The following is a 72,089-nucleotide window of genomic DNA, read 5'->3' as shown; positions in this document are numbered from 1 at the left end:
TGCAATAGGTCTTTCTATTTTTTGAGAAGCTTTTGACAAAAAATATTTGACACTAACATCTAAGTTAGGATAAAAAGAGCCAGTCAAATCTTATCAAGAAATTGATGCATTCCATATCACGTGTACACCGATGACTTTTGGTAAGGGGGTTTAATGTTTATTTTAACAATGGAACAACTATGTCTGAAATTTTATACTTATGCAAGCACCAGGGTAATTTTGAGAGTTCCTCAAAGTTTGGCCATTTTACAAGGAAATTGAGTAGAATACAGCTCTGCTCAAAGTCAATTGATTTCGAAAATGTTTGTTTCAAATACTTTCTTACTTTCTCAAGTACTTTCATTTAAAACATTTATCAAAAAATAACATGGAAACATTATAATGAATTATTAAAAATGTCGCTCTAGCCAAGCTCCAAGTTCAATTTTTCCAATTTTTTGTAAGAATTACTCATACTTTATAGGTATGCAAACAAAAAAGTGGAATCTCAATAAAATCATTTTCACTTAGTCATATTAATGGAAAATGTCATATTTGACGTAATAGTAAATTGGTTATTTTTCTAGAAATAATTATTGATTATTTTTTATATAAACCAAAAGTGAATTTTTTGACATTACAGACTTTGTAATACAATTTACTTCTCAGGGTTGGGATCAGTATTTTAATAGTCGATGATTCGACATCCCGGGTCTTTTAATAATAAAAAAATGGCAATCTCTCTAACTACTCCTTCACTATTATCTGCAAATTCAGTTGCTATGATATCATCAAATTATATTTGCTCTAGTGCCAACTTATTATATTTAACAATGCAACTTTTGGAATTATAAAATAATTTATAACTTTTTAGACGACTTGGTAGTCAATGCCAACACGGAAAAGTATTTTTAAATCTAACCGGCCACGAAGTGGACTTTTATGTAGCTAAAAGTGTGGCATTTTCTTGCATATATGCTTGAAACTGATGTATTACTCAGAGTTCATAAATAGAGCAACGCAGCCGAGTAGATAATTTAATTGACTGTTCATAAGAAATCTACTCTGGATTACTTAAAGGTTGCGTAACAATGTGATTTAACAGCCAATGGTGCTCTTCCTTGTAGTAACAATCTTTACAGATGGAACAATGAAATCACTCTAAATTTTCTCCGCACTCATGGTCCGTGTTAAATTTATATTTTCCCTAAAAATTTGGAAATAAGTATGTACCTTGATTATTTGTTACATTTCATTATCTTTTAATCCAATGAGGAGCCTTGGAAGACGTTAGAAAATCAGTGAGTGGTAATTACTCAAACGAAACACTCAAAGTGATTTATTATACAAAAAATAAAAATGTGTGAGTTAGACTTATATATAGTTTTTTTAGTTATATAAAATTTATTTTGATGTCAATAGTAAATTTAAATTGATTTGTTGAACATAAAAATTGAACCATAGAAAATAACTCAAAAAAAAAAAAAATAGTAATGCATAGGCAGTAATTTTTACGATAATCTGCAATATTGATTGATTAATTTAATTGAAAGTTTTAGGGTAAAGGTACTTATGCAAGGAAAATAGAAAAATATTATTTTGCATGGTGTAATCGCTTGTATCATGATCAAGTTGAGCTAGATTTATATTACTGTCCTATAATTACCCAATAATGAAATATTTAATCTAAAATATGAATGAGAATGTTGCATAATGAATGATTTACATCCAAGTATGTGACATGGTATTGAATATTTATACAATCCAAGAGTTATGAAGAAAATGTACCGGACGGATTTAAATATTTTATTCAAAAAATATAGTAAATAATTTTACTATTATGGCAAATATGACCTTTTCCAGTTATAGGCCTAAATGAAGATGATTTATTTTAGATCCCGCCCAGCTTGATGCATATTTATAGAATATAAATAGGTTAAAACTTTAACAAAAAATTGGAAAATCGAACTTACAACTTGGCTGCTGGGGCGCCGTTTTTAATATTTTGCAATAATGTTTTCTTGCTATATTTCGCACAAATGCTATTTTTCTAACAAAAAGTTCAATTAAAGAGCATGCTCTTGTAAGTATTTTGAAGGAAATATTTTTGAAATCAGTTGAGTTTGAGTGGAGTGGTGTCCCACTGAATTTTGAGGATCCTTTGAAAATACCATAGGGACTCCTTTTGCTCGTACAAGTTTTAAATTTCTGACATAGCGTTGTTTTATTAGGATAAACACGCTGACTAAGAATGATTAAAATCGGTGATGACTATGTCGTGATAGGGTGTATAATTCACATGGAATTCCACAACCATTTCCAAAGAAATATGACAACTGAGGCAAAGAGACAAATGCATGTATTCCTCTTGGCAAACAAACGTTCCTCATGAACCGTGAACACATGCAATACATTCCCAAATACAAAAAGGGTTTGGTCCAATAATTAATTAAATCACTACTCATGGCCATAAGGTGATGAAATCAAAGAGTTTTTTTAGCTACGTAAAATACTTATGTATTTAATGAAAATACTCTTCATGTATATAGTTACATAACCCTGTAAATGAGGAAAAGAGTCTGTTGAAACTCATTTAGAAACTCTTTTTTTTTTTCTCGAAATAACGGGAAGACTTAGGCAAGGAGACGAATAGGTGAATTCCTTCTTGGCAAACTAATATTTGAATACATGAGATAGATTTTCGAATGAAAAGTTTAGGTTAAGCAAATGTTGTTGTTTTGTTTTTTTAAAATCTTAGAATGTCCACATAAAGCAGGAATTGTATTACTTTGGTTGGAGTCCAATTAGTACGTTTCATAATCCACAACTTCCTTCTATTTAAGTCTTTTAGAAAGGTAAACATTTTCATGAACAAGAACCATGCATACTTTTTATTTTAACACTCCACTACAGATTGGGCATTACTGTTATAACAAATAACTATAATATGCCCACAGAGTATTAAATAAAACATATCCAATCTTTTAAATAGGTATTAAGGCAGCTGACAATATTCAGTCAATCAGCAACGAAAAAGAATACTCATATTATTCTTCTGCTGAGTGTCCACTCTTTACCTAGTGTTATTTACTTAGAACCTATGATTCGGTTTTTCAAGAATTGAGGAATAACAATAGCATGTTTGGAAAATAATAAAAAAACACCCTTCAATTTACCAAATACAAAAAAAAATATATCACAAGTGTGAAGGTCATATTTTATACAGCTCCAGCTATGGAACTTATTTTGTTTTAACTTAGTGTATGGAAATAAAAAAATTCTGAGCTAATAATTTCCCCCAGAAATATCATCTTATATATTAGGTACACAGATATGTATAATATGGTAAAATATGATACATCGGGCATACAAATGGAATTACTGTCATAATATGTATTTACTCGTCGATAATACTTAAAACAATGGTTAGATGAAATCCATATTGATATAAAATGTAATATAATATATTTTCCCCTTATAAATTAGCAAAAAAAATCTTTAGAAAATATAATTATAATATAATAGTATTCATTTTGTGTGAAATTCCATGAACCAGTTTAATTTCTAATTAAAGCCTCAGTTTACTTTGTATTTTTATAAATGATAGGTGGTCCATCTGATCGAAAAGGACAGAGTTAACAGCTACTCTCTGTATGCATTTAGAGTTCGACAACTGTGATGGAGGACGTCCTCTTTTTGAAGATCAAAAACTTTTTCCTAACTTCATCAATCCATGACTAATAAGAATTTGAAGCTGGAGCAAGAATGTTCTTCTTTGGCAGGCCACAGGCTAGAGCATCTATTATATATACCGACTAGGAGTTCACAACTGGCATATCAATCATGTGGAATTTGCAGTTACAATAAATTTTGTTATAAACTACATAAAAAGACAATTTGGAAATATATTTATGATTTACATGTATTTTTTGAAATGCAAATTATTCTGATAGAGGTCAGTAATTATAGACACAACATTTATATTTATTACAACTCTTAAATGGTATCAAAAAAAAAAAACAGATCCGTAAGACAGAAAGAGACATTGTTAATTTTTGGAAAGCCATCGTCAATTCAATTTTCTTTATAGTTGTAGTTTTAGTAAACAAATACAATTAATATTGCCTTCATTTGAAAGGCAAATAATAGTATTAAATTAGTTTTATTATTTGTCAATGATTGTTTTTAAAATATACTTTAAAATCAAAGAACTCTATTAAACAAATATATATAATTTTATATATATTTTAAGGTATTATTTTTTTTAAATGATATATTGCATGGATCGAATTGGAATATATCTTCAATCAGCAGCAAAATATTGTAAAAAACATGAAAAGGAATCAAATTTTCTTTCTATACAAAAATCATTTATTAATTAAAAGTAAATTAAATTTTAAAAAAGAGTACGTATTTCTATAGAATTATTATCATAAAAAGTTAGTTTATATTAAATTTTTACCTATCTCAAATTAAATCTTAGGGTCTCAAAATTTTTCTTTTATACTATAGATATAATTGTCTAACTTTTAATTATTTGAAAAAATATTTTGGTGTAGCTCATCGGCCCTAAAGCATTGTTTATTCTATACTTTTTAGAAAAAAATGTGAATTAACCAATGAAGCCAAAATTGCTAGAACAATTGAAAAGATTACTTATTAAAATTATATTGAATAAAATAATTCCAATTGTCTTAGATTTACAATTATTTTGATAAACAAACTAAAAAATCTTAGTTACAAGAGTAATTTCCTTCGAAATACTTTAGTAGCAAAACTTTGTTTGCAAAAAATTAATAATTAAAAACTTTATCTTGCAAATGTGTATTTCCCTCAGAAGATGAAAGTTTTATTTGGTTTATTCGCATTAATTACTTTTAGGTTGATAAATTGTCATAGGCTAAAAAAAAATTTTATTGTGATAAATCTTCTTAATTTGATATTGAGTTATAATGGTACTTGAATCTTTAATTAGTTATTCCGTATCAAATCGGGTTTTTGAGAAATTTACATTTCATTTTTTTAATAGTATTTTTAGCACTTTTGAGACTTGAAAAAACTTTTGACTAAAAAAACTAATTTAAACTAAAGAATAATTAGTTTATTCTTTGTTAATATAATGTAAATATCAAATATGTGGTTATAATTTATATGCAATCATACTGTCTTGGGAAAATGCACAGGTTTCATTTACAAGTAGTATTTGGTTATTAAAGGTCCAGTTCTGCTTCTTTATTGATTCAAGTATATATTTTTAACCAGAAACTTATTGAGGTTTAGCACTGAAATTTTTAATAATCCCATGATAATTAACAATATTATATTAAAAAAAAAATTGCGAACACTGAAGTTTATATACCGGTAGTTGCATAAATACACGGACTAATTTTTGAACGCTTATATCTCGAGGTTCCGTGACTGGAAATAAAAACTTCAGCACAAGTGACTCGGTAAATCTTTTTGGCTTTGCTTTTGTTTTTCTTACTCGCATCAAACAAAGTCGCTTACGATGAATGACGAGGCCAAACGTTGATATGGTTGCCACTCTCCTCCGCGCCGGTAGGCCTGTCAAAGAGATAATCAAGGACACAGGACTAGTGGTCAAGGTCCAGAAGCTTGTCAAGGAGGGAAAAGATCTGAAGGAGGGTGTTCAGACCGGCAGACCACGGAAAATCAATATGGATGAAGTGAAGGAGGCCTTCACAAAAACATTTGGCCACCTCAATCACCTGGTTTAAATCCCCTTGACTACAGTGTGTGGTGGCAAATTGAGAAGAAGGGCTGTGCTACCCGCCATCCGAATTTGGACTCATTGAAGGCCAGCGTCAATGAGCAATGGGCAACCATGGAATACCATTACATCATCAATGTGTGCAAGGCCTTCCGCGGGCGCTTGGAGGGTGTCATAGCAACTTATGGGGGTTATATTCAGTAATTATATTAAATTTTATAGCAAAATAAATTCTCTATTAGATCATTCTCAAAAAAAATACGGCATACGAATTTTATTACACATTCAATTATTTGCCACAAATAGTCCGCGTATTTATGCAACTACCCGTATATTATTTTATCAAACTCAATAAAATGAAAACAAATCAATATTGGAGCAGAATCGGACCTCTTGGAGTCAAATACTTGTATGTAAATAAAACTTTTGTTATTCAAGCTTCAAATAAAATGGTTTGACGTAAGGACCGTTGAAAACCAAGGAATTATTCCATTTAAACAAAACCTATAAAATATAGTGATTTGTTAACGTTAAAATTACATTTTATCAACATTGGAGGATAGTATATAAAATATAACCACAGGTTTAGATCAGTGATTTATAGATTTTTTATCCACTCAAAAGTTTTTCCAAACCTATAAAAAGTGTAACAATACTCAAAAAAATCTAATTAAAAATTGTCAAGAACCAATTTTGAAACAAATAAAAATAATGACAGATTCGTAATCAGTAAATCAATTACTTTATAAAAACGGATAAAAATTGTTCAGGGCCTCCAACTCCGGTATATTTGCACTAAAAACTGTTTCTAGTACAATAACAAGAGAAGCCTTTTCCAACGGCGATGCTGTGGAAGACCCCTCCAATTTAGTTAACAAGAATGAATAGACTGGACCTAGAAAGAGACATAAACAAAGTAGACCCATTATCAATTTTGAAAAATCCCTTCAGAATGACTCACCAGAATGGGTTCATTCTATAAGAAGGAGACAGAAACATCATTTCATGTTTTTATTTCATTACAACACTTTAATTAAGGTTAAATTTGAGAAGTACACTGGAGCTGCTAGAGCTGCTATAGTAGCAAACCTCAAATCTAAGGTACGTCAACAGGAGGTATTTTTCACAAAAGCCACGACCTGTCAAGAGTCAGACATCATAGGGTCTCTATGATTTTGCACTCGAATTTGCTAAGGCAAAGAAGCCACTGTCGAATGAAGAAGTGGCCAAGACGTGTGCAGTGAAAATGGTCAAAGTATTTGGTGACAAATACATGGCTAGAAACTTTGAAGTTGTGCCTTTCGCTAAACGTACAATAACACAAAGGATTTTTTTTGACATCCACTATCATATTGAGGTAAAACTGAAACAAGTCATGCAGAGCTGCAAGTACTTCTCATTACCTTTGGGTGAGAGTGGAGATCTGACGGATGTCAGCGAAGGACTGGTTTTTGCAAGAACGGTTAACAATACATTGGATGTGCATTGAGGGAGTTACTGAAATTGCATTTTTGCACGACACTACTACAGAAAGAGATATATTACACACCTTCACCAGTGCTGTGAGGGAATACGGTTGCTTTGAAAATATGTCAACTGCTGTTACGGACAGCTTACCTACGATGCAGAGAAGACACTGGATTTTTGCAGGGCTGCTCAGGCAGATCAGAATTAACTTTAGTGCATCATCCATAAGGTGAATAGCGTCATTTCAATTGTGAGATATACCGTAGGTCTGTTGTGCTGTGGTTATACAAGTATGGAAGTACATACAGACATTATAGGTGGAAAAGAGGTGTCCACAAGGGATGGGGGGAGAGGGTAACTTTCTAACCACAACTATGATTATCTAATCTTTCGATGGAGCCTTCTGGCAAAGGCGTTGAACTTTGACCATGTCATGGATTTAGTGACAAAATTCAAAAATATCATCTGAGTATATATACTTTTACATACAGATATCAGATTAATGTGTCGAGGAAAGTGTCTAGAGTGGGAGTTTGCACTGCAGTCGGAAATACCAATGTTCTTGCAAAACTGTACGAGTGCATACAGCGGGAAGTTCACAGCTACAAAGTTTATTTGTGACATGGCCCTTCTGATGGACATCACCGCATATCTCAATTACATCAACACACTCTTGCAGATGATAGATCGAACGGTGTGTGATCTCTATTCCCGAAAGACTGCATTTCAGTGCAAACTAGGGCTGTTCATAAAGAATTTTTTCTTCCCCTAATCCTAATTTGACACATTTCCCCGCGTGCACTGAGATTTGCAAAAGGAAAAAAAATTGGAGGAACAATTCAACGATCGTTTCCAATATTTCCACTAGATGGAACCACGAATTGCGCTATTCACGGACCCTCTCTCTCCTGTGGTTAGTTCTTAACCATCAGAGCTGCAGGCAAACCCGTTTTTTAAAGGAAAGCGCAACGAGATGGGAATTTCATTTTGGAGACTTCTTCCTGAGGCATGTCTCCCACGTCTCAATGGCCAGCATGTTTGATGAAAGACACTGCAGGCCTTCCTCTCGACATGGACCCAAAAGGTGTAGTCCAGGGTTGGCATCAATCCTATAGGGGGGGGGGCATGTGTCAAAAAAAGTTCAAAATAATGCAAAAGACTAATTGAAACGGAGGAAATGGGTTTCTTTCATTGCTGGTGTCAAAGTTGGCCTCTCCTCACGAGGTTTTTTATATATCTTTTAAGGGACTTGAGGGAGTTGGCCTGGGCTGTTTTCTTTAACTCCTCTGCGTCCAGGTTGGCCTTTTTGAACGAGCCCTTATTCCTCTCCAACGTTTCAGACTTGCTGACGGCGTAGACAGTGATTTAGGAGACACCTAATTGCTTGGAGTGTGCGAATAGAAATTCTTCGATCATGTTCTACTGTTATTTTCTCACCTTGTACGTAAGCTAGCCAACTTTTATTTTGTAACTAACTTTTAATACTTTAATATATCAAAATGTGAATTAATTTCAATCACTTAACCTTTATTAATTATTGAACTAATAAGTATTGAGTGTACCACCCGGTAGATAGGAAAACTATTCTAATGACAAAAACAATGAGTTTCCAGAAGGAATGAAAATATATTCATGAATCCAACAATTCTTAATTGAAAGACACACAAAATACTAACGTTGTAGCTCTTTCGGTTGGTTAAAAAATATTGTCCAAAAATGGACATGGTAACCCTGATAATTTGGAGACTGTTTGGGAGGAAAGGAGCTTAGCTGTCATGATGTTAAATTACATTACCTACAAGTCCTGCCCTGAGTCCAAAAAAGGACTTACGCTTTTAACTCACTAATAAATCCTCAGTGTTAGTCTCCGTCTATTATAAGAGGACTAATTTCCCTTAGATGTTCTCTCCTTAAGAATTAAAAAATAATTATAGCCACTTTAGAAATTAAAAAATACTACTCAAATGGGCGACCGGGAATCTTTTTAAAGGCGAAAAAATACTTAAAATTTACACCTCTAATACACACATGTGTGTGTGTTTATATATAAACATAAAAAAATATATACAATATAATTTTTATAACACAATATTCAAAAAATATTCCTATTTAGATACACAACACATATAGGAGCGTTTCAGTTTTTACCCTTTTTTGTAAAATTTAAGTTAATTAATTGGCTGGAGTTTAAGCTTTATTGTATAGGGGTTTGAGTTTTGTTGAAAATATATTTTTGATATATGTGGGACAATTACAAGAAAACAACATACGATTGTTTTTCCTAAAATTAAGTCGATGTTAGTTTACCATTCATAATGTTCAACAGTTTCTATTATATAAATATTTTAATTAAACCTCTGTGGAGTGTGCAAATTTGGTTTAATTATTATCAAAATAACCTGCTAAAAATAATTTTGCTATATTAGTTGGTACAGCTAAACATAATGGGAGGTGCCTTTATTATAAATGCGAGAAATAATAACGTCAACAATTCATGTAAGATCTGAGTTGAATTGAACTACAAAAAATCTCAAATTTAACCAAAATTGTTGAAATTTGTTAATTGAATTTTCCCCATGTCATTTTGTGTGCCTTCCACAGAGAGTATGTATATGTTATCTTGTCCAAAATTAGTTAATCAGAACTAACTATAAAGATCTAATATAAATCGTCGTCTGAGCCTCCTCTCTCCCAAGATTATGATATATTATTTGTATTTTTACCTTTAGAGAAATTTTTAAGATTAATGGAATTCCAATAATTTATCAAAGGGATATGAACTAACATTTGTAGCTACTCCAATTCAATTTAAAACATTTACTTTTTTTAATATATCATTTCAAGTATATCAATCTTAAATTATATTATAAATGAAATATAAACTTAGCTCTTTGAGCTCAATATATTGGCATTATTAATGTTATCTTTTCATTGAGTATTTAAACTTAGTAATAGAATTAACAAGCAGGTATGAATGCTACCTAATGGACCATTTGTAGGCTCAGAATATGAATTCTCCCTCATCCAATCACTTACACGGGTAGTGTATATTTCATGTTTTATTGTTTTAGTTTTTAGAATAAAAATTTACTGACCTACTAAAGTCACATTATTACTTAAACATGCATCATGAAGTCAGCTCATATTTTGTTTAGAAACTTTGGGAATATCTGGAATAAATGGTTTATACTTTATAATAAAAATAATAATAGAGAATATTCGGATCTACTTTTAGTGATGTTATACTCTATTCCAATTCTAATTAATCTCTATGTTTTCTTTTAAAAGATTATGGTTATTACTCATAATGATTCACAAGTTACCAATCAATTTATCGCCATTAGACTCAACTAAAATATGAGTCATCATATAAATTAAGTAGCTGGCATGTTAGGTTTAGATTTACAAAATTATACCTTGTGAACTATTAGAAAATATATGTATGGAAGGATTATCTTTATGTCCATATCTATTTTTCATTATGAGGATATAATTGAAGCTTAACTCCCCTGTAGGTATAATACTAAATTGTTCTAGATTAAATAATTAATGAGCATTTCTTATTTACATCTCTTAATAGGTATATTATTGGATGATTAAAAAAATACAAAAATAAAAATAAATTAATGCTTGGTTTATTATTAATAAAAACTAAATATTATATTTCATACGATAAATAACATAAATATGTGCTACTAAAAATGTCGGATTGTTGCATCACAACAAGAATAAAAATGGAAAACTTAATTGTAGAATTCGTCTTACAGGGTATTATTAATTGATCTAAAATATCATATCCCGAATTCCTACGATTTCCTTGAAATTTTAACCTCACAATGGATGGCAATTAATAAATATTTTTTTTCTTCAAAATTTATTGCTTAATATTATTTTACTTTGCATATTTATTGCAAAATAATAAATTTAGAATAAACTTAACCAAAATTAATCATCTGTGGGGTTAAGGGGTTAATTAAGATCTTATGAATGTTTAAAAGAAAATTATGATAGAATATAATAAAACAATACGATAAAATCTAATGAAATAATATGATATAATGTGGTGGGGAATTAATGTAGATGTGAATTATTCTTTTGAAGTCTCTTAACCCCGTAAAATGAAGACGTTCTTCTTACCTCTTTGGGGAAGCCGTTTCATATCCGTATAGTTTGATTAAAAAAGCTATGTTGGAGGTAATTAGTATTTTCCCATGGCTGAACTAAGTAAAAATTGGAAGACTACCTAATATGGTACACCTTACCACATACTTTGGGCTTGATATTACAATAAGTGAGTCAATTAGTAACTTTAACCATCATAACCCCATCCTGAAGTGTCCTCCTCTTTTCAAGTAACAACAACCAGACTAGATGTAAACCAACCTCAAAGGATATATCGCCGTATACTATCTTAATACAGCGTTGCTGTACATTTTCAAGAGCTCTGATTTCCTTTCTATACATTGGATTCCACAACTGAGAAACGTAGTTTAAAATAGGCATAACATATGCTTCATAAAGCTTCTTCATCAGCTTCACATTTCTGATTTTAAAACTCATTTTTATAAACCCAAGCGCTATGTTTGCTTTTCTAACAATTATATGAATGCTAAATTTCTAGAAAATGAAATGTAGAAGTAATTCCCTAGAAATAGTTTTCAAATGACAAATGATTAAAAATTTCGTTCAATAAGAAAAAAAAGATATATACATAAAAGTAACATAAATTTCATCTAGAGGTTATCAGATGTATTTTCATACACATAAATCTTTATCAGGATTTTTTAACTTATTATTTCCTACAATGTTTACAACTTCCACATATTTTAATGTACAAGTGGAAAAACGACTTATGACACGGAAGCTGAGATAGCTGTATTGAACATGGCTAGAGGTAATCCAACTAATTATTGGCCATGGGGTTTAATGGAAATGATGAAAAATGTATAGTTTACGATAACTAAACATAAAGGAATAATGAAGCTGATGAATGCTGTAAAAGTGGTTGTTTTTAAAAATAAAGATTTACCAAGGGATAAATTTGTTCGGATCACCATAAAATGTATTTAATTTAACTATTATTACTACATAAGGACATTTTCTAATAAAAATAAAATAGTATAATATAGTATTTATTTTTTGTAAAGGTTTTCCAAGTAACTCTAATTTGAATATTTAAGCTCTGGTTGATAGATTTTGGTGTAGGTTTCTTATAAAAAGACATGATTCTAGGGATATAATATAACAAAGTTGATAAGACGGGAATACTCATAATAAGGATAAATATTAATTTTAGTCACCACATCTCAATCCATAGGATTACCCTGAATTAAGGTTTCAACATAGGTTTCTGGAAGAACTTTACGAAAAACTTTGTGATATAACAATGATCCTATCTTTGAACCGTTCATTTACAGAATCTTGGTTGACATCTTTTAATACAAAAAATTCTGAACTGTTGGGATTATAGTAATTTTAAATTTTTGGGGGACCGATTTTACCAAAGAAATATTGACCAAAAAATGTTGGAGTTTGATTACAGATAAATTATATTTTGACCTACTTATTTATTTATTTTTAAATATGACTTTGCATTTGTAAATTCCATCTTTGATTCTGCATGGGGTGAAATTCTATATTCCCCTTTTGAAGATCTAATTTCAGGTCCTTAATGTTGTCGAGGAGCATTCTATTTATAGACGTAAGAAATTCTGCAGGCCAACGATAATATCCCTTTTTATATATTAAATATACACTGTGCAAATCACACTCTACGTATGACACATTTTTTTTCTTTTTCCGTGTGATTTAAACTCATCATTTCCATATTCATGTAAAAGTCCTTGTTCTGGATAAAAATAGGTTGCTTGTACAATGGATTGACGACGATAAAATCAATTTTTTCGGAAAAGTAAATGGCTTAGGTTAAAAAATGTTTCCTAATTGTACAAAAAATATCGGAGAAAAGTTTAAACAGTTTTGAACAATATTTAAAGGTAGCTCAACGCCCTTAAAATTTTGAAAATTTAATTTTTAAAATTAAATTACTGAGTATTTAGTATTCTGAGGTCACTTTTTGTGAAAAGGTCATAAAAAAGGTCACTAAGGTCATAGTAATTAAAAATTTAATTTTTTTCGTTGAATTTAGTGTAAATTAAACGTAATTGCAAATTCTCATATTTTTCAGTCCAATGTTTGGGTTGAAATATGCTAAAGAAATTAAAAAAAGGTACATGAGCTAAATTTCAATCAACTTCAATTGACATTATTTTGAACATATATACATTATTTTTTTGGAAATAATTAAGAATTATAATTCATTTTAAATTTAGTGAGCTCCAATTATTGTTTTTTTAAAAAAAACTTTAAATGGATGTATATGGACAGTATTAAAGAAAATACTCAGTATTTTGTTTAAAAATGTAAATTTTCAAAACTTTAAGGTCGTTGAGCTACCACTGAATATTTTTCATAACTGTTCTAACTTTTCTTACATACTTTTTGTACAAAGAACCATTTTTTAACCTAAACCATTTACTTTTCCGATTCAAAATTCCATAATTTAATAAGTTCACAGAAAGAGTTTGTGAACTATCAGACCATTCTTTTACGTGTAAAACTCCAGGAAAAGTAGATTTGAAAGGGAATATGTGAAATTTCTTTATTGATTTTAGAGGACAGAAATAGTTATCTAAAAAAATTTCACTCTTCTTAGAGAATATTACATTGAATTAGATAGATAATTTGTCTATAACTTTTACTAAATCTTCCACATATTAAATTTTTGTTGATTATAATAAGATTTGGAAATACGCCGAGGCTATTGTGTTGCAAAAACTATGAATGATTTTCAAAAAGAAAGTGTACAGAAACTTCATCAAATCTACCACAAATAACCATGTATGCTAAAAAAACGGTAATGATATAATTTTTATTCTGGCCTCTGCAAAGGAAATTAATTTTTAAGAGTAGAAGAACTTCAGATTTTATTCTAATTTTCTTATCCACAATTATGACATTAAATTTCAAGACGCAGAACACTACTTATAGACTACAATTCATGCAAGATATAAGAGGGATGCCACTAAATTTGATCCTTTTTTAATAGTTACCTAAAATTATTTTAGAAATAGATTACAAAGACTGAAACGTTATATAAAAATGTATAATATAAGCTAGAATTAGATAAACCTTTTTTTCACCTTTTCTCATATTTTTTTAGGAGTTGATTTATCGTGATGGTCTCACATTATATATGAAAAAGAGAAAAAAAGGTTTTTCTATTTTTAGCTATTTTTGTTTCATTGAAAAGAAAAGGCTGTTCCTGGTACATAATTTTCCCCACAAATTTATCTAAAGGTAAAAATACAAATAATATATCATAATCGTGGGAGAGAGGAGGCTCAGACGACGATTTATATTAGATCTTGCAGTTCGGAGTACGGATTATTTTTAGTCAAAAGCATACCATCCTGGAAGAAACGATAATAACTAATACTGAGAAGCAAACACAATTAGCTGGTATAAAGGATGTCTTAACAACTTGGAAACAAATTTTGGACAAGATAACAGATGCTATCTATGCAAGGGACAGCCACATTCTATTCATTCAAAACAAAATGACTTGACACAAATTTAATTTAAGAATTTGAACAATTTTGGTGAAATTTGAGATTTTTTACAGTTCAATGAAACTCAGATCTAACAAGACTTGTTGTTATTCCTTGCATCTCAAATAAAGGCACATCCCATTATGTTCAGCTGTACCAACTATTATAGCTTCATTATTTTTTTAGTGCGATTTTTTGATGATAATTATCCCAAATTTTTAAACTCTACAGAGGGTTAATTAATTATTTATATAATAAAAATCTTAGAACATTATCTAAAGAATAATAAAATAACATCGATTTATTTTTAGGAAAAACAATCGCATGTTGCTTTCTTATAATTGCCTCATTTTTTTGCTTATACACCTAAAAAAATTACCTCCACTATTTCACCAACAAAAATCAATTAGTTATATACATTATTTCAAAAAAGTATAAAGCTGCCCAACAGCTTAATCTAACATTTTCAAAGCGTCAGCACATGGAATTTCGTTTGCAACACAAAATTTAAGACAAACTCTTTGTTCAATAATTTAGTTCATTGTAAAAATCGTGGAGCACTAGTGAGGTAGACTGACTTATCCAGCTGTTGCAAGCATACTTATACAAATCGCGCTCAAACTTGGCATAATATTGAAAGAGAGTGCTGCTGACGTAGAATTTTTTTTTTTAAATCTTTTTTGTGCGGGCAATTTAAATTAACAATTCAGGGTACTTTTTTTGACAGAATGTATTTATATAATTGATTATCAAAGTCAAAGGGATTATTCCTTAGAATAATTTGTGAAAATGATCAAATTCAAATTTAGTTCAACTTCTCTTATAAACAAATATCTCGTGTGGTATTTTGTTACAGTAGGGGAGGAATTGACTACAACCCTCCCTACCTTATCCAGATAATTATATTTTTATCCTAAAATGTGTGTTTTTTAACGAATTTTCGAATTAATTAGGATAAATTTGCGTATTTTCTTTATCATTAAAACTCTTTTATACTTGAAATAATAGCTTTGTTATATTTTTAATGATAAAAATATAGTCTAAAGATCATATTAAAGATCAAAGGTAACAAAAAAGGTCAATTCTCACTCTTAAATATTGAATACGGAATATAACCATCACATGATTGAAATGAGGATGAGTTCCTCCAATAAGTATCTCTAAATAATATGCTCTATTGAAAAGGAGCTTCTGACACGGATCAGGTCACTTCACTATTCCATTATAGCATCAGCTCCCAAAAATAGTAGACAAATAACAATAGCCAATCATTAATCACTCTCTAATGGTATTTGAATCATTTTAATACATACATAGATAGAAAATTAAATCCACAATTGCATATGTTTGTTTTTTTCTCTTATTGTGAACAAAAGTTTTTCAAATTTTTAACTAGAATTTGCGGTGCATCTGTAAGGTTAATCAGAATAACTTATAAGTAGATATGGAAGACAATTAGTTAAAAATGCAACTCCATCCCGCATTCATTTTGAGAAAAAATCCTTCGAGATTACATTGTGTTAAGGGCAATTAGATGGAAATATTTTGATTTTCGTAATAGATGTTTCACAGAACATATTATCATCAATTAATCTGTTATTTTTGCAAATTTTGATAACTATTTTTTTTATAGGATCAATTTTATTTAAAAATAGATCTACAAAGATTTCTTAAGTTACTTAATTTAGGTTAGCTTTTATTTCCAATTTTATTGGTTAAATCAGCATATCATGTTATCATTTGATAACACGACAAGTAGGAAAAATTATAATCCCATACATAGCAAAAATTCATTAAGAGAATCCTGTTCTTATGTAAACAATTGTTTTTGCGAATGCTATATTAGTCATGTATAGTTATTCTAATTTGAAGTTACTCAAAACCCATCAAAGTATAGAAAAAGGAACAAATCCTGATTACAATTTAGATTACAAGGCATCATACTAAGAAAAGAATAATTTGTTTTTGACTATTTCAAACCTAAAATAAATATTCCTCTTCAATATATATTAACTGGTCCAAGAGGGATCTCTTTAACAAAGCAAGCAGATATATTGAAGAATTTGACTTTATATATGCCACGGACGGGGAAAAAGTACCGGAAAGATTTAAATGATTTAATCCATAATGACAAATAAAGAAAAATAAAGTTTGGATTGGCTGAATATTAGTTATACTTTGCTCATACTTTTATTGAAATATTAATAAATACAAACTAAAATTTTCAAATTAAGAATGAAAGCAAAATTTCAAAGGTTGAACCATGTTTTATAAAAAATCTATTAAGTAAGTATTTTATGTTTTTATTCTTGTTTTTTCAGACAAAAACATCATATTTTAATCAAACTACCAAATTACTAGGTAATACACCATGAAATTTTGTTAAAAATATAATATTTCTAGGACAAAAACATATGGCTTGTAGTTTTTCCGATAATCCGATAATTTCCGATAATAAGTGGCTATGTAAAACAATACTTTTTGCAGTAACATGTTTTATCCAAAAAGGGTCCATTTACTCATAACTAGGGGCGGGGGGACACATTTTAAAATTAACAATATTACCATATTCAAAATTTGTTTTTTCTATCAAAAAATCTTGGTCAAATTATGCAGGTTTTTATTTATTATTTCAAATTCGCCATTCATAAAAAAAACATTGTGTCAAAATTGTCCCAGACAATTTCCCCCCCCCACCCACCAAAGAAAAATTATGATAATGACCTTGTACTCCCTTGCTCTTGCCTGCTAATACATTTGAACCCTCAAAATCGAAAGGAATAATTAATTAATAAGAACACTTAAAAATATGTAGAGGTTTCCAACATAAACATCTTTTTTATAAAATTTACGCTAACCGGGATTTCAACCATTTTCCTATTTCTATATTTATCTGCCAAAATTGTATTAATTGAAGATCATTTTTTTGCTTTCACAATACATCTGTAAAAAATAATTAAACAGCTTAAGAGAACAGAGACTCAATATGATTGTGGGTAACTTTGTTTATTAAACACATCATGGATAATGGATCTCAACTCTTGTAGGTGTGTAGAAACCGTTTGTATACTGGTAAAAAATATAAAGTCATCGGCACTTTTAATATTAGATCCCCATTCTTCCTACAACGGATAGTTTGAATTTATTAATATACTTCTTTATTCGTTTACTAAGTTTGGCCAAATCAATCGATGAATTCATAAATAATATCGTTTAAAGGCTTATTGTAAATAATTTTCATCCACATAAAGTAACAAAAGTTATTATTATTTAAATATCTATAATACATTCATATATTTTATAAATCCACTTTATTATTTTTACATAAGCTGATTACTTACTTTCTATTATGAGCAATTTATGGAATGGAAAGAATAAATTGAGTGAAATTTATTGGTTTGTCTGTCCTCCTTATTATAACAATATTTAAATATTAATATAAACATGATGTTTAAATAAAAGAAAAATTAATAATTACAACGCGAAAAATAAATATAACTTGAATTTCATTCTTCACTTTTTATTACTCTTACTCTGAAGAGAAATACTTTTAATTAAAAATATTGTTGTCAAATTAATATGAGAAATATTGTAGTGTAATATGAGCACTTTACTTTATTTTGAGAATGGTTGCTCACTATAATAACAGATGAAAATGACAATAAAATTATGAAAAATATTCAAACTAAAAAAATCAAATCCATCACTCAATAACTCCTCGGGCGGACACATATATCACAACATTGTGTATAAGCCCAAGTAATTTCCAATCAATAATCATCTTTCAAAGTAAGTATCTAATTTTAATTGTATTTTGACTGTTAGTTTAGAGGTTACAGTCGTTTTAGTGACCCTGGTTTTGTAATTTTCAAGACAAAGGATGGAAAATAACTTTATGTGTTGATTAAAGACTAGTTTTTTCAAAATACTTTTAAAGTCAAATAGTGGCTTGATAAGTATTATGAGGACTCTCTACTAAGAAATCAACTATTATTAACTTTTATGCAAAATTTAAACGCAGTTGCATATGCACATATGATTCTGAACGCTCTGCTCGCTCGCAAATATGAAAAAATTTCGCAAAATAGTTTCAAAACACCGTAAAATGAAATTGCGTGAGATAGCTTATACTTTGAAGATATAAAAAAACAATGTTTTTTCTATTTTACATGAAAATTTGGACATGCACAAGCTGATATCGGAGTAAATGCCGCATTTGCCCACACTGTAAAAAAAAACCAACACATTCACCATTAAAAGCATTGTTTATAACTGTTCAGTATTGAACAACAGTATTTGAAAGTCGTTTACAGTCAGAATACAATGCAATTTTGACATGTAGTGTTGTAAGATTAATACCAACCAGAAATTCAAGTTAAATAACTCAGGTCAACTTCTCTAATTTACACAACCACAAAAGACATCGTTTCATTTCCTTATTTTTTCGTTAATTTTTGAGGGTCTGAGGTGGGGGGGAGAGTGAAGGAATAACGTCTTTAAAATCTTTGAACAACCTTACTTATAGTTTTTCCATACTTTGGGCATTATAATTTATAGAGAGGGGAGGCCAATAATGAATACATATTTAATTTTCAATAAAATAATGATATACAATATTTACTCAACAATTTGCTTGAATACATCTTTGTAGCTCAACGAGTTTTGAACGACTCAAAGTTTGGAAAATGAATGAAATATGAAACATATTAAGTGGATTATTACATTTCATATTATGTAAGAGGAGGGATCTTCAGAATGATTCATATTAATTAAAGAAGTAAGACAATCAAAATGTGGACTTCTTTTTTTTCAACGATAAGGTTGCTGTGTTGCAAAATATATACATATATGTAAATATAACTATGACTTTGAAGATTAACTTAAATTAAATATAAAAGAAAAAATAGGTAATATTATATAGGACCCCCTTTGAATGAGTCTTACAACCTTTACATGAATCTTGTCTCACGATCTAAATTATTCCTATATTGAAGCGTGCATCTATAGATTCGTTATTTTCTGATTTGAAAGTGTCTTTTTTTTCCTTATTAATCCGAAAGTTTGTGCATTCTTACGTTAATAATTATCACAGTTGAAAGTTATATGATCTGCCAGGATGCTAACAAAAATGAACGAGGTTAATCAGACAATTTGAAGAATGTTTTAGAGCAATATATGTAGCTGCCATCACGTTTCAAGTAGCTATGAGCTCAAGAAAATAAACCACTCTGCATCTAGTAATGAAATAGGCTAGAACTACAGGGGTGTATATCCTCAATTATATTCCGAGTCCAACGAGGACATACGCTTATAACTTCACCACCAATACTTTTCCTCTTTCACGCAGTTGTGAATAATTTATACTTAAATTTTCTCTCTTCAAGAATAATGATAGTTATATATAAAACAGGACTGCAGATAGGATTTCATAAACTAGAAGAGGATCATTCAAAGGTGTTAGAACATAAATGTAGTAAATCTTGGAGGATTATGTATGTGTCTTCTCCCACTTTGAACTGTACCCATGGTTAAAAATAATAAGGAATAGTGAAAATGTAAGGACCACTTTGACAAAAATCGCTACACGCGAGTCATCAAAATTTATTTTCTCTTTTTGCTTCACAAAGTAACTTTACTGATATTTTTTATAGATTTGAAAAATGTCTGTCATGATGTTTTCATTCAAAATAAGGCTTTTTTTTAATTTTTATTGAATATATATATAATTTTTGCCTTTTTCTCTTCTTACTTTGATCCAAGATGTACAACTTAAAGAAGACATCCTACAGTAATGACGTTTTGTAATGATTATTTTCTTACAACATTACAACTTTTCCATATTATTTTTAATCGAAATTCGAAAATAGTTGAAAAACAAAGCGCCGTAACCTACAGGTTTTTCAAATAAAATGGCCAATTATACGATTACGTTTTATGTCTATATTATAATTGATACGAGTGTAATTAAAAAAAATATAAATTAAATTACCCTCCTGTTAATATTTTCATGTTTTCTTTGTAAATAACTATATAAAAAATGTATCCCTCTAGTCTATACTATACTAAACTATAGGTATTAACTTCATAGTAATAAATTTATTAATGATTTAATTGCTTAACTCGTCATTTATATCAAGTATCCTTTTAAACAATAACAATTTATCCTTCAATAATCCCAATTGTATTAATAACATATGTGCTTGAACAGGGGAGGTATGAGTCCATTTGCCAACGCACACATAGAAATAGGACAATTCATGGACCCGAATTCGAAGTACCCGGGTTCTGTATAACTAAATTTGAATTAACCGAAAATATGCAAAACCATTTTTGGGTCCTCGAACTTATTACATACACTAAAAAAGATCGCAGGGATTTTTTTGGATCTTAAAAATCTATATCTATATTGAAGGTATCTATTTATCTTGATTAGTGTATGGAGCGATCTCTATATAAACAGTTGTATCGTGCATGTTGTAACCTTTATTGTATCCCTCACCCTTTTACACAGAAAAGAGGCCCAACATCAGTTGGTAGAACTACTCTCCTATTCTACCCAACCTTTGAATAATAATTCCATAACTAGGAATAATTAAAGCTTTAAACCAAGTAGCGAAACGCTACCGTTAGCCAGAGGAAATACAATGGCGCAGCGTTTTAACAGTTTTTTGCAAGATGTCGCTTTTCGTATGACATCACTACGATGTCACTATTTTTCTTTCTGACGTAGGCTGTGATGTAATAATGAGAGTAGTGTTGGATCGGTCTAAAAAATTAAAAGGACAGCAGTCCTATTATTCCGGTCCTAATAAAATTTGTCAGTCCTAGGACCCATCCTACCGATCTTTGTAAAAACTGCAACAGCTGAAATTACGTACTTACTAACTTCGTCATTTGATTCGCTGAAGTTACATCATAGTTCATAACCTCTTTCAAAGAGAAAATATAACTATAGGGGATGTCTGACTAGAACGTATTATTATACTTTTTCAGCTATCATTCATTATTTTCTAGTTCTTATATTCTTTAATTCTAGATATGAGTGAAGAAATTTAAAAAATAGTAAGGACCGTAGGACTGAAAAAACGATGTATCAGTCCTTCATGGATCACACCTAGCTCACACTCTAAAATTGCTGTGGGGAAAGAAAAAATTATTTTATTGTTTGATTTTTCCTTTTTTGAATTTCTCACGAAGAGAAGAGGCCGGAATTTTCAATGATACATTTATGATACATTGAATATTATTATAATAATCAATGTATAATTTAAGATACAATGGTCAATGATTGTCAGAGGTGGGAATTTGGGCTCGAGAATTGACTTGGACTCCATAGCTTAATATAAATTTTTTATTTTTACATTAATTATATATGAAAAAATCACTCAGAATACACATCATAATCTATGAACTAGAACAAACAACTTCGAGTGTTAACAAAACTCTAGTTAAGCTAAATCCGTCTTTCGGACTTCGAATGAGCATCTTCTAAGAAGTAAAATACATTAAATAACATAATAACTCCTAATTATATCTCCAAATAATATATAAATAGTACCCCTAGCGAAGAAAAAAAGTTTATGTACACCAATACATTTTTCAGCTATTGATCACGTGGCTCCTCATTTCGCTACTTGGTTTAAAGCTTTACGAAGACTTGGCTTACAGCTTAAAAGGAACTAATCTAATTCTACCAATCAACAGTCAGAGCATTGATTAGGATAAAAGAAGCATAAACATCAACAACTCACAACAAAATGGATTGTATATTTTGTATTAGGGAGGTAACGCCGTGCCTGTGGTTATTTCACTCGGCTTTATCTCACCAACATAAAAATTTATAAAATATTTGTCTGTCAGCTGTGGATGTTTCTTCTTCTTTACCTTTAATTAGTGATCTTAATATTGATTGGTCGGATTCGAATCTGTTCTTATTAATCTATCAACAAATAATTATTAACTATAATTGAATAATAGTTTTATGGTTGGAAAAAATGGCTAACTACCACCAGATTTTGGGCCTTTTTTCTATTACTTTTTAGTTGAGAGGTTGCAAGATACAGTAAAGGTAACTACGTGTCCAATGTTATTAATATAAGAATTAATCATATTCTAATAGTAACAACATTGGGTTATTCATTGTTTCGGAATCAGTAATCACTACAAATGTAACTGTAATCTAAGTTCTATTTTATTAAGATATTAATTTCGGTTAAAATGTCCATACAATTTGCGACATGTATCCGTCTTATTTTGATTTCGGATCTGGATACGAAAGCTTGGGTACCCGAATAATTACGTCTAAAGATCTGAACCGAACCAGATACGAGAAAATAAAGATTCGTCCTATATTTACACAGAGACCCATTTTTGAAAAGTTGCGTGATTATTATATTAATGAACATGTAAAATCATTTTTATATAAAACTGCCCCCTCCCAATTAATAATCACTATTTATATTAATCTATCGAATTCATAAATTAATCTTATCCCTTCAGTTTCAACTTCCAACGGTTCTGTTGGTAATATTCATTTCATACAATTCACAATCAATTTTGAAGGCTCCCAAATTTCCTCCACAAATTTCTAAGTGAGATGAACAACGATTTTAAAAAGCTTTTACAAACGATTTTTAATTTAATGATGCAGAAATGCAAATAATGAAGAAAAATACAGCGTTGTTCATATTATAATTAAATAATAATCAAATGACCTTCAACGGAAATGGGTTGACTCAATTGCTGGTTCTACGCGTATCTGCCTTTGACATTACATAGAAGGAAGTTGATTTAAAAATCGTTATTTTTAAAGCTATGAGATGTATGACTGAGGCTGTTGTTACCTGTATAGAAGAAGAATAAAAAATGGGTGTGCGAGCCTGTCTTAGTGAAGAGCGCGTTGATTGCTCGGGATACTTTGACTAAAAAAAACAGGAGCTTAAATGGATTTAGTTTGTTCTATTCGAGATGCTGTGTATGTCAAAGGAGAACAACGTGATTCTTTTCTTCTTCGATTAATCTCCTTGACAAAAGTCTTTCATCCAGTGTTTTTATTCCTTTTATAAACGTAGTTTGGTCATTGTTGATTGTTTTTTGATACTTCCATTTTTATTGGAGCCCATATATTTTTGGTTGGTGTGTGTGTTTTTTTGTTATTTGAAAATTTGAAATCTACTGTGTCTTCAGCTCCGAGGCCCATTAATTAATCCATTACTCAACATGAAGAAACCCACTTTGCCTACGTTTGTAGAAGAGGAAGCAGTTGAAGGAAAATATCGTACTTTGACCTTTGGAGATCGCACTATTAGTTTTGACGCTGGTTTGGATCGTTATGACCAAGAGTCACGTCAAAGGCCTAGGCGCAATCCAACTGAAAGTAAGGCTAAATCATAAATAAATATACATTTATATTATTGTACATCAAATTTGGTGTTGTCCATTGACATTTCATCAATCCATTAAAAAAGCTTTTTGACGGATTAGAAGATATCAAAAATAAGAATGCTCGCAAAATTACGTAATATTTGCTCATTCTTCGTCAACTTTGATATTTATTTCAAGTCATGTATGTTCTTATGTTATAACCTTATCTTAAGCCTATAAGTAGCTCCAATAATATTTCTTGTCAATGATTCATAGATTATATCTTCATTAGTCGTTTCACTTCATTTTCTTGTGTGCACAAAGTATTGTTTCCAGATGTGCAATCCCAGTATGTACCTTGTAATTACAACTTGACTCATATCTGCTTATAGAATACATTAAATTAGCATTGGCTCTTACTTTTAAGAGTATTTGTGAGTATGCATTGAAAGGAACACAACCTGTTTGTAAAGATACATACGTGGCACGCCAAAGAATAATAAGTATAACTATGTAACGAATAATGTATTTTTGCAAAAAGTATATGAGCAGGTTCAATTTATGATAGTTTTTATTTATATTTTACTCGTGGGTGTCTTTCATTTAAACAAAGAAGAGAAACAAATGTGTAGAAATTATTTGCAAGTCTTTAATTTAATTAAATATACTGAATTACATCACATTTAATGGCTTCTAATGTAATCTTATCTTTTACTCCTCTCATTAGTCATTACTTAGAGGGGAAGTTGACATTTAATAATGATTCATTTTGAGCTTTTGTTTCTTGGTTAGATCCAAAGTTAAAATGGATCGTTTACACTTTATACTTTTGGATTGGCTAACTTAATTTTGATAGAGTACTTACTCCGTCTTTGTTATATTCAATAATAGGTGCTGTTTGATTACAAAATCTGACTTTAAATGAATACATTGTGTACTGCTTAATTATGATGGATGTCTTTAAGTTTAGTTAGTTAATTGATTGAATTTAATTGCCAATTTGAATCATATTCAATATGATAATGAGTGACAGGATGAATATTCTTGACATTGCATTATGTACAGTGTATGTACACAGCCAGACCCTTTATCTATCTTTATTAGTTTCTCTTATGTCTTTAATCGTGCTACTTGTCTACTAGGTACTTAAAATAAATACAAGAATAAGTCTAGATAAATTATTAGCCTAATTTATCCTAATTGCGGACCAATGCACATCTGCTTCAATATAATATAAACATAGACTCTGTTGTTTATCATCACCACAAACACATGTCGACTGCCTTTGTTGGAAAAGTCTAAGTGTTTTTGAAGCTTACAGAGTTTTAAATAAATATAATATATTAAAGATACAGGTGTAAAAAAAAATCATTATAAATTTCGTCATTGCTATGTTTTATGAGCTTCTAAATTATCATCGCTTTGACTGTTGTTTGAGAGTGCATGTACATCCTTGAACTTGAGAAGGATAGGCTTATACCTATATTTTATTATTATTCAACTGCCTATATATATATATTTTTTTTTTTCAAATAAAATAATTGATTTAAAGAGGTTCAAGGTAAAATGTCAGTAATGGGAGAAGTAAACCCTACTCTAATTCAGTGCATGATGAAATGATAATCGAATTTGTTTTGGGTATTATTTCAATTATGTAAATATTAGGATATGAAGCCACCATATTCTTCTAATTATAGCCTCTTTTGTGCAATATTTGTTTCTCTAGTGTCCAAAAGATAAAGGCATGCCCACCAGCAAATGCATTCTTTTCAAATGAATTATATTCCATTTGATCTATTTTACACGTCTCAAAGTAATCGTGAATAGTTTAAGACATAAAATAACTCAAAGGTCATGAAATATGATTCTTCCTAGTTTCATTTTTGTTTTGTTTTTGTTAATAATAGCCTTTTCAGAGTCGTGTCTGATAGATATCAATATTTTTACACGAAATCCATGTAGGTTTTATTAGAGAGGGGGATTGCGGGTGTAGTCTGAATGTGGGAGTTAGGTACTCTTTATATCATCAACCTTCGTCTTGCCAATACCTTGTATTTATTTTTGATTGAAATGTTTTATCTTGAGAGTTTTAATATTGGGGCAAGGCCCATATAATTTTTCAATAATAGCATTTATCGTCTTATTAATGGCGAGTCTTCCATCGTTACTCCAAACACGTCCCTCAATAACAACATTGTAACTACGGAACTGTGGAGTGATAGTATCGTAGTTATATATTTACGAGTTACGGTGTAAATAGCCATTGTACATATATTTGAGCAATATTTTTTGTGATATCTTTTAATAAGTAATTTTGATATTTATAAAGAGCATATGCGTGTATGTAAAAAAACCATAAAGATTTTGCATTGGATATTTTTAATCTTGAGAAGGAAGTAATATTGATAACAAAAGACTTAGAATTATTTATAATACAATAAAATTTTATACAAATAAAATGTCATACACATTAAGCATAAACAAAAAATGTAATCATTATACACATTTAAAGTATAAATGAATACAATAGCTATGTCTAAGATGACCTTTTCTTGGAATTCATTTCCTTGTATTGCTCATTATGATGTGAATATGTTTTTGTTTGATGTTTATTACGTATGACATTGAGTAAAAAAAAATAGTTTCTTGCAAATTGTTTAAATTATATTTGATGATCTTTTTTTCAAAAGCATTTGTCCCTGATGTTAAATGAATAAATTATTATTATAACAATTATTTTGGTGGGTTTTGTGTTTAATCATCTGAGTAATTGGAAACACTTATATTTTATGCATTTGCTGTTTATTATTAGTCATTTCTAGCAGATGATTGTTAGGGTTGCAATCAAAAGATGAGAAGAAACACTTTAAGGTAATAAATAATTCATAGTGATTGATGTAATAAGTATAATTATTTTCTGTATAATTAAGTCTAAATTTTCGACTTTTTTAATCATAATTATTATAGTATTTAGGTATATGACATATTATATCATTCAAGTGTCAGCAATTCTATCTATGTAGGTACAAGGGTTGGGTCTGGAAACCTTATATCCGGCTATGACTGTTATAATTTTGACTAATTCGGTTCAACTTCGGTCTGGACCTGTCTCGAAAATCGGTCTTGATCTGATTCCACAAAAAAATAGCGGTTTTTTGTTAGAAAATAAAATCTCAACGGTTTCATGCCGGGGTCTGTAACGAAATAACGGTCCATATTGGTCTCGAAAAAATCCCTTATGACCAAACCGGTGAAAAATTATATGGCAGATCGTGTTTCAACACTATTAGGCAAATAATAAATGAGTAATATTAAAAGATCACAATGAAATGATTAGTTTAAGTCCGGTCCTAATAAAATTTGTCAGTCATAGGACCGGTCTTTATCCGTATTTTATGGTAACTAAAACAGCTGAAATGAAGTAGTTATCACCTTTGTCATTTCAACTGTTTAGCCATAACCTCTTTCAAAGAGATAAGTGTTATGTATTTAATATGTCCTTTCTGGTTTTTATCTTCCTGTATATTCGTTTATGTATTTAAGTACTGAGTTTTATGTATTATAAATAGTGTCGTCTTATGTAAATATATTTAGAGTAGATTTAGAAGACACATGATCATATAATCAGTGTAGTATCATTCCTCCACGTGAATTCTTCTCCTCATTTCTCTCGGTCATCCTGGATCTCTCCTATTATAAATAAGCTTGCGTCTCTCCCTCGTCAAGACGCAACAATAAGATGTCTGAGGTATAAAATGGGAAGCTATCATTTCGTATTTTTTTGTCCTTATATTATTCAATCCTAGCTAGGACTGAAGGACCAACTAATCGATCCTTAGGTAGGAACGTTGAATGGTGAAACAAATCGGACGGATGAAAAAAAAAAAAAAGACTGAAGGGGGAGAAACTTTTTAGTAAATCAGTACTAGGATCGATCCAACACTCCTGGTGTATTAGTCTATTAAAAAGTAATGAGACTGACAAATTATAACTTGTAAAGTATAAAAATATGAATAAATATCTCATTATGATAGTAAATTTTCTGTAAGTTTGTATGTAATGTCTCTGTTCCATAAGTACAACTACACATTGAATTTCATATTAATTTTTGACCCAAAAATAGATCTATTTAAAACCACGCTTTGGAGAATGGGGAGAAACTATTAGTTAGTTCTAATAACTTTTGGATTCGGTTTAGTTTAAGAATAACTAATCGGAAAATAACTGCGAATGATCTCCTATTACGTTTATTCAATATTTTAAAATCTTTAGGAAATATATTACTATATCTAGTTAATTTCAAAATGGCGAGGAAGTAGAAGCTCTTTCACCTACGCAAGTTAAAAAAAATGAGCCAATTAAAGTCAAAAAATTAGAAGAAAGGCTTATAAGTTTAATTGCAAGAGAGCTATTGAGGTCTAGAATAGAGGTGATAACTATTTTAAGGGGACTTAATCTTATTGTACCAAAAATCTACCCGGCCAAATTATATATTCTTTTTCGAGAAGCTTTTAAATGAGAATCATTATGGAGAGCTCTGCAAAAATCTCTGAATATATCAACTGCATGAAGAATAGTCAAATTCTCAATGAAGTCCGATTAAAAGGAAATTTTTGAATTGATGGAAGTGTTCATACTCAACCCCAATAGTCAAGTTACTTCTTGGAAATTTTATCGAGGGTAGTATACATCTATGGACGTTAATTTAAAAATAACAAACTTTAAAGTTATGTATTAAACAGTATTAGAATTAAATCCCTTCTGAAATTCTCGAAAACTTAGATTGAGTAAATTCAAAACAGTTTTGTTTTAGTATTGCAAATCAAAGAAATAATAAATGTAATTTTCCTCTTGAGTTAACATTTTTTTAAATGTCTTATTTCTATCCTCGAATACGTGTTATTAATTAGGTATGGCTTTGTGTCGAAAGTATTTTGAATATCTGCAGTAACACTTATGGATCATAAATAAACTTGTAGAAAATTTGGTACTTTATAATTAATTCAAGGTATCAATTCATATATTGTTCTTCGGTATCTTGTAGTTATTTCCACCATACAATATTTTCTATGATAACTAATTATTTCCGATGTATTGTAAAAATTTGATTTTGAATGGATTGTTCAACGACTAAAATAATCTATTGTGATTATTTGCAAAAAAATGATGTTTCATTTCTTCAAAACTTGAACTAAGTAGGTTAGTTCACAATTGGGGCACTGCAATCTTTTTTTAAGGCCTTGGGAGAACAAGAAAAAATACCCACGTTCTTAATATGTATTATTAAGTAAGGTGACCCGTATTTTTTGGCTAATTTTAAATATATGAGAAAAACTTGTATCTCAAGGATGATATCTTCATTTGTTACTCCACGTACGTTCATACATATATGTATTTCGATAATAATAAAGAAATCATGATAAATATATATGTATATATGAATGTAATTGAGTAATCGGCAAATGTTTGTTAAAGATTAAATCGTTAAGAAATAGCATAACATTTTGTATCTGAGATTGTGCATTTACAAGTGGACGCAGAATAGAGAAAGTCCTGATTTTTAATTGTATTTTTTTATCACATTAACTTGGTTTTACCTATTTCTTTCATATCCTATAGTTACATACATATTTATTAATTAAAACATTGTTGTGTTGGTCCTTATTTAGGACTCCGGTCCACTCCAGTCCCACTTGTCAATCCATAAAGACGATCTAATTGATCCATCGTGACGTCATTGAGCGTGTTTTTCCTTCTTTCTTTTGTTTAAATTAATCTATTCTAAAATAAAACCAATGATATAACTAAGTTAAAATATAATATGTTCATATTATGATATAAATGGGAATATTTTTTGCAAGATATGTGCAATGATCTTAATACATATATCATATATCTTATTTGCCTTAATAAGCCATCGATATTTGTATGAAAAATTCCAAGGACCGGTTCTACGTTTGAATAGGACCATATTAATTAGGAACGTCACAACATCCTTGATTTCCATTAATATTTGCTATTTTGTGTATCCATAAAAATCATAAAAGGTTACGCAGAGAGGTTGCACAGTCTTAAATGAACTTATTATAGTATTCGGCATTCTATAAACACATATATAAGTTCCAAATCAATTAGTAATCAAGTACAATTCATATATGTCAATTGTGAGAGAAAGGTAATGATATTTTGAAAGTAATTATGATTCTTTTTTCTTCTGAATTACTTATTCGAATTCCTTTCTGAGAGTGACTTTTAAGACATTTTTGATTTATGTGATTCAAGTTTGACCATGTTTTTATTTGTCAATTGTGAAATTAGATAGTTTTCCTAAGGTCATTCACCTTTAAATTCATGTTTGTTTCTTAAATATCATAGATGTTCTAAAACTCTTTTCAGTTATAAATAAAATTAGGACTTTTAATAAACATATATATGTAGGAAGGTTTTAAAAAGTTAATTACGATTGTAGCGTCTCACATGTATCGGTTCTAAGGAAAACGTTTAAATATGGAAGACATATGGTGTCGTCCTTTGAAAATAAATGAAGGGAAATAGGATTGGTGGCAAGGTATGAAATTATGTGTTTTTACAAATAATATTTGTAATCATTTTTCATGGCAAACTAGCACAAAAATATTTAAAAAAAAAAGAAATAATCAATTGTTACGCAGAGAAAACTTTCCTTTATGAAAAAGCCATGTATTTTATTGATGTGATGTAAAATTTTGTTGTAGTGTGTAGCAGCAAACTTGTACAGGCATGTACTACTATATGTAGAGAGGGTCGAAAATCTGAATTTTTGAAATTGAGGATGGTTGGTATTTGGTAATTCGTAATACTATGAAAGACTATTCCATGGCAAATTTCAGGACGATCAAACATATTTTTGAGCTAATTTATTTATACATATTTTGTGGTGATTATCTTATTTTTATTATTAGTAATTATTGTCATAAACTGGACTCCTATAGAAAATTGACCTATATTTTTAATCAATTATAATCAAATGGTTCAAGTTTTGTTCTTATTGAAAAACAAACTATTGGTCCCACAAATCAAGTTTAATATTGTGTTATTTCCTTTTTTGTACACAGCAAAAGCAAGATAATAATAATTCTTAAGTTAAACTCTAATTAAAAATTAATAATCATAAATATCTTATAAATTATTACTGTTCATAAAAATAAGTAGAGTAATTTTGTCTGACCAATAGAGGGAATATCCCATTATCCTCACAAAAGAAACCAATTATGTGAAAAAATAAGTATTTTATAAATATATATAATGGTGTCCCTCTACCCTCGTACTCAAATTTTATAGAAATCATTTGTATACCCATACACAAATTTTGTACATACCCTGTTCTCAAAATTTGATCAGCCCCCTCCTACAACAACCCACCCTAATATACATTACACAACCATCCACGCATTCTCTCCTAAGTACATCATTTGTTAAATAGTATCATAATTATACACAATTCATGGGAATGTATAAAATGTCACCGCAAAATAAATGGAAATTTGATTGTTTTTACATGCATGCAAATTGATCATGGCCTTGTACAGTCTGTATACTGTAAGAATGTAAAGGCTTGACCACAGGTAAACATTATTTTCTATACCAAATTGTCTTCTATTCTCTTCAAAAAGTTAGTTCCTTCTTCTCTGGGATTTGCGTTCTACGCTAATTAAATGCCAAATCAATTATGTAATGGATTTAATATTTCACAGGGTAGCTGCCTATTTTCAATGTTTTATACAAGTTTAAAAGAGACATATGAATTCACTTTCAAGGCTGTACATTTTTCTAATATGTTCCCCAATAATCTTTATTGCAGCTGAAGGAACTCGATTTAATTTCCAAGTTTCAAGGATCGTGAGGTTTTTTTTTTAAAAATCTACATACCATGCATACCCTCTGTTTCAATGGCTTTAATTCACATCATATACTTTGTTTATTTCAAGATTTGATTTTATCCTATAACTCTTTCGAAATAAATAAATGGAAAAACAGCCATTAGTGGTCATTTGAAATGTAATAAAAATTGAATTGAAACCGTTTTTCCAGCATATTATTTTTGAACTTTTTCAATGATGTTTAAAGACTTGTAGATATAACAAATCTAATAAAATCACATTTTCAAGCACATAAACGGCAATATATATGCAATGCCTGCATATAATTATGTCTTTGTTTTATATGATAATTTATTATGTAGTCTCCCTCATATAATTAATATATCCGTGCTACTTGTAATGTGAATATTATTACTAAAAGTCGTTTCATTTCGAATTCGAATATTATCTGTTCTATGACAATGTTCAATTTATCGTCTTTAATAATCTGGAATTTGAGTGGACAATACATGTAACTACAACTTAGAAAGGTCATATTAATGCATTGACGAATTGATACGATGAAGAAAAATTCCGTGGGCGTATTTATCTACTAATACTCGTTTTTACATTGTTTATTTTTAGTTGTGCTTATTTCATGGCTATGTGAAGTGATTTTATTTTATAGTCATTATTGATTCTAAAGAAAAATATGTATATTTTTTTTCTTCATCAGAGTACTATGGATATACAGCACAAAGGTATATTAGAGTGGATATATACTGTAGGATGTGTCGAATTAAGGGTGTTGGATCAACTTTTTTGAATTACGAAAACAGGTTATCGGCATAAGTTGTATATTGGTATAAAAATAATTTGTGTATAGTATGAGCCCAAAGAAATGGGTTTCAAAGGTTCCCCTGTACAGCGTGGGGTCGTTGTTTAACAACGAACTTTGAGTGCCTGTAATAGCTGCAAATGTGCAGGTAAGACGTTGCTTTTTGTTTCGGCTGTTAGTTTGAAGTGTTTGGGGTTATTTTTAAAAAAATGCATCGACCAACGAAGTATTTATTCCACAATCGTGGAAAATTATAGATACTGTAAATTTCTTAAACTAAGTCAAGTTAGAAAAGTCAGGAGGTGATTGTGACTATGCTCCTTGCCACACTCCAAAAAGAACGTTAAACAAGGAAATCAGATTTGATTTTTACTTTGTTGGGCCCAGTGTTTGGCCTCCAAGCTCACCGGACCTCAACCCTATGTAATTCTTTTGAAGTTGAGCGAGACACCAACATATCCGCTTGCAAGAAAAAATACGAAATGGTGTCCAAGATCCGGGGCGTATTCTGAAATCTGCCAAATGAGACACTCATCAAGACTTGCTCCCGTTTCTAAGGTCGAGTCGAGGCCGTTATTGACACCAAACGAGATTATATTACATAATAATTATTATTTTATTTTATTCAGCTTTCAATTGGCTTTGGTTATTATTTTGGATAATTAGTTAGGAGAAAACCCATTGAAAAAAGTCGTGTTGGTTGTTAAATAGAGGTCGCACAATGAACATTTTTTTAATGTTTATATTTTCTCATATAATTGATTAATTTTGCGTGATGACATTCACTCTATCGTAAAGATCAGATCACCGCCCTACTTATTTTTATTGTAATTAACTATTTATTAAGTGTTAATGATTATTAATAATAGTTATTACGGTAGAAAAAATTGAAATAGTATTGATTTGCTTCTGATGTATAGAGATGAAAATAATACAATATGTAACAGAAAATACTAAATTGGATTTTTGGACCTATACATATATATTTTTTTTTTCAATAGAAACGAAACTTGAACCATTTGATTTAAATAATTTAAAAATACCCTCTCAAGTTTCTCCAGTAGTTAAATTTAAGACTATAATGTGTAAAAATAGCAAAAATATTTGAAAAATCCACAAAAATATGTTTAAATATATTGAGAGCCTCCAAAATACGTTCAATCGTCCTAAAATTTGTTATGGAATAGTCTATCATAGTATTAAAAATCATAAATTAAGCCCCCCCTCCCCCCATTATTTGTCCCTAAAATGAATACTCACTCTAATATACAGTATACACGTCTCTTAATAAAATCTCATCTTCACAAATGGAAGAAGAAGTTTGATTTTTTAAGGTTTATACTTTGAGTGTGTTTATATGAACATACTGTAGAACCACCATACTTGACTATAATTGTTTTCAGAATTGTCGTCGAGAACACAAAACGCTCCACAATAATCCCTTTTATATATATATATATACCTGAGTCAATTTTATCTATTAATGTGAAATGATTATAATTGATTGATGGTAATAATATGAAATATTTTTGACATGTTGAATATCTAAATTTCAATTCATTTTACATAATATAATATATTATAGATTATTATATTTTAATTTCCTAATTATTATCAAGAAATGAACTATAAGTCAGTCCATGCATCATCCATGGTATTAACTAACATCGTATCGATGATCCTTATTTATGAATAAAGACTGCAGTTTCTTCTAGTTCAGTCCCATGTATTACACCTAAGACTTAAAAAGTATAGTCCTTGATGACGCCACTTAAATTTATTTCTTCATTTTTAAATCAGTTTAAGTTCCAAAGACGGATCCTAAGACTAGACTGGACCTAATAAATAAAGACTGAAACAACAATAATAGTAACAAAAGTTTAATTTCATTTGGTGTCACTCAGGATGGATAGTTTAGTCACATATTTTCTCAGGTGAAATAATAATGTAAGGACCACATCCCTGGCATTATGTATGTAATTTGTCACGAATAAGTATTTCAACACAAAAGAGGAGGACATGGAAATTTTGTTCATATTTTAATACAATTTATCATTTTTTTTTAAAAGTATGTAGGCATTGTTCAATGAATATAAGTTGCATAGTGTAAATGTTATAGAAAGAGAGAGCTGGGAAAAAAAGGTCTCATCACGCCAGGTTCTCCCTTCATTTAATCCTTAAAGGAGTTAACAAATGTCTTTATAGTCAAAACGACTTAATGCAATGTTATGTATCCTTGAGTGTTATTTGATTTTTGTGTAACAATAAGTAATGAATTGAATGAACGATGTTTACCCTCTATAACATTGAGTCAAGGATAATGTTCCTTAGTTATTTCTGGTATTCAAAAGTTGGTCTTCCATTATCCTCCTTATATGTACCCTGCTATACATACATTGGAATGACTGTACAAATATACATAAGGTTATCAATCCTAAGCATTTTTTAGTGTGCGAATTTGGTTGTTGAAAGCAGCAGTGTTGGTTTTTTAGAGCTGTTATCATTATTTTTTTATTGTTGAGCAGATAGCAATGAACTATAAAGTGTATCCACACCGTGTGCTCATGAATTATGTAAAGTAAAACTGAGGATTGTTGGAGAGTTATATTTAGGGATATTAAAATTGTTGAAATCTTCTTGAGTATACATTTATTTTATACAAAAGTATTTGGGAATATAGATAATAGTACTTTTATTAATAATTATTTCTCCCTATTTCAATAATTCAAACGTATAGTTCATTTTCATCGACGTCATAATTAAATCATAATTGAAGGAAACACCATCTTGGAAGCTCAAAATGGGCATCTTTACTACATCAAATGAACAAATTTCCTATAAATCTACATGAAATTTCATCAAATGGCTTTAAGAAGTAAAAAAAGACTTAACATCTACATTAAATACTACTTGATGCCAATTATGAACACTGATATTTGAATAATATAAAGTAACTGAAAATCCCTTAAAATAGTTTGATGCGTATAATTTTTAAGGGGTAGGGACAAGAAATGTCGGACAGTTAAAGAAAAATATATTATTCTTTCCATTGCAATGGTCATTTTATTGACTACAATATGGAAATAAGATTGTTTAACAATAAAAAACATATTTTTAATACATTTTGAGGTCTTATATATAATAAAACTAGGCAATTGAGGGATAATGTTTTGATAAACAGTAAGGTTTAAGTCCTTTTATTTGTTGGGCCCGTTTTGATATCCACTAGTTCACTATTTCCCTTAATATTAATGAAAAAAGGGTTTTCATTGTTATATAACCTGTTTGTTTAGGCACACAAAATGAGCGACATCAAAATTGTGACGTAACGTAAAAACACTCTGTGAGCAAGGAGTGCTACTGTTTTAATCTAATTAATTTTCAAGTTTCTTTTTTTTTTACATACCAAAGATTATATAGGATTGACATCCCTAAAAATACATACCAACATGACAAGGGATTTGTCAATAAATAGATAAGTCATGTAAAATGAATGTGATCTTGTATTGGAATGACATTGCAAAATTAGGGAAGGACTAATGCATTTGAAAGTATTTCAATTATAAAATATATACATTAATTTATTTATTCAAAAAGAAAATGAGACATAAAAAATACTTTAAATTGAGCAATTACCTGTTTATATTGAATGACAAAGAAAACCCCAAAAGCATTGAATTTGTCCTTCTTACGCTCAATAAACATTCCGCTAGTCGTCATTAATGGGTTACTTACTATACAGTGTACATTAAGAGAGTCAGTCGAGGGGATTAGAATGTAATTTAAATACATTGTAAAATATATACAAATGTATATTTCTCTAATGATGTGTTGGAATTTACTAGAAGTTTTGATTTTAATTAATGAAATATATATAAAGCAATAAAACTTTATATATTAAATGCAATTCACCAATATATATTAATAATAACGAAATAAATTGCTGAAAAGTATGTAGAGAGGTTCTTTTTTTAAATGGCTGAGACGTTTGAAGACACTGAAATGCAACTAGTTTTAAATACATATATTCAAAACCTAATTGTGTGTGCTCATAGAAGACGAAGCTTAGCCCTAAGGATTTCTTCCGGAGTTATAATTGTAAGTCTTTGTTGGACTTAGAGTAAAATTGTGGATCGACATTTGAGTAATTCTAGCAAATATCCTTGTTTATATCATTTTCTCCTTCCTTTCTTGTCGCACCTGATTGTAGCTGATCTAATTAAGGGTCATGATCATTAATATTTATCTCCTTTTTTTTAAATTGTCGGGATTCCCATGTTGATTTTCAGTTTCTTTTTTTTAACATGCCCATTCTATACTGGATTTTTATCACTGTTGGAGACAGAGTAGAATTGAGACCCGACATTGGAGTAATTTTTGCCTATGTCCTTGTTTGATACAGAGTGAGACTTATATTTATTTCTACCCTATCACAGCTACTCGCAGCTAATTTAATGAAACGTCATGACAGATAAGTTGCTGTCATCTTAAACATTCTTAAAATTGTCAGTGTTAGTATGTTAGTTATCATTTTTTGTTTTTTTCCTTTTACATACCGAAAATGCTTACGATTAACAACCTTAATTATCGATATGTTGTAAGAAAGAGACTAAATTCCTTTCTGCTCGAAATGTGTAGAAGGTTCCAAGTAAGCTGCATATACCGGGTGGTCTATTGAAACTGAACATTTACTAGTTCTATGATTAATAAAGGTTGAGTGATTGGAATTAATTCATATTTCGATATATTAAAGCATAAACAATTACATAGTTGCAAGACAATCTATGAGCTCTTTATCTTACGTACAAGTGAAGAATATGAAACTTGAACGTGATTGACTCATTTCTGTTCGTGTACTCAAGCAGTTGGGCGTCTCCAGGACCATCGTCTAAGCCGTCAGCAAGTCCGAAATACTGAAGAGGAAGGACGGACCTGTCAAAAAGGCCAAATTGGATCTGGATGAGATAAAGAAAATCGGGGTTTTACACCAGACGGTCCTGAGACCCATCAACAAAGTAGGTGGAAAGAGCTTTTTCAGGGTGAAGAGGCCATTTTTGACACCAGCTATGAATGAAACCCATCTCATTCGTTGTAAGACTCTTTTGATATCTTTTTAGACACTTTTGGCCCCTCTACAACCCTGATGCCAACCCCCTCGACTACACTTTTTGGGTGCATGTCGAGGGGAAGACTTACTGCGTCAGTCATCCGAAAACCGAGGCCTTCAAAGCCACTGTCAGCATGCACTTGGACGATATAACAGATGACTACATCCGCAGTGGGTGCCAGGCCTCCCCCCTGGAAACTGCCATTGCCGCTAAGGATGGCTACATTAATTATTAAGAAAGCTCTGATACACATCTATTTATAGTATTGATTTTGTTGAAATTCTAACTTTAATTATTAAATTATATCTTGTTGAAGTTTAAAATTCAAAGTGTTCAGATTTAAATGGAACACTCTGTATCTCAGGTGATCTTGATATAAAAAAATTTATCAGAAGATGATTAAATCAATATCTCACTTCAGAGAAAGAGATTAGATTGATGGGTATATGTACTTTGGGGAATACGAGTAATTTAATTAGTTGACATAAATAAAATAATAACTAAATTTTCACATTTAATTGTAGCTATTGGTATAATGTTTATTTATTAATGCATATATTTAAATTGTTTACATTGATTTTTTTTTTAATGTTCCTTTAATTGGTTAGATGGAGTTGCACTGATTCAAGAAAATAACTTCTCCCGAGCGCGTTATCCATGAGCTACGTCCATTTAGCATAGATTAGTCAAATATGGAGAGGTGGCATAATTTCATTGTTGTAGGGTAAATAAGGACTGACTCACGACTTGTTTTGTCTTCTTTCATTTTTGTTCGACAACTATAATTTCAAATGGAGTTAATTTTACTATCTGACTTCTCTATATCCATGATACAAACGGATAAAAATGGCCAACTTCGAAAAAAAGTCCCTTTTTGTCAAAATTGAAATGGCCTTTAATACAATGAAAACAGTTTGAAAGACCTTAGACATTACCGAAGTCAGTTTTTGATTGTGATCAATAGAAAGAGTATTTGTGTAAACTCAAAATCGAGACAGTCTAATATTATATGTCACTTAAGTACACCTATGTATTTTCAATGATCCATTTAACTGTTAAGTCTTCAATTATGTAGGTATTTCAATAAATAATTTTAATTAGTTATGTTTATTTGTTTGCATATATATTTTTTTTTACTGCGTTGTAGGAAGAACTTGATATTTGCAGTGTTCACATACATATATAAATTGAATCAAATAAACTAATTGATGTACTCGTTTAGTATTTACCAAGGTAATTTTTTTGCAAATGTGGAATATTCAAATAGTCAATCATTAACAAATTTGGTGACTGTTTTTTTTTTATCATTCCATTCATTTTTTGTTGTGGTAAAGTATTGACAGTTATTTATTTTTAGTTTGAAATGTTACTAATTTAAGATGTGTTTTTCGAAGTTAGATTAGTTTTAATGTGTGTTTGGTGTCTCCATTATATCAATAATTATTCTTCATTTTTTATATGTTATTGTTTTCCTTATAATGATTAATTACTTGAACGTTAATCTTCTCGACTCTCTATTACCGATATCCTGCTTAACTGTCTATCAATGATGTCACTTATTACATAATAAACCGAAAAAAATTCCTTAGTTATGGAACCTTATTGATAAGTTTACAAGAAAGTCTAGCACTAATTCATCTAATATTTTTGTTTTTTTTTAATTAAAAAAAAACAAAAAACATTGCCAATGTTCCTACTTGATATCAAAGAAAAAGCGCCGTATTTGAATATAATCAAGCTAATATTTGTACAGCAAATATCCCTTTGAGCAAGATTAATAGAAATTCAAGGCTATACCATACCGCTTTTTCGACTAATGTTTGACTTCCGCCACGCCTTTTAATAGTGACGTCAAAGAGTATAACTGTTACCAAGAGTAGCTATATATCACCTCCATTGACTGTTACTGTTAAAGTATCGCTGTTATACTCTATGACATCAAAGTATGTCTGTTTTGCCCAGCAGTCGGCACGGTACTTCAGATGGAAAATTCTGGCAAGCCCAAGTATATGATGGTATAACCTTGTATTTCTATTAACTGATTTGGATTCCGTATTCTTCTCCAAGTATTCCAATCATATATCTGTTTATAAAGGTTTATTTGCCTGTTAACCCTCAGATATTTTGTAATCATTTTGGATCAAAATGAAATATTGTTTATGAACTTTTAAGTAAAAATTTTAGTATTATAATTAAGCTTTTTTAGAAAAGAATATTTTATGTTAGTTTTTGAATGATCTTTTTAGAAACGACAAGCCTTCTTCCGACTTTTTTTAATAAATTGTGTCCATATTTCATTTAGTGACATTTTTAAGAAAGTGATCTTTCTATAATGGGCTTTCTCTAATTGGGATTAAAATATGAAAAAATATTGTTTTTATGCTTTATTTGGGCAAAATAATACGTCCAATTAATTATTTCAATCTTGAAATTGGAGACTACATAAGCGGAGAGTTAAAATTCAATTATCGCAACCTGGTAGAAATAAGGAAATAACTGGAGAAACTCTGAGTTTTTCTCTTATGGATAATTTGGGGTGGGGGATGGACTGGGAGGCCAAAATACGGCGTCTTACATAATAAGATGCAAATCGCGATCGACAAACCACAAATCGACTCAGAGTCCCCTACCCCCTCTAAATACCCGATAATCACAACTTCTTCCACATAATGAGACCTTTCATATACTTTCATTATCCTACAAAGTGCTAATTGTCCGAATATCTCGAAAAAGTCGATATCCCTCTCCTCCTAATATACTCTTCTCGTCGCGTTAATCGTTTATTATTAAAAGCTTAGGATAATTAAATGTCGACTTTCCGCTTATTCTATCTCCAATTTTGAGATAGAAATCGATTTGTTGCATGTCACTCCGAGACGCAAGAAAAAGCAAATGTGTATATTGTAGCTAATGTTCCCTATAAGCTGAGTGCTTCCGCAATCGCATACTGCATGAACATTGTGAGTGGACAAAAAAATATATGCAGTGCATAAAATAAAATATGATTTTTTTGTGTGTTTGGGAGCAATGCGCTTCAATTAATTGAAACATTGTAGTGTGCCACGGTTAAGGAGCCATCATCACCACTATGACAGATAATGCTGAGTGCCGTAGAGTGGTGTTGTGTATGCGACGTATGTGAAAGAAACAGGTGCCTTTTGCTCCCCTCTCATGGTCAATTGTCTAAATGTCATTAGACGATCTAAATGGGAGAGGATACTGTCAAAGGAAAATGACAAAAATAGTAACTCACCATGAACTGGTAGGTAACTTTAATCTCACTACTGTTTTGGAAATAGTAACACGATATATTACTCGCTACTCCTAAAAGTGGACTGATTAGAGTAACGCGTTAGTTGCATCACTAGTAATAATAGATTTGAATATTGAAAGATGGGTAGGCCTGCAACGATATGCAATAAATCGATTAATTATGTGATAAATTCAAATGAAGTTTTTGAATCTGTTGTTGATATTTCTTGCTCGGAATCTGCTAGACTAACAAAGCTACAAATTTGCATATGACCCGTTGAGGCATCCTCTTTCAGTCATGTTTTTTGTTGTTAGGTAGCAATTTTTTGGATAAAGGTCCTAATTGGCAGTTTTGCCTATATATCGTAGCCCAATGCTTATTATTTATTGAAGTATAATTTTGTTTACTTCTTTTTTATTTAGTGTTCAAAATTGTATTTATTGTTTTTGGTAGTATTTGGTTTTTATTCAAGAGCATTTTGGGGTAAAATCATTTAATTTATTGTCTTTGGTTGTTTTGTTAATTAATTATGGATATATGTGGTTAAATGTCGTCCAAATGTCTAGTTCCAGTGTTCTTTAAAAATAAAAATTTATTGAGCTTCGAAAGGAAATACTTGAATTATTATGCCATTGTCATTATATATATTGAAAAGTGTGTCAAAACGGTAATATTATTGCCTATCACAATAATTTCTGGAACAATTATTCGCACAGAAAAATGTATAATCATGACAGCCCTAAATTCAATTATGGTAACCTATTAATAATAAGCAATTAACGCAACGAGAATAATGTATTATTGGAGTAGAGGAAACCGCCATTTTTCAATAATAAAGGACCTTTTTTTTTTAATTCTTATAACATTTTGTTGTGTAAGTCTCCAAGATGCAGACACTCAAACTGATGCTGTGTTGTGAAAATGTTCATTATTCACAATTAATAATAATTTGGATGTATGATTGGTTAAATACTATATTATATTACCATGCCATTTTCTTTTTCAAGGAAAAGTTGATCGATATATCTATAGCATTCTTATCTGCAGTTTCTATTAAATAATTTTGCGCTTACAGGCGTCTTATTCTAATTTTTTGTTGCACGTGTTTAGTAGGTATTGTTGATGATAAGAGAAATTTACCTTCTTTATTAAGGAACAAATACTTCTTCGTTGGTAATGTATTGTATGCCTGCTCCAACCGCCTATTTATACTTCTTACTCTATTGTGAGTGGGTATTCCTCTAAATATAGGTCATGTAACTTAGCAATACCGGCGGTGCCTTCATACGCCGCTGCCCTTCATTTGAAAAGGAATTTCTCTTTGCAAAAATTAAGCAATGTTTTATTTTTTTCCCGGCTACTCTTTGTTGATCCCTTCAAAAAAACAAAAAAAAATCATGCACGACTCTTTGAAGAAAACTCATATAAGTGGAAATCCGTTTCGGTTTATGTCTAGGTAATTTCGCTTGATCTCACTGGATAAAATATTGTCTTCCTATGTTTATCATATAAGTATGTATATTATATATTAGCCTCCATGTATATCACCTGTTGAAAGTCACGTTCTTGAAAATAAAAATAAGTGTGGAGAATCATCATCATGAATTTTGAATGAGAAATTGAGTAAATAGGATGTAGCAAATGAAGTATATATTATATAATTATCGTACAGGTGTTTAGTAAAGTGCAATAGATATGTTCTTAGACCTCCAATATAAATTCAAGTCATGGGGATTTGTACATACAAAAAGTACAACACGTTTGCTTGTAAAAGAATTCATTGTAAGGGATATAATCATTATCTTTTCAATTACCTATAACATGGTTACGAGCTTGTTCCACAGTTTATTTATAGTTAGGCATATTGATAATTCACAATTTTTAATAATTATTATCTTTAAAAATGACTAAGGACTTTATATTGAATATAATTAAATATTATTGTACTTTATTATGAATAAATTCATGAATGTATTTTGAGTGAGGCAGAATGAGTCTTTTAAACGTTTCCTTCTGCTAATTTTAATTGAGTATATGAAAAAAGTTGAATTATGTGTGGGGTGGTTCTTTTTGAGTGGTAGACGATGACGAAATAAGTAATTCTTTATTATTGTACATAATATATTCAAGGCATAACTATTTTTAAATAGTAAGTTTTTTTATTTATCTAGAAAATAAAATTTTATATTATGTACATGTTGTGTACATAATGCAATGTATGTACAAGTTACAACTAGTATTAGCAAATTGTACAAGATGCAATTTCTTTCACCTAAAATGCATTATTTAATAACAACATTGATAATTCTAATATCCAACTATTAGATGATACAATCGTTTCATTTTGATCTATTAAAATGTCTTGGTTAATATTTATTACGACTTATATAACTGGGGGCATTTTAACTTTTAGTGTGTGAGATAATACTTATATTTTAGTATTTTTTATTAATATAATCAAAAATTAGACTACTAATATGTCGATCATTAATGAAGTATTCAATTATTGCAATATCCTCATACCAAGTACTGTAAATCCTTCATTTAAAATTATTCATCCCATTCTTTGGTTGCAACTTGCACACAACATACATGTAGAAACTTTAAGAATATGGATATATGAGGTGAGTTCAAAAAGTAAAGTGACTTTTCAAATTTCGCGTGGCAAGGTACATATGGTATTCTTTTTTTTTTTAATACTAGTACACTCGCTACAAACATTTAATGTTTCTCCAATGTAATATGTTTAGTTTGTTTGTGAGAGGCATAATGGTTAGAAGTACTTGCTTGTTCGGCAATATTTTGTTATTGAAAGACATGGATCGAAGAATTTGCATCAAATTTTGTGTAAATAAATGAAATTAATTTCTCTAAAATACTTGAAATGTTGACAATGCCATACGGTGAAAATTTTGAGTATAAAAAATGTTTACAAACTCTTCCAAGATGGCCGGGAAGATGTCAATGACGAGCCTACAGTTGGACGCCGAACCACGTAAATTACTCGAATCCAATATTTTTAATTGTACTGGAGCTCAATCGCATTTCCTAACTTTTTTATTTATGTGATCATCTATCTAATTTGTTGCATAAATTATGAATAAAAAATTACAAGGAAGCCTTTACTAACAGAATTCATGAAATCAATTAATAATTTTGCACGTAAGTTATATATTATTCGCCAAAAAGAATAACTCATTAAAAATATACCGGAAGAGAGTTTTTTGGAGCGTACCGTGATCCATCAATATTTCAATCTATATTCAAATAATATAAATCAATTACTATAAATTTTGAATGGAAATTATATTTTTAACTAATTATGATGTTCTATTTGTAACATAAATTACATTTGAATCCTAAAGGTTCATGATTATTGAGTAAATCTCAAGTGCGCTTTATAAAACTGTTACCCTAAACTATAATACATATATAGGCACTATTAGAGGGCATTGATAGCTCTAATTTAATATTCTACACACGGAAGTAACTGTTGCAAATGTTATATTATTTTACTTTTAAAATAGATTTTTATTAGCACAAGTTTCGTACAGTTGTAGGATTTTTTTTAATTTTTGTAAATAAGTGTTTAATTTTATAGCTTTACCATTATAGAGAATGTGTGAATTGCAGTGGAAAGAAAATTATTAAATGTTTTAAAACTTTTCACAAAGTTTTTTTTCTTACTGGTATAAAACTAATGTTTATTGTAATTGGGAGTATAAAACTCAAAAAGATGGGCTTTGTTACAAACTCCATGAAAACTTTGCATTCTGAATTATAGATTGTATTTTGCCGGAGTGTTTTTCATAAATTGAAAATGATTATTAAATTTTGCAAGGTCAATTGAATAGTATATTTGTTGTCTTTTCATTAATATGCTAAGTCTTACCCACATTTTTTTATTCCTTCCATTAAGCAAATCTTGCTTTTCTATTTTTCAAGTAAACAGATTATTTATTAAACAATCCGGGATTATTTCGCACTATTTCTCAGAAAATAATCAGAGCACGTTAACACGATTTCGATTGCATTAAATGATTAGTTTTTATCAAAATTATTCATACAAAAAGTCAGTAAAAGAAAACCAAAGTTGAGCCAAGTTAGTATTGATAAATAGATATTTAAATGAGTTCCATCATTTTTTACTTAAATATGTTTTTGTTATGTAATTTGAGAGTTGAGTTGTTTTTTTTTTTTTCTATTGTAGTTTTTTTTGAAGGCTTGCTTCCAATATTCTTTTATTTGTCAGTAACCTTCCTTTTTCACACTTAAACCATTCTTTCTTTTGTCATCTTACTTTATAAGCGTTTCTTACTTCCGTCTATACATTGTTCTTGGATTCTTATATTTACTTTCTACCTCAAACTAAAGTTCCAAGGCTCTCCCTGTTGCTAAAAGTTTCAGATACTTTTTTTTATTTCTTAACCAAAGGACCTTGGTTTAAATAATGTTATGATTTTTTTGCTTGAGGTAAAAAAATGATATAAAGATGGATTTTTAAGTATATAATACATGTTTCATTAATTATATATCGTAACCCTTCATCCAAAAAGAAATAGAAAAACAGACTCAAAATTGAAAGTAAGCCAATTCCTTCTAACGATTGAATTATTCTTCAATAATAGTACTAGGGCACGTCATTACTTTTATTACATCACGCATCCTCCAAAAAAAAACAGAAAAATGTCTGGAATCAGCTGGTAGTTAGCCAAATAAGTCAATCATACCAACTGCCATTAACTACTCCCACCTATTGTTGCATTATTATTAGTTCACAATTTTTAAAAGGAATTACATATATGTACTAATAATATATATTTTATAATATTAAAAACGTAACTATAAGTTAGTATTTCTATATGATAGCCAAAATTTCTGCATAGAAATAATAAAATGCCCTATATAAACATATATAAACGACAAGCGATCAACTAGAAATTGTATTTCTATCCTTTTGGAAACCGAGCATAAGTATTCATAACTTATTACTTCGTAAATTTATCAAAAAGCATCAATTATGCAATAGCCATGAATTATCAACTGAGACAAGGGATCGTCTGTGTGCATTTTTTGTTAGCGAGGTAATGCCACGAGGGAATCGGGCACAGTGAGCTAAACAAAAGCTAATTGTAATACAATAAATCAACGTTTAAAACACTGATTAGGGTAACAAAAGTGGAAAAATCGACAACTGACAGGAAAATCCAGTGTAAATTATTATGTTAGTGAGGCAACGCTGTGATGTAGGTATAGAGATTGTTTAACCATAATTGGTTTTTCAATTTAACTTTTTTGTTTTCTTACGTTCTCACACTTCAAATAGCTTAGACACATACTCTTACATATGTTAGTACTAAATTATTCATTAATAATTTTGTATATTACAATTATATTGTCTTTTATGTATTTTAATAGGATAGGAGTGATTTAACTACTGGCCGACAAATAGGTTTGTGTTGCACGCCATAAAGCTTTGATGATGAGTGTTATAAATGTGATTCGGATGAAGTTTCTTTATTTTTAATAATTACCAATTAATCTTAGATTATTGATGAACATCTATGTTAAAACCTATTTAATGGGGTTGATTATATTTCTACTCATTTGTTTGTAAAAAATATGTATCCTCTTGTAACTGAGTCGTGACCTTTTCATCCGTAAGTATAGTCAGGACTGTCAAAAGCTAGCCTACTTATCAAGTACCTGTCCTTAAACATATTATGTACATTATGGTTTAATCTTATATTTGGTTTGTCTAGAGTTTTGGTAATGTAATTATTTATTAGAAGTTAATTGTTACCTTCTGGGCCTTGACTTAGATCTTGTGGTTGCCTCAGGAGTCCCTTTGGCTACCACACTATAAACGGTGGTGCAGCTGTAGTTCAGAACCTTGGCAATTTCAGTGGGAGTTTTTCCCTGTACGGAAAGTTCCAAAATTGAGACTCGACGTCTCTCCATATTATCAGCTGTTGTTTCACTGTCGTTAGTTAGATTTTGCTGGAGTTTTGAAAATAACTAGTCCAGGCCCTTGCCTCGAAGTATAGACCTTTTTCAACTCAATTAAATCACGAATATGTGCATGGCGTAAAATTTAAAGGAGTGTTCAGTTTTAGATGTGCACACCCTTAGCTTCCCAACAAATTATCAGTGTTGTTACTCCATGTCATGGGAATATGTACTAGTGAGTACTTTATACTTGGATGTTCACTTTTCAATAATAATGGTAACAGCTATGGATAACAAATTGTTACTCTTTCACTTTTCGGCTTTTTATATTTATAGACAACTCTACGTAAATCAATTTATTCCTTTGGATGCACTAAGAAAACACATGTTACCTATTTTGTCAAAGTAAATTTAATTGTTATAAAATGACTTGCTTGTAAATATTTTTATACTCCATATAAGTTTGATTAGAAGGCTTAAAGCTATTTCCCTACGAATTTTGTGGTTGATATAACTTAAATTTCTTTTAAAAAAACCTTTGGGCAGTGAAGCATAGAATGGATTAGAAATAAAGTGCTATAAGGAAAAGTTACTAAAGCAAATACAAATACGGAACGTAGAACTTGACTTGGGAGCATAATATTAGATTTGATGAGAAATTCATTAGGCCTCTTGAACTCCTCCTTAATGATGAATTGTGATTGTATGCTATTTGAGTAGATACATGTGAACTGAATACATTTAGAGGTAAATATTCCCTCAAATGATTTGTATAGCAATAATTATCCATAAATATATCCATGTAAATATCTTAAATTATACATGTTTGAAAGTACTTATTTCCGAAAAGTGAATACTCTTTTTTTTACTATTATTATTATTTCCTTGTTAACTTAAAATCATGTTTTCCATGAATAAAATTATTATAAATGTAAACTCTTCAATTACGACCCGAACTGCTGCTAATAGGTTTATTGAGAAGGGGAAAAATAATTCTTTCATCTTCTCTAAACAGTGTTTTACTCCATCTTGGCAAGATAATAAGTATATAGCATCCCTATTTTCTTCCTATAGGAATAATTATGTATTTACTTAGAAATGTTTCGAATTAGTACTTAGAATTGCTATATTTAATATTCATATAATAAAAATATAATTATTTTTACAAATTTAATTATGGAATTTCTTTTGAATGTCAGTAATTTCTGTTGTCGAAATGATCAAAGAAAAAATCATAAGACTAGATTTTTTTTTCTCAATATACACATATTTTAAGAAACTCGCCATAACAATAGTTGGATGGATATTTAAACAAAATCTTTGTTTCTTCCTTTTAGTAATGATAATTTTATATTCTTCTTTGTCAGTTATTAGTAGCTATTGTAAAGTCCAACTTTTCCATTTTTTTTAAGTAGGACCTTTTAAGTTCCTCTGTGTTTATTTTTTGATTTACCTTAAGCTCTTTCCTCAAAATACTTCCTGATTCTAAAGATTCATTTATTTAAAATGGTCTGAAATTATCAAATTGTTTTCCATGCTCACAGAAAAACATACTAAGATCGAAAGTATATTAAAAATTTGGAAACTGTTCCATTGCAAAATTCTGTAATTCATAAATGAGTGGATAGTCTTGTAAAAAGGATATGATATATATTGAAGATTCCTATATCAAGCAACTTTTCACTGATAAGGCTCATGTACAAACTATGTATGCACTATGCATGTTTGTAACATTTTTAGCCACCCCTTCACCATTTGCATTTGGTACACGTAATGTACGTACTTTAGTAATGCAGGGGCATCCCTAGTCACTCCAGCCAGGCCCCCAATATAAAATATACGGTACTTTTTATACAATACATGTGAATAAATTGTATAGCCTTTTCCTTTTATTAATCAGCGAACTACTCAAACGAATATAGTTGATTTGAAACCATCCAAGAGACTGACCTAAATGGTATTCCAACCTAACTTTTTCGCATGAACCTGTACAAACAAAATATGGGTAATGTAAACAGCTTTCAATTTAAATATATTTTTAAAAGAATGGCAAATGAATTGGATCCACAATCCAAATGATGTAATAGGGCGTGTGCGTTGTTACTTGTATTAGTTTGTAAACAAGTTGACTGTGGTTGGGCGCTATTGTGGAAAAATAATTCAACTCCCTGAATAATAATTACCAGGATTATCCGGTAAGAAATACTAGATAGCGACTAATTAAGACGAAATTGAGTCTCCTGTTAACTAAAGTCCTTTAATTTCATTACTCATTATTATTTGAAAGTGATATTATTAAGAGAATATGGGTTGGTTAATTTTAAGAATTTACCCTTTGGAAGAAATAAGAAACGTCTCAAGTCCTTCTAGTCCTTGAATTACGTTTTGGATTTAAATCTTCTTCTTTTTTTTTGAAGAATACTTTCATTCGTCTCCTTGCTTCAGTTTTCTTTGGAGCCTTTACAAACTTTTTAGCTAAGTTATGTCGAAAATATTGCATTTAAATCCTAGTTCTACTTATGATAGAACTACTATTGGATTCAACTAAATAAGTACAGATTTAATTTGTTTATAACCTCCAATTTAAATTTAACTATTGTTTATAGATGGCAAAGAAAGGGAATTGTTTTAAGACTCTTTTTGGATATTTAAGGCATTATTTTTAGGATTCCTTTATGCTTTTATATCTTTGTCCATTGTTTATTTCCGTAATTATTATCATTCCTTGGTAGGCACATTAAGACTCCCAACCTTAATTATATATCAAAATGTAATTCCATTGAACCTCTTATCGTATTTATGTATGTCGTACATATTATATCCTTAAAAATATATATTTGAAGGTTTTTTATGATGTCATGTTTGACCCTTCAGGTTGTATCCTTAAAGCCATAATATAAAGAGGTTATTTACAGTTATATTTGAAATAGTAGTACCATTATTATTTTTAAAACATGTTCTTGCTTTACATTTCCTTCCTGAGGAAAGAATTGAAAAGTTGTTCCAATTACTTTAATAAATATATGTATATGCAATTCCTAAGATCATTTTCCTCATTAAAGGGATGAAGAAAAAAAAAAGTGGACCTTTAAAATACACAATGTGTGAAAGGTAAAATTGTGAACCTAGTTTTAAATCAATCAAAATTACTTGAGGGCGAATATTTTAAAATACTAGTTTTATTTCAAACAAGTAAAATTTTAGTTAATGAACAATAAATAAAAACTTTCAAAAATCAACTGTTGTCTGATTGGAGGCGAAAAGGCAAAGAGTGTCTGATTTTTTCCACGTCCAAGTGAGTCTCAGGGAGATCATGAGGGCCGTAGGGTGCTGCCTGAGTTCGTTTACAAGATTGAAAGCATAATGACTTCAGGTCAGAGCCTTGAGAGGTCCTCTGGCAGCGGTAGACGCGGGGAAATTGAGATCATGGAGGGTGTGAACACTGTAATCATCAGAAGTCCGGCCAAGTGAATGAGGCAGCAGGCTAAGGCTAATTGGGTTAGTAGTGGCAAAAAATAGTTCAGATGGCTAAAGCATAAACTTCATCTTGGTCACACTCTTCCCACGAAAGGTATATCTATAAAGAGGTATGCGGTAAACCCTCAATCGTGTACTCCTTTTCATTCTTGTAAAAGTTGACCCTCTTTGTTCGTTTTCAAAAAGTCCACAATCTTACCTCGCAAACTGTATTTTGTACAATCGCCAATGGATCATACATTTACTTATAATTAGTGTTCTTTCAACAAACATCTATTATTTTATACATAGAATTAAATTGATTATGTATTAACTTGTTTTTATATAAATTAATTTCTTTAAAGTTTGTGACCAACTTGGTTATTTGTTAACACTAATAATGTACCTCCATATCTTTGGGACAATCTCCAGTTTGTTATTATAAATATTTCCGACACTTATTTTATATGTATGTGGGATACTTTTTGATCAAACTGGGCAGTGTCTTTGTTAGTAATAAGGAAATGAAATACTTTTGGCGTAATAAAGTTTATTTAATAGATTTTGTGATTTTAAATTTTTAAGTACTGTTCAACTATAATATTTAACATCACCAGTTGTCTGAACAGTTTATATAACTTATACTGTCTATATGTACTACGTTTTCTTCTAGCGTAAATTGATAAATTTATATTGATGTTCTCAAAATGACCTTATAATATCCACTTTGGTATTATATATGTATATACTATATGGACTTGAAGTATCATGACTAAACACTTTGTTATAAATATTTTTTATTCATAAGAAGGAGGCGTTTTTATTTCACTTCGTGAATATTGGTGTAGTCATGCCTTGGAGTTGTTCACCAAGGACATTGGTTTGTATACTGTAATTTGTTATGAAAGTTCTTTAGGAATAAAAACTCTCGACTTAATACTTTAATTTTTCGATTCTTACTTTTCACAAAATTATTATTTATAATAATTTCATTAATAGAGCGCTTCCAAGTGATGTCAGTCTTGTTGATGTCAGCATTTTTGGGAGCCTAAAATTTATAAGAATATAAAACCCTTCTTATTAAGTTTAAGAAAAGTGGTGAACCTCTACTATGTATTTAGATGTCAAATAAAATGACTTAAACCTTAACTGTCTTATCAAAACTGTATCTTTCCAACGCCCAGTTTTATTATAGCTCTAGCTTAATATGTAAAACAATATTTTATCACCTCAATTAGTATTTACATAGTGTAGACAATAACTTAATTATTAAATTTGTATGGATTATACTGTTTTATCTCATTACCTTACTTTTTTCGTCCCTAATCGATCCATACAACAAAATAAATTATAAAAATATCTGTGTTTATTAGGGTGGGTCGTTTTAAGGGGGTATGATCAACTTTGACTAGATTTTGAAAACGGGATATTGGGAAAAGTTGTGTATTGGTATTAAAATAATTTCTGTAAAATTTGAGCATGAGGGAGTGGGGTTCAGAGATTCCCCAATACATCTTTAAATTGTGTAGTTTTTCCTATAATTTATTTCTTCTATGAAGATGACTTACTCAATTCTAAAGACAAAATACTTTATTTATTTTTATGAGGATTAACTATTAATAGTGTTGGATCCATCCAAAAAAACCTAAAAAGTCGGTAGTCCAATCAGTCTGATCCTAATACAATTTTTTAATCCTCTAGGACGGGTCCTTATCGGTCTTTTATGGTGACTACGACAGTTGAAATAACATAGTTACTAACTACTTAACTTCACCTGTTCGATTTGTATCATAACACGGCGTTACCTGGCTAACACAAAAATAACTTATGTATTTCAATACCTCTATTATTTATATTTCAACATATTTCTTTTAAATGGTTGAGCTCTATCAACTTGTGTACATCATTCGATTAATAAACAAATGATAGTAGTTTTTAGCATCATTGACATTTTGTGACTTTTATAATGGGCCTTGCTATATATCCTGATACTTAAAAGACGACTCTTAAACATCTTGAACAGTGTCGTTGATGTAAATATTGGGCAGTGCTTGATTCACTATTTGCAGCAAATTCATAAGGATCTTTTTAAATGAAATACTATATTATCAGAGATTGGACGATGGCCAAATGACAGTATAACAATTCAAAAATCATCAGAAAATAAGCGAAGGCTTTATTAATAACAACGGATACCTAAATTCCGAAAATACAAATATACTTTTCTTAGATGAAGATATTAGTCGTTGGAGAAAATAACCAACACATGATATATTAATATTCTATTAATATATTTATTCTGTGAAACTCTGGATAAATACAACAAATATTTAAAAGTAATAATCATATTTATAGTAATTTAATTCAAGAGTTTCGATGAAACGGATACTACAAGTATTCTACCTGATGCTTAACTTCTTGGAATTGCTCTTTTTCATTTTTTGATTATTATTTCTTTACGAAAACTTATCCATAAAAACATTCTTAGAAAGTTTTTAAACATGATCTTAAACATATTATATTATAGTAGGTCCTTGTATGTCAGTTCGCTAATAAAAACCAATATTAATTATTTCACAAAGGGAGACAGATACCGACTTTAGACATAAAATAAAAGTTGTTTAGAATACTGTGTTACGTACTTCAACCCATATTCCTGAGCTCTGGAGGGCTAGTTTGTTTCTTCGCTAATAAGTTGTTGATTTTTTTCATAAAACAAGAACGATTCTCCGTGTCTCAAAGTTTTTTAGGGTATGTGTTGTCGATTAGAAAATGTATCAAAATAAATTAAAGTCCAAAAAACGAATCATTGAAAAGACGAAGAAAGGGAGAACGTATATTGAATACGAAATTACAAATGGGAATTAGGAAGAAGATTAGCAAGTTAGTGTTAGTATGTACCTTCATTATGGTTTAAGAAGGAAATTATTATGTTGTCTATCGAAGAGTTATACTAAATTATGGAGTTATTTAAAGCATTAATAAAATAATTCGAAATTAAATATATGATACAGGTACGTTCTAGTATTAAGATAAAATTGTTAACTTGATTATAAGCGAATAGTATTAGATTTTTTTTTTTTTTTAAATACTAAATAACTAAGAATTTGACGATAAGAAAATTAATATTATGTTTATCCAAACAAAATTGTGGTTTATGAAGAGTGAATGGATAATGACTATAATTAATGAATAGAATAGGTATATACACTTATCATTAAGTAATATATAAATAAACTATAATAGTGACTACTAATAAGAAAATGTACACCCCGTAGTTCTTGTAAAATACACACGCTCCTTTTTAGGGTTCAAGTCCTGTTGTAAAAGATGTCTTTGCATTCCTTATTAGTAGTGTATTCCTTGCCTATTTTATACCTACTAACAATTAGTGTTGTGTCGGTCGTTATTTAAGACTGCAGTCCTCTACAGTTAGTCTCGGCCTAGTCCAGTCCTGCATATTAGTCTTAAAACTTTACAGTTCGGTCCTTGATGACGTCACTAAATTTATTTCTTGTTGACCAGTCCTAAGACTAGACTTGACTGCATTAAATAAATAAGAACTGACGCAGCACTACTGACAATAGTTATTTTTATGTTCAACCCACTTTTTGACAACTTTTAGACTATGATATCATTCGTGTATAAAGCCTATTATTAAAATCAACTGTACTTTAGATCTATATACCCATTAACTCTCCAATATTAGTCGAGTGATTGGTTGGGTTGATTGTAATGGACATATTTCTTTTACTTTGTAGAAGTTTGTTATTTCATCCTTTGCTTAGATTAAATAATAATTTGATGTAGTAGTTCTTAAAGGAATTATAATTTTTGTTCATGTATATTTATTCTTGTTTTTGTTGGGCTAAACTCATTTATGATTAGTTAATAAGGAAATACATTTCAAGCACGCAAATATGTATTATCATAGTATGTTGCAGTGGGTATTTGTATGATACTGCTGTTACAAGCAGTTTTAATTATTCACTGCAAAATATTCTCTTCCTAGAACGTGTGATCTGCTTTTAGTACCTACCTATTGTATAAAAGTATACCCAACCTCATGTATCCCTTTTAGTAATGCTTCCTTCTTGTAAAAAAAAATGAACGTATTAAGCGGAAGTTTTTATTAATATTAGGGTCATTTATAACCTTGAGCCACTAATAATTATTAATATATTTGGCGAATTGTTTTGTTCATAAATTTTAAGATTTTCTTTTATCATTTTTTTAGATGATACGTCAGATGATCAAGCCGATGATGGAATTGGTACTTCCGATGACGATGAAAACTCTGTTTCAGAGGAGAACTCTACTTTGAAAACCCGAATGATCATTAAACCAGATCCATCTTTAATTGGACAACTCATGAATTTTGACGAAGAGGTATGTATGTGCCTATCTTATTACCCATTGTGTGTACTGCCCCGTACTTGCATGGCCTTGAACACTCTCCTTTATCCTTCTTATTTAATGTTCTTACTTTAGTCATTTATCTTCCGCATATGAATATATTATTAGAAGTGAGACATCTTCTATACTTTTCAAAAGTATATATTATGTCTTATTGATAAATAATTATGCAATTAGATCGTTCATGGAGGAAATTGAGTCACTTAATTTGAAATTACTAGTGATTGAACGATTTAAAAAATCCTGATGCCGATTTCGATATGATTCTAGTAAAAATTCTAAATGCCAATCCTCTAATATTCAAAATAATACTTCGTTAAAAAATGCCATGACTATGAGACAACATGTATTACATTTAAAAAACGTATTCCCCTAAAGTAACAATCACTGCACCGGCTGCATGTGTTTAGAAAACGTTTGTTCACGTTCAGTTTGTGTTCAAATTGTTTCTTCTCAGTTTTTGAGCATTTTTTATCATTAATTATTTTATTACAATATTTAAAAAAAAATATAAGACTCAAGCCATAAATTGACATGGTCGAAATATATTTCATATATGTATATATTTTTATTTTTTTTTCAAAAATTAATATATAGTTAAATACCACAAATAAATAATATTATAGAAGAATCAGAAATTAAATATTATTTTCCGGATGCCGATTCCAGAAAAACACTTAATTTTCCGATTCCGGTTAATCGTCTATCACTATAAATTACTCTGCAATTTTGACCTCAATCTTAATTTAAATATAAAGTTACAATCTCTTCTCTCATATTAAACTAGTTTGCAAGAGTGAAACATGCCATACAGGTCATAACACACGTCATGCCTTATCCTCGTATACAGCGATCGCGATTTATGTTTTCGGAGTTAGAATTATAACATAAACTAAGGATGAAAAAAAATGTGTTTTTTTGTTAATTAAAATATGTGTGTGTTTTTTTTAATTCCCCTTTCATAATGAAATTTGTTGTAGAGTGTCTTGGCACATCTTTTTACCAACCAAATATATTAAGAAAAAGGAGGTGGGGACTGAGAATATTCTAAAAAAAAGTTATTTACAGTTGTACAATTTGACTTAGAACCAACGTTAGGGAATTTGCACAAAGGTCGCTGAAAGGTGGGGGAGGGGTTAGAAATTGCATATGGCAGATATGATAAAGTACCATAGAGATCAAATGCATCGAGTGATGATGTGACGAAGTAGTTGACAACATCAAAAAAGAAGAAATAATCGACCATAACATCCGAAAGTTGTAGTTATGTCTCAAGATAAGCTGGTTTCCATACTGTATTTGTGACTCTCTTCTGTATCGGTTGACGAGTGCAGCTGGCCACTCTAAGAGTACTCAGATATCAGTTCTCTCAGGGACACCGCCAGCTCCTTCCAGTCTGGAGATATGGAAATCTTTATTTTTTTGTAGGCGAATTTTCCCGACTGAACTACAATTTTATTATATTTGTGTATAGAAAATTGACATAAGATCTCAAAATCTCACGCAAACCCAAGCTCAAAAACTTGAGAAACCTTTGTTCAAGCTAATTATTATCAGGGTTAACTGGATGATAGTGCTGGAAACCTCGTAACTAAATGTCCCCTAAGACACTGGTTCCCCAACTGTTTGTGCCCAATGGTCACCATAAGACAAGTAATAATTTATTACCACACCCATTTAAATTAAAGAAATCATTTGGATTATTATATAAGGTATTGCAAATAGTATATGGTTGTCAAATCGTGCAGCACTCTTGAACTTGCAATACGTTGAATTATATTGTAATCATAAAGATTTGTCAAATCCAAATGGTCTATACGAGCGAAAAAATGACCGCTACAAAATTAATAACAGAGCAGGAGCCGCTCAGGATTTATTGAGGGGACTAATGCTTTATTTATACTATGATTATTTTAATTTAGAGATGTCAATAGGTTAATAAAGTATTCTTAAACAAATCTTTTTATGAAGTATATTAATATTTATTCCAATTTATTTAGTCTTTCAAAATATTAATCATGGATTTGGGGGATTATTCTGACTATAATTCAATTTAAGAATCAAAAATTATTTATCCATAAATGGAATTTAAAAAAATAATATTTTCCAAACTTTGGTCCTGTAATCCTGTAACTTTCGGGTTTTCCCAAATGATATAATTTTATCCCTTATATAATTTTGAATTTTATTTTATTAGTCTGAATATATGATTTGATTCAGGAGATGAATCAAAGAGATGATCATAAAAGATTGAAAAACTTAAATAGGGAAATAAATTTAACATGGAGCCTTGCATGTAGCACTTTAGTTTATATTAATCTTAATATTTACTTTTCTAAAAGATGATCTACTTTACCGGGTGATCCATTGAAATATGTACACTTACTAATTCAATAATTAATTAAGGTTGAGTGATTGAAGCAGTTTGCTGTGGTCAAAGGTTAGCCCTGATTCAGGGCCCCACGCTCGCCCTCGAGGATTACGACCCCGCTTATAAAAAGTGGGAGAAGGTTTCTTCTTGTCTTCGATGTTGAGTATCGAGTCGAGTCTTATTTTATATATTATAAAATTATATTATATTATATTTCTTTTGAGGTCATTTCAAGTTCATAATTTTTTATTATATACCTAATATGTTTTCTTTCTTTAAATGAGCAAATCGTTTAATCTTTCTTCTTTCTTAAATCGTTCCTAGGAAGAAGACGAAGATGAGGATGATGAATCTGAACAATCATCTGACTCTGTCAAATCTAACAAATGGCAAAAAACTGGTAAGTGATTTAATAGAATTGAAATACCTTGAAATACCCATTCGCTGTACAACAATTTATATCTACTGTATTATAATATAAAAATAATTAACATATTTATATTTTTGTTTCATTGCAACTTAAGATCCTCATTACCTTCTTTTTTTTTTTTATGAACTAGTTGCTAAAGACTTATTGGAACTCTCTCCCCGATTTTTGGAACGTCGTCATTCCATTTCACTCTGCATGACTCCAAATCGTCGTAAAAACTCATATTCATCCACTGTTTCCTCCGATGCGTCAAACCCCACTGTCTCTCAACAGAATTCCATTAATGATGAGGAGAATACTTACTATACTAATGAATCTCCCTCCTACGAGAATGGTGGGAATCTTCGTACCTGTGAACTTCACTTAGATGAAGTAGCTCACATTAGATCCGTTTTAACGAAAGCAGAACTAGAAACTTTGCCTATGGATAACAATATTAGGTCAAATGTTCAACGTGGAAAAGTGAGCATTGTTTCATTAATTGGTTTTTATAGAATAACGGATTTTTGGTAGTCTAGATTTCATCAATTGTATTTATATAATTATATTCTGCCAATATTCCCCAGTACATCCTTCACATTTTAATCTTATTTATATGTGTATAGATTCGTTAATGTATTTAAAATAAAGGCATATTTACTTCACGGAAGACTTGGAATTTAGGTTGTCAAATGAAAGCAACCTTCAAAACTATGATGTAAAGCTTTTTGCAATTGAAATACACATTTTGTTATCTTCTTTCTCAATTAAGACTAATTTCATGGTAGATTATTTTTATTATGTATTTATATTTTTAATTTATTTCTTAAAAAAAATTATTTGGATGATATATTTTGTAATTATGTTTTCATTTATATTAAATGTATATATTATTGTAGGTATGCTATGTTTGTTTAAAAACCAAATTCGGTCTCTTTTATCGCGGACAGAAATGTGATATGTGTAAACAAATGGTCTGTGCTAACTGCTACTCCAAGGTATACTCCCATAAGTAGAGTTGACATTTTTGTAAGGAAAAAAAACACTAAGTTTAGAAGTTAAAAATGAAGAACGGTTGTTACGGGTGCTCTTTCTTTAACTTTGCCCATTGTTTAGTAAGTTATCCCTCTAAAGTAAGCTTTCTCGCCTATCTTTGGTATAAATTGTTTTAAAATGCATAATAAAATAAATATTTATGAATTTAAATAGTTTCCCTAGGCTATATGTCTCGTTCTCTCTTTCTCCTCGCATTTTTTCCCCTTACAAATATGTCAAGTCTGGCTATAAGTCATTTATGTGAAACATCCTTTTACTCAATTTATATATGTAATTTTCAGACTAGGATTCCAACAGATCATTTCAAATCAACGCCTGTTTTTACTTTGAGTCCTTCGATTCAGGGATCCTGGGAATCATATCCCAGTCCCTGTAACAATAGTTTTGTTTCCCTTCCACCAACTGTGAATGCAGGAACTCGAAAAATTACTCCTCCATGCTTTATAAATAAAACTGTTGGCTCTGCTCCTTCATCCCCAGAAAGCTCACGTAAAGGTATTTCTACAATTTCAGAAACCGTTGGTCCCTCTATTGCCAATCCTCGTCAAAAATACGCAACTTTACCTAAGAAGTTAGTAATTTATACATATTTGTTTTAGACAATTATTTATCATTCTCATTTCTTTTGTTAAGTAATGGACGAAGAATAAGCTCTGTCGAAGCTCGTGAGCTCGAAAGAGAGAGATTGGAAGGACACTTGCTCAATATATGCACAGATTGTAAGGATATGGTGCTACAAGTAAGCCATAGTTTTCTTGTTTTCATAGTCTGATTCATTTTGTTATATTTATTTTGTAGGTCATTCGAGCCTCTTCAAACCGTCGTGTTAAGCAAGGTTTAAATGTTAGGGCATAAAATATGCATATTTCCCTACAAGAATCAAGCTAGTAATAAAAAAAAACTAACTTATATATTATACTTTTATCGCATATTTTTGTATAAGATTTTTTAATTGCAACATTAAATTTTGACTATGTATTAAAATGTTGCCATCCTTGGAACCATTAGTCTAAGGAAGAAGAAGACAAATAGTGTTTTTTAAATCACGTTTTTATAAAAATTTCTTACCTTTAGACACTGACAATATATGGAAAGACAAATTAATTTACTGCCTTATTTTGATCAAGATCTTATCCTGTATTTATTGTATGAACATAAATATATATATATATGTATATTTCATTTCAAATGTCTGATAATTGTATTAAGCTACTCCATCTTGAGAATATTTTGTGGGTGAAGGAGGTTTGATTGGGAGATAAATATTCCGTTTCTATTATGATTAAATTAGTGGTTTTCTTTCTATTTTATGTATGTACTCGTAAGTATGTAGAATGTAGATAACAACTATGTGTTCCCTATAGACTAGCATACCTAACTGGAGAATAAATCATAATTTGAAAGCAAGTTAGAGTGTTTAAGCATTTATTCATATTAAACATACATACTCGTATATGTACATTTGAGAGAATGTGTATATTGTTGGTTAAATATGTAGAATTTTATCTCTGTTATATTAATCATAAAAAAAAATAAAAAAAAGTGAATGCCATATGAAATAATAGATGTAGCTAGAATAGGTATTCACTGAAATACGAAGAAAACGGAGATCCTTTCGTGTGTTCTGAAAGCATACTGTATATAAGAGGGAAAGAGAATTGATGTGCATTTATTTCGAACAAATAATCATTTTTATTCATTCGGAAGTCTATGGATAGATATAACTTGATTTCTTACACAATCTTTTGTTTAAATTCATATTATCTAATGTTATTAAAGTTTGAAGAAATTATATTAAGAGCCAAGTAAACATTAGATCTTTAATGCTAAGATTATCATATTTAAATACAACATAATTTTGAAAGGATCCCTAGGGATCCTAAACACAAGTTTTAATCGTAATTATTATGGTTTAGACAGATTGCAGTATATGATTAGGATTTAAGTCTCCATTCACAAATTTATGGGTTGAATTAGTATTTCGTGTAGTTGAATAATTAACCAGGCGTTGTGTCCTATACTGAACGTATTTATACATTTTTATTAGTTTCAGCTCTGGTTTTGTGTAATTGGTACGTTTCAGAATGAATAAGCGCTCAAACTTTGTAGAATTAATTGAATGGATAAATAAAAGTACATAATGTTGTCCCTTCAGAATTTCTTTCTTTTTCTCCAGTGTACTGCATCACAAATCACGTACTTTGTCATTTGCCGTACAATTACACACTCAATTCAATCATTGATATTCTTTAAGTTTCAAATAATATTTCATCTCTTACTTTTTAGTCTATTTGATAAAATGTATGGTGCTCATTGGGAATATCGTGACAAAAGACTGGATAATTGGCCTCTTATGTTTTCAATATGGCCAACCCTGATCCTTTGTACTCTCTACTTGTATTTTGTGTATTTTTGGGGAAAGAATTTCATGAAGGACAAGAAGTCTTATGAGTTCAAAGGACTTATGAATCTTTACAATCTGACTCAAATCTACGGAAGCATGTACATGTTTATAAATTTCCTTAAGGGTGGATGGCTTGTTGATTATAATCTGCGTAAGTAAATGAAAAATAGTGAAATATTAAATACTTCAATTTGTATACTTTAATCAATAATAGTCTGCCAACCAGTGGTCTACAATTCAGATCCAAGTAGTAAGGCAATGCTTATGGTTAGCACTTGTTACATCTGTTACCTAAGTAAGTTATTGGATTTGTTGGATACGGTCTTTTTTGTTTTCCGGAAAAAGAACAATCAAATTACATTTTTGCACGTTTTTCATCATGTATCAATGCCTATCTATGCATGGATTGAAGTTCGTTGGTTACCAGGTGGTCATGAAACCTTTGGACCCTTAATTAATTCTTTTATTCATTTTCTTATGTATACTTACTACTTTTTATCCTCTCTGGGCCCTTCAATGCAAAAGTATCTCTGGTGGAAACGCTACTTGACACAATTGCAAATGATTCAATTTCTGGTGGTTCTCATCAAAAGTTGTTTAGTAATATTTGGTTTCGTTGAATGTGGATATCCCTGGCAGTGGTCTGCTATTACGGCAGGGTTCATGGTCGCTTTCTTCATTCTATTTTTTCAATTTTATGTTCAAGCATATTTTAATAAAACTGCCAATAAAAAGTTAAATTAAAAATGATCAATATAATTATATTTTATACATAATAAATGTAATAAAAGGATTTTCTAATATGATTTATATTTTATTAAATTAAGGACTATTACACTATGTAGAATTGTGAAATGATTTTATACATCATAATAAATGTTTATCTTTACCGAATTATTTTTTTCTCAGATTCACAGAATTATTATTTGTATATACCATTTTGGTTATAATGAAATCTTCTACATACATAGCTTGAAAATGTCAAGTTCATGAATATTTTTTTTTTTTAGATATCAAAATGGTTATCGTTCATATTTTTATAAGATCCGAGGTGTCTGTTAAGAATAAAAGAATAACTAGCTAGATTCATCAAATTCAGTGGCCACAGCAGCAAATATTATAAGTGATATAATTATTGTTAATTCTGCACTTTAATTAATTTCATTTCAAAACTTACTATCTTCGTGCTAACCTTTCTTTAGTTGTTTTACTTGCCTCCATCAACAACGTTCCCATTGTTGAAATCATATTTTGCTAGACTTAATATGGATATATTTAATTACATCGTAAAACTTTGGTGGATTTTAAGTAATGTTCCTAGTCCTACAGAGATATATCCAAGTCAAGAGTATTTCACCGTTTATGTCGAGGGACCAACAGGAAGTGGAAAGTCTACTTTTATTGAAATGTTTAATGAACGCCAAGACATCCATGTAGTTCAAGAGCCAGTAAGCTCATGGATGAATGTAAATGGCACAGACTTATTTGAAATGATGTATACTGATCCAAAGCGCTGGGCCGGAACATTTCAACTCCATGCATCTTTGACTAGAATTCGTTCTGTTGTGGATCCCCTTCCTCCCAAAAAAAAGATTCGTATTTTAGAGAGATCTATTTACAGTGAAAGATATTGCTTTTTGGAGTATTTGATCAAAAATCAAATAATGGAAAAGCCAGAAACGGCTCTAATGGATAAATGGTTTGATTTCATGGTCCATAAGTTTGAAAAAAAAATAAAACCGGATTTAATAAGTATTTATGTATAAGTATCACTTTAGATTTTATTCTAATTTTTGAGAAATTTCATATAGTTTATCTTCGAGGTGATAATGAAATCTTCAAAAATCGTATTCTCAAGCGAGGACGTAAGGAAGAGCTTCCATATATAAAGGGAAACATCTTCAATGAAATTCATCTTCGTCATGAAAACTGGTTATTTCATAGAAACTCAACATTCCCAGTTCCAGCTGAGGTCTTGATTCTTGATGCTAATATTGACATTGATGGATTTAAAGAACAAGCCAAGTTTATTGAAAACCGATTTCTTCCTCCTTATTTTGATGATGAGGAATAATAAAGCTACTAATATCATATGGCATTATAAAATACAATACGTCCGTGGATTTATATTTTAAAATTTGATTTAGATTAAACAATTAATAAAATGATAACTTATGAATGTAAAAATATTAATTATATCAATGAATGCAAGCTTATTTGTATTTGAACATGGATAAAAATGAAAAATGGTTCATTCTAACCAGGTAGTATTATATGGATAGTTGGTAAATGGGAATTGAAAACCATAGGATTGAAAATTGTTTTCTAAGTCATTTGACTAGTTACAAACTATAATAAAGCAGTCCTGAAATGATCCCTATGATGCCAAAGCTAACACTCCAACCTAATATTTTCACATTACTAATTTTCTTTTTCATTGATTTTCTATCATTAGCCTTAGGAAAAGGAACATCTGGAATGGGACGATCCAAAAATTTACAGAGTGGCTCCCATCCTTGTCGGACATCAAATATCAAAAGTTGCTTCTCTGGAATATTATTTTTCACCTCTTCAGTCCATTTGTCAAAGTATACTTTTGAAGCCTCTGGTCCAGATTTATTCGTGTCTTTGAAACTCACTGAAAACCCAGGAACGATTAGATTTCCAATTCTTTCGGTTACCTAGGGGAGTAAAATAATATAATATGTATAATAGTAAGAATCCATATCTAGTAGTAAAAAAAATACCTTAAAGCGTTGAGCTAATCCGGTGAGGTAATAGATCCAGGGGGTTTTCTGGTTTTCATGATTGTTAAAAATTGTTGAGTAGCAAGATTCATGCCAGCTTTGAACGTCCCTTACTGTAAGAACAACTTTTGCTTCAGGATAAGCTTCAAAAAGCTCTTTATAAAAATAAGATGCAGGATAGTCAACTGCAGTTCGAAATCCACCTTTATCAAAGAATTTATACCAATCCTCCTTTGTAGCCTTGCCTGTAAATAATAAATAGTTAAAAAAAAAAGATTTCATATTGATAATGGATGCTGATATTGATATATGTACCACCTACGGTCCATGTACAGTGTAACAAGGACTTAAGACAGAATTGAGTTAGCTTTTGACTCTAATTCTTGTACTTCATTGCTCAATATTATTTGTGAAGTTACAATGTGAAACAATTTTTAAAACCATTAGCAAACATATCAATGATCAAATAAAAAATAATAAGTTATTGGAAATTGAGGACTGCAATTAACAACTGTCTCTCTAGTAGTCCTTGATTATACACACGTAAATGTATCCCTTAAGTTATGGGGACTTGATTCTACCGACATAAATAGAGTATCATTGGTGTATAGATATATTATCAGAAAAATATACTATTTAATTTCGAATCTTATTTTTTTTTTTTTTTCGGTATGATAAATGGATAATATGTAAAATCCTACAACTTACATTGGGAGACCATTATAAAAGTAACAGCTACTTAGTATAATTTCAAACTATAATTTTAGATACAAGTTGTATAATGTAATATGTAGATAATATATAATCCTTCATTACTTTGGAAAAGGGATTCTCAAACTGTGATACACGAGTTCCCTCTATTGCTTAAGTGAATGAATGTCATAAATTAGTTAAACCTCTGCTATAGGAACTGTTTTCTGTCTGGCACTAATTGCCTTTACAGTGCTAGTATCGCAGCAAATCTCAATGGGATTTTAAATGATAATTATGACTGGAAAAATTATGAAATATGAAATGTCCAAAGTTTATATCACAAGAAAACTATGTGACAGAGTAATTAAAAAATTTTCGACAGAAATTCGACTTCCTTTTAGTGGTTTGAAATCCTATCAGGTTTTGATGTAATAAAGGAAGCCCTAGTGGTTGACTTGTAAATCAAACAGTCCTTATTTAATTGTTTATTCAGTTTGTTCATAATGGTGATACTTCGAGATCTTGATATTTTTTAAGGTGATACAGACTTGAGGATCACTGCTGAGGATTAATTGATCACTTTCACCTTCATATATCTTACTATTTTTACAGAGTAATTATATTAAATATTAGGATTTATGTTAAAATTCTACTTTTAATTTTGTAAATTCAAGTAATTCTAAAATTTGTGAAGACAACACATAGCTAAACATAGCAAATTTAACATATTGCTATTGGTCATGTATTTTTTGAGATGAGTCCAGTTCCTCAGACGAATTTTCGAAGGTTTTGGTCTCTAACCTGTAGTTTTAAGTTTCAAAATCTACCTTTTTTGTAACATCTACAAAAACGATACTATAACCTTTGGTTTATGACTAAACAATGTACTGATGAACTTAGTTTAAAGGATTTGAAGCTTCCTTAATGGTAAAGTTGAAAAAATAGAGACTTCAACTTAAGAAATACAACCTCCTAGAGCTCTTTTCTACAATGAAGTTATTTATGGTGGTTGAGATTAACCAAATATAGAAATGAGATAGAGTTGGCCAGAGAATACTTACTCAGAGGCATTGTTGCTAAAAAAGCCTGGAAGACCAAAAAAGTAATACTTTGATGTATTAAAATTATAAGATGTAAATAATATATGGTTTTTTTGTGTATACTAATTACATTAGATCTACTTTTCCCAAGTCAACGTATTTATATGGTATAGTCGATGAATATGAAACATTTGAAGTACTTATTCTATAGACTTATCAATCCCATTGATACAAAATATAAAGACTCGTCAAGAATTCTCACCCAACCACCCAATCAAATTGAAGACGTGATTAACTATTCAGACTTCCTTAAATGGTTAGACCCCTGGAATAATTAAAGCAAATATGAATATTATGGACATGTTGTTCACCTAAATTCTTCACAAAAGTTCGATATATTATCATAGATATTCCTACAAACAAAAATAAGATTCTAGATGAAGTAATAGAAGACATTACTGAATATCCAAAAGAAAAAAACAATTAGCAGCGACTTAAATTATTTAGAAAAAAACAAGGGTGTCGATTAATTTTACTGTTGCTTGAAAAGTTTAGTAGAAGAGGCAAAAAATTTCGAAATTAAGCCAGAAGATTGGTTAGCTCCTTTAATAATTTGCGACATCAACGACAACGAAGTACGACAAAAGTTGTTGGGGAAGACTCTATTGCTGATTTTGAAAGATATTCCCGCCTTATGTAGAACAGTAGAAACCGCCAATAATAACCTAAATGATTTAGTATCAAAGGGTACTAACGCAAATTAAAAATCTAGAGGAGTTAATATATATCGAAGAAGAAAAAGTGGGAAATCATTGAACAAGAGCCAAGACATATTGTGTAGACAGTGTGGTTTCTAATTTCCTCATAAGAATGGGAACATATGTACTACAAAAAGTGTCGAATGCACAAGATGCAGTAAGAGAGGCCACAATGTATTAGTGTGCAGGTGTCTTAAAGAAATCTCTATATCGATAATCTATTCCAAAATTTCAATTGAATTAACTACCCATCGATGTATTGAATATGTCCATCGACATTACTTCCAAAATATAATATCTAGAGTGGTGCAATTGTATCCGTCGCTGGATCAAGAGTGTTAAAGGATCTAAATTAGATATACAAGAGGTTATTGATTTGAAATTGAAATTGGGAAACCGTGTTCATAAAGAAATAGTTTACGCAGTAAAGAATATCCCTCAAAACGAGTTATTCATCTCACAAAAAGCTTGTATTATGTAGGGAATCTTACATTTTAATTTCCCTTGTCCATTAAAAGAAGAATAGATTGATCCAAGGTGACTATAAATAAGGTGTGTCGATAGGAGATTTATTTGCTTTTGTTTACAATTCTAGTGGTTATTTTGATGACGTCACAGAGGAGCCAATTTAGGAGGAAATTCGATAAAACAAATTGTATTAATACATAATATAGTATTTTATTTTCTCATCAGACAATACTATTAGTGTAAATTTTTCCTCTCCAACAACCAAACTGTGTTGCAATTTTCTTATCGACAAGCCTTATATATATTCACCTTTGATTTATCAATCTATAGTAACTGCCAAAGTATGAAAAATATAAAGAACCTCCTCGATTAATGTAACTATAGAACTATAAATCCAGAGATGGAATATTCGAATATATTAATACACCATGTGATTGTGAATGCTCACCTAATCAAATAGTTCATGATCAAAATCTTGGATCAAAGGTACCTACACATAAAAGAGAAATGAAAAACCCATAAACGATATTTAAAAGACTGTGGAAGATATATTTATGAAGTCAGAACCATATTACGACATCAATTTCAATAACTTATTGAAAATAGTAATAGGAAGTTGAGTCCGGGTACAAAACCCAGTTATGAGATAAATTTGGGAAAGTAATTTTTTTTTTAAAGCGTGGTAGAAGTCAAACATCAGTTGTACACGCGTTATGGTATAACTTTGTTTTTCTATCAACCTTGACGTGTACGACTGATGTTTGACTTCCACCACGCTTTTTTAATATTGACGTCATAGTGTATGAGTGGGAGAGTGTTTTGTCAAAATCTGTGTTTCTTGCCCAGCAGTCGGTATAATACATTAAATTGAAAATTCTAGCAAGCTAACCTTGTATTTATATTAACTTGTAAATTTTGATTATACAAGCTGCAACTTATATACAAATGAGTCATTCCTTTTTAGTCTGTTTGGAAATCAATCGTTTATCATTTATATAATCATGTGTATAAGCTGTTTATCACATTTATAGCCCTATTATGAAATTACGTTAACATAGTCTATGATCTCACAATCAATTATTGATGTTATCCAACTATCTACAAAAAAAAAATGTTATTCAAAATCAGTATTAGATTTGCCCGTATTTTGTTTTAGTGGGAGATGGAAGAGTACTTATTGTCTGTATTGTGCTAAGCAGGGGTCTTCAAAGTGTAAGAGAGCGAGCAGATAATAACTGAGTATCATTAATCCGCTAACTTTTTAAAAATTAAAGGTATTACCACAACTTTAACATTTACTTCTTCTTTTGATGGTTACATTTACAATTATTTTTTCTGTTTTGACGGAACAAAACATGAAGAAGCTATGAGCCAAGTAATAAAATGAAGACCGCGTGATTAATTTTTGTAAAAAGTTATATTGTAGCGGCACTTTTTTTGGTCCGCTATGAGCGTTGAATATTATTGCATAACTAACAATGCAGTCTCACCCTTTTAATAGAAAATTGAAAGGTACATTTTACAAAGGAAAAAAAAAAGAGCAAAAACGATGTAGTGACGTCATTTGTGGTATCATAAAAAGCAACAATTTGCGTGTGAAAAAAGATTTCATATAGACCAAGGTTAGACCATCATGTAATCGGGCTTGCTAGAATTTTCAATCTGATGTATTGTACCGACTGCTGGGCAAGACAGGCCGATTTTGACAAAACATGCAACTACTCATCTACTATGACGTCAATATTAAAAGCGTGGTGGAAGTCAAACATCGGTCGTATAAGAGTTATATTCATAAAACTAATATGAGAATGATTCTTTAAATTTAACGATCCTTAAATTTGTTTTATGTAAAGCAAAAGAGTTCATAATTAATTGTAATTTCTTAATGTCCCGCACAATACCTTGAAACCCTACTCCATCTTCTTATAAATAAGCGTGCAAAGATACATACCAATACAGCGAGAATCATTCTTAAAATTTTACGATCTTCGTTTTTTTTTATTAAGCAGAGGAATTATTATTTAAGTTTATTATCTCAATGTCCCGAGCAAAGTCGGGCAAACCTACTCTAGTTGCTATGAAATAACTAGAAACGTAATTTACAGTAATTTTAAACATCAACTGTAATATGATTTATTCAAATGAAAGTTACAAGGATATGTTGCTTATACAAGGATTATAGCAAAATAATATGAACAAAAATTTGCTTGGTATAATCATATGTCTCATGAAGAAATTGAGTTAAACTTATAATACCATCCTATATTTATAAAATAATTAAATATTTCATTTTGTTCAAGAAATTTTGATGATGAATGATAAAAATACATACATATGTGACCTGATTATGTATATTTATAAGTTGGATAGGTTATGAATGAAGGATTCAACAAGGAACTAAAAAACTTTTAAAGAAAAATAAGGAATTTACTTATTATGGCAAATATTACTTTTTTCAATTATAGCCATAAATAGAGATTCCACTCTAATTTGTTGCATACTCATAGGTTATGAGTAGATTAACTCTCTAACAAAATATTGGCAAAATCGAACTCGCGGCTTGGCTGGGGCGTCATTTTTAATATTTTGCAATAAGGTTTTTTTGTATTTTTTGTGCAAATGCTAATTTTTTGTTAAAAGCTAAATTAAATTATTTGCATAAATAATTGTTGAATTTTTTTAAAGAACACATTTTTCAAATCCGTTTACACATATGTCCCATTGAATTCCGAGGATTCTCCAAAAAGGGTCAAACTTTGAGGGACTCTCAAACAATCCCTCGAGCTTCCATAAGTCTAAACTTTCAGATATTGTGTTTATTTGTTGGGATAAACACCCTGACTAGAAATTATCAAAGTCAGTGACAAACGTGTAGTGAGAGTGTGTACACTTCACATAAAATGCCCCACATAGCAATTTTTATTGAATAACCTTTCCTCCAAAACGATACAGAAAAAAAGAGATGATATTATATGTTGCTTTTCTTGGGCTAATGTTTTTTTCATTTATGTGATAACGTCCTTCCAAAAATATAGATAACAATTATGGGCAGGGATCTTCTATGCTTATGGAATATTGTGTGTATAATAATTTTTTGTTTTACATGTAAAAATTTCATATAACTTTTTACATCATACACTATTGGTTTAAAAACCTGATTACGAAAAGTTACTTTTACAGGCCTAGATTTTCAATGAAGTAAGATTATTGATAATGAATTGAGTTGTTACATTTCTTATGAAAACCTTCCCTTGAAAAGAAGAGTCGAAATCTTGTATACATTTTTAAAGTTAAAAATTATCCTCCCCCCGTTGAGAAACACGGATATAGGAAGCATTTCATCATTAATAATAGTATTCAGTAGCCTGTACAATGCTATCAATATTAAAAATCTCACCAGACATAGCTTTATGCCAGTGTTCGGTGTCCTTGGAATTCCCATCCCTGAGAAAAACCGTCATATGATAACAAGGTCCCTCGGGATACAAAATCTCCAGGGCTTCTTTCATGGACAGCGTCCCCGTCCTCGGCAAACCAGCGCCAATCACAGCCAACTTCATGTTCCTACAAAATATATACTTATGAAACGTACTTATTTTAGCTCATAGATTATTGTAACTATACATACTTATACTATGAAGAACTAAGGGTAAGAGCACTCCCTAGATAATGGAACAAGTAACAACACATACTTGTAACGTATTTATCTCTATGAGAGCACGCCAAGTCATTTTGTTGTCGGTGGTAACTGATAAATTTCTGTTTATTAGTCGCAGCCTGTTGACTATTACTACAATTTGAGTGTGTTGGTCAACTTCGACGGCGTCAGGTTTTTCTTTACATCATCACTCTATGTTTTTATCTCTAAAGTTTATTTGCAGTAATCAAATATATATTATTATTGAATTATTTACATAAGAAATGCATGTTGTTCTAGTAACATTGCGTCTACCTCTGTAATTCTAAATTATTTCTTAATTCATTTGATACTAAGCACTTTTCTGACAAGTGCTGTAACATACTGCCACTACTACCAGTTACCACCGACAACAAAATGACTTGGCGTGCTCTCATAGAGATAAATACGTTACAAGTATGTGTTGTTACTTGTTCCATTATCTAGGGAGTGCTCTTACCCTTAGTTCTTCATAGTATAAGTATGTATAGTTACAATAATCTATGAGCTAAAATAAGTACGTTTCATAAGTATATATTTTGTAGGAACATGAAGTTGGCTGTGATTGGCGCTGGTTTGCCGAGGACGGGGACGCTGTCCATGAAAGAAGCCCTGGAGATTTTGTATCCCGAGGGACCTTGTTATCATATGACAGTTTTTCTCAGGGATGGGAATTTATATAGGTATATCCATAGAGATTATTATACATAAAAAAAACTCCACCTTATAAATGAAAGTTGTGATTGAGATAAGTTATTTCTTCGTTATTTACATCAAGGAAACTGAAGGACTCTTATAAATGAAATATTTGTCTTAGAGTAAGAGACGAAGCAGAGTTGACTTAAGAATAAAAGAACTTCATGGAGGAGATTTGTTACATCCCATTTTTATTATAGACACTCGTACTATGTATTTATATTATATTGAATTATGTTATGTTTTTTTGTGTAATTTCATGATATAAAAAAGATTTTAAAAAATGCAAATTTAAATAAGGATAAACTTAGTTTATACATAATTTATTTTATTTTCTTTAAGAAATATTTACTACAATTATAAATGTTCTATGTGAGATGTTTCTGTCCAGAGAGAAGCAAGTAAATAATGTTCTACCGGTAGGATTACTGGTACCCTTAAAGTATCTGCTTTTTTAAGCAATGATACACTTTGCTACTTTTGGAAAGAAACAATATGGTATAGGATTGTAAAATAATACAGCCAATATATTACTGGCATCAGAATAAGAGATAATTTATGGAAGGCCTTCTTTGTCTTCACATCAAGGAGTAAGCTAAACCAGCATATATTGGTGGAAAAACTAAAGTATTGTTTGTATGCAATCAAGCCAAAGAAAATCGAAATTGGTGCACCCATTTGATACAGTACCAGAACAATACGTAGAGGTACAAATCAAAATAAAAAAACAAAGAGATCTGAGGGCTTATATGAAATTGCAACC

At 30.1% G+C, this 72,089-nt stretch overlaps 4 protein-coding genes across 7 annotated transcripts; 3 read left to right on the top strand and 1 right to left on the bottom strand.

The window, feature by feature from the left end:
• The first annotated feature begins 23,715 nt into the window (after positions 1–23,715).
• LOC121121674 (uncharacterized) lies at positions 23,716–60,026 on the top strand. 2 transcript variants are annotated; one of them, XM_040716638.2, is made up of 8 exons: positions 23,716–24,163; positions 54,830–54,981; positions 57,704–57,779; positions 57,940–58,271; positions 58,688–58,786; positions 59,126–59,415; positions 59,478–59,583; positions 59,643–60,026. In XM_040716638.2, the coding sequence occupies exons 1-8, from the start codon at positions 24,007–24,009 to the stop codon at positions 59,697–59,699; spliced, it is 1,269 nt and encodes a 422-aa protein (XP_040572572.1). In that variant the 5' UTR covers positions 23,716–24,006; the 3' UTR covers positions 59,700–60,026. The 2 variants fall into 2 exon arrangements, with proteins under 2 accessions (XP_040572572.1, XP_071746184.1); XM_071890083.1 differs by lacking the exon at positions 23,716–24,163 and adding an exon at positions 32,716–32,749.
• A 1,009-nt stretch (positions 60,027–61,035) lies between these two features.
• Positions 61,036–62,142, top strand: LOC121121675 (very long chain fatty acid elongase AAEL008004). The gene is made up of 2 exons (XM_040716640.2): positions 61,036–61,399; positions 61,463–62,142. Exons 1-2 carry the CDS (start codon positions 61,144–61,146, stop codon positions 61,990–61,992), a joined length of 786 nt encoding a protein of 261 aa, XP_040572574.1. The 5' UTR covers positions 61,036–61,143; the 3' UTR covers positions 61,993–62,142.
• A 298-nt stretch (positions 62,143–62,440) lies between these two features.
• On the top strand, positions 62,441–63,441 carry LOC121121677 (deoxynucleoside kinase-like). Its single transcript, XM_040716644.2, has 2 exons — positions 62,441–63,000; positions 63,060–63,441. The coding sequence occupies exons 1-2, from the start codon at positions 62,514–62,516 to the stop codon at positions 63,320–63,322; spliced, it is 750 nt and encodes a 249-aa protein (XP_040572578.1). The 5' UTR covers positions 62,441–62,513; the 3' UTR covers positions 63,323–63,441.
• LOC121121676 (uncharacterized) lies at positions 63,342–70,708 on the bottom strand. Of its 3 annotated transcripts, none has more exons than XM_040716641.2 (4): positions 70,579–70,708; positions 70,352–70,518; positions 63,996–64,240; positions 63,342–63,929 (listed from the first exon to the last, which is right to left on the bottom strand). In XM_040716641.2, coding segments are annotated over exons 1-4 (753 nt in total). In that variant the 5' UTR covers positions 70,581–70,708; the 3' UTR covers positions 63,342–63,590. The 3 variants fall into 3 exon arrangements, with proteins under 3 accessions (XP_040572575.1, XP_040572577.1, XP_040572576.1); XM_040716643.2 differs by having other exon boundaries at positions 70,352–70,532; positions 70,579–70,700; XM_040716642.2 differs by lacking the exon at positions 70,579–70,708 and having other exon boundaries at positions 70,352–70,572.
• Between the last annotated feature and the right edge of the window lie 1,381 nt (positions 70,709–72,089).

The sequence above is a fragment of the Lepeophtheirus salmonis genome, chromosome 7 (genome assembly GCF_016086655.4).
Source record: "Lepeophtheirus salmonis chromosome 7, UVic_Lsal_1.4, whole genome shotgun sequence".
In the NCBI taxonomy this organism is placed as follows: domain Eukaryota; kingdom Metazoa; phylum Arthropoda; class Copepoda; order Siphonostomatoida; family Caligidae; genus Lepeophtheirus; species Lepeophtheirus salmonis.
The sequence above is the reverse complement of the archived record's forward strand: the minus strand, read 5'-3'. Positions and strand labels throughout refer to the sequence as shown.

Coding starts and splice junctions, on each gene's coding strand:
- LOC121121674 (XM_040716638.2), top strand. CDS start 24,007: ATGAAGAAACCCACTTTGCCTACGTTTGTAGAAGAGGAAGCAGTTGAA. Junction 54,982..57,703: donor TCATGAATTTTGACGAAGAG/GTATGTATGTGC, acceptor AATCGTTCCTAG/GAAGAAGACGAAGATGAGGA. Junction 58,787..59,125: donor GTGCTAACTGCTACTCCAAG/GTATACTCCCAT, acceptor TGTAATTTTCAG/ACTAGGATTCCAACAGATCA.
- LOC121121675 (XM_040716640.2), top strand. CDS start 61,144: ATGTATGGTGCTCATTGGGAATATCGTGACAAAAGACTGGATAATTGG. Junction 61,400..61,462: donor GCTTGTTGATTATAATCTGC/GTAAGTAAATGA, acceptor AATCAATAATAG/TCTGCCAACCAGTGGTCTAC.
- LOC121121677 (XM_040716644.2), top strand. CDS start 62,514: ATGGATATATTTAATTACATCGTAAAACTTTGGTGGATTTTAAGTAAT. Junction 63,001..63,059: donor AATAAAACCGGATTTAATAA/GTATTTATGTAT, acceptor AATTTCATATAG/TTTATCTTCGAGGTGATAAT.
- LOC121121676 (XM_040716641.2), bottom strand. Junction 64,241..70,351: donor CTGGCATAAAGCTATGTCTG/GTGAGATTTTTA, acceptor TATTATTTACAG/GCAAGGCTACAAAGGAGGAT. Junction 63,930..63,995: donor GATTAGCTCAACGCTTTAAG/GTATTTTTTTTA, acceptor TTACTCCCCTAG/GTAACCGAAAGAATTGGAAA.